At 35.8% G+C, this 72,089-nt stretch overlaps 1 long non-coding RNA gene across 1 annotated transcript; it reads right to left on the minus strand.

The window, feature by feature from the left end:
* Nucleotides 1-25,473: 25,473 nt before the first annotated feature.
* LOC134476752 (uncharacterized) lies at nucleotides 25,474-50,453 on the minus strand. The gene is made up of 3 exons (XR_010048556.1): nucleotides 50,320-50,453; nucleotides 26,453-26,579; nucleotides 25,474-26,258 (listed from the first exon to the last, which is right to left on the minus strand). It is a non-coding gene; the product is annotated as an uncharacterized LOC134476752 (long non-coding RNA).
* Between the last annotated feature and the right edge of the window lie 21,636 nt (nucleotides 50,454-72,089).

Below are 72,089 nucleotides of genomic sequence, written 5' to 3' on the forward strand. Positions count from 1 at the left end.
TAAGATACTACTATGAAAAATAACAGCTGACGAACTTCATGATCACCAAACCAACTGTGCAAAGAATACTGAAAGACATTCTAGATAGACATAGGAAAAACCAATAATCAAAGCAAACAGTTAATCAGGCTGTAAAAATAAAGAATCAACAAAAAAAAATACTATGTCAAAAAATTAATATATACCAGTTATAACCAATTATGTAAATGGCCTCAATTCACCAATTAAAAGAAACAGACTGGCAGAATGGATAAAGAAATAACATCCAACCATATTCTGTATACAAGAAACCCATCTAACTAAAAAAATTCATAGACTGAAAGTCAAAGGATGGAAAACATTACTCCATGCAACAGGAATACACAAAATAAGTGTGGTAGATATTTTGTTTGCAGAAAATATGGACTTCAAACCAAGAATAATCCCAAGGGATAAAGAAGATTGCTACATACTATTTGGGGGGGAAATCAAGAAGAATAGATAACAATATTAAACATCTATGTACTAAATTTTGGAACATCCAGTTATACCAAGAAAATATTAACAGGAATGAAAAATCAAATAAGCAATAACTCAATTATAACAGGAGAACTTAACATGCCATTTTTACAAAGGGATAGATCAACTAGGCAGAAAATCAGCAAAGAAAGAACAGAACTGAATCACACTTGTGAATTAATGTACTTGGTGTATATATACAAAGGGCTCCATGCCACAACATCAGAATATACGTTCTTCTCAGGAGCACATGGGACATTCTCAAAAATAGACCATATTTTAGCCCACAGAACATGATTAAGGAAGTGAAAAAATATTGAAATCCTTTGGTGCATTTTATCACATCACAGCACCATGAAACTTGAAATTAATAACAAAAGAAAATGCAAAAACCTCACAAACATATGAAAACTGAATAATACATTCCTGAGCAATCAGTGTGTCACAGAGAAAATTAAAGAAGCAATTAAGAAATACAAACAAGCAATGAAAATACAAATACAACTAACTAAAACCTGTGACATGCAGTAAAAGCAGTTCTCAGAGGAAAATTTACTGTCGTGAATTTCCACATCAGGAAAACAGAAAGAATACAAATAAACAACCTGATACTACACATCAAACATCTAGAAAAACAAGAACAAGTCAGATCCAAAGCCAAAAGAAGGGTGAAAATTATACAGTTCAGAGCAGAAATCAATGTAATAGAGACTACGAAAACAATATAAAAAATTAATGAATCAAACTCTTGGTTCTTTGAAAGAATAATTAAATTGATACACTTCTAGCCAATCTTATTTTACAAAGGAAAAAACCCTCAAATTCAGGCAATAAGTAATGAAAATGGTGAAATCACTACAGACCCTGTGGGAAATGCAACAGATCATCAGTACTTGTTTTCAATATCTATACACAAATGAGAAAATCACTGAGAGGAAAATAAGAAAAGCCACACCCTTCACAATAGCATCCAAAAAATAAAATATGTATGAATCAATCTAACAAAAGAGGTAAAAGATCTATTCAGGAAAAATTATATATCCAGAAAAAAGTAATTGAAGGGGACCTCTGAAAATGGAAAAGCATTCCTTGTTCATGGATAGGAAGAACAAATATTGTGAAAATTACCATTCTCCAAAAACTGATGTACACATTTATTGCAATTTCAATCAAAATAGCACTAGCATATCTCAAAAATCTAGAAAAATCATTCCTAAAATTCATTTGGTATGATAAAACACGTAAAGTAGCAATGAAAATAGTAACCAACAAAGGTAAGGCAGGAGACATCATAGTTTCTAACTTGAAGACATAAATACATAGCTACGGAAATAAAACCTGCATGGTGCTGGAAAAAAAACAGACCTGAAGATCATTAAAAAGGATTAGAAGATACAACTACAACTACAAAAACACTAAACCAACTTACTTTCAATAAAAGAGCCAAACATGTTCCCTGAAAGAAAGATAGTCTCTTTAACAAATGGTGCTGTAAATCTTAGCTCTCTGTATGCTGAAAACTAAACCTAGACTAATGCTTATCACCATGTACTTAAGTCTAAGTGGATCAAGGATCTAAATATTAAAACAGAAACTCTAAATCATTTGGAAGACAAAGTAGGTAGAAATCTTGAAGACATAATGGAAGATAAAGAATTCATGAACAAAAATCAAACTGCATACTAAATACCATGATCAAAAAGTGAGATCAAATCTTACTAAAGAGTTTTTGCATATCAAAGGAAACCTCCAGCATAGCAAAAAGAAAACACATATAGTGGCACAAAAATCTTAGTCAACTGTCCCTCAGACAAAGGACTTCTGTCTAGAATATATAAGGAATTTAAAGTCAGAGCAACAAAGTTCAAAGAACCGATCCAAAAATGGGTATCTGAAATGAATACACAGTTCTCAGAAAAACACATACAAAATGCAAGTGAACGCATGAAAATTGTTCATCATCATTGGTCATTGGTGAAATGCAGATTAAAACCACACTGAGATTTCATCTCACTCCAGAAAGAATGGACAGGGTCAAGAAAACTGCCAACAAAAATTCTACAGAGCCTGTGGTGAAAAAGGAACTCTTCTGCACTGTTGGTGAGAGTGTAGACTGGTGCAAACAATGTGGAGGTCAGTGTGGAGGTTCCTCAAAAAGCTGGGACTGGAAGTCCCCTTTGACCCAGGTATTATAATTCTGGGCATATTCTGAGAAGAACTGAAAACATCATATTACAGTGATATATAGGCACCCGTGTTTATATCAGGACAATTTGTGATAGCCAGATCTTGGAAACAACCTAAATGCCCATCACTGAGGAATGAATAAAAAAACTGTGGTATTTTTATACAATGGAGAACAACAGAGATATACAAAATGATCACATTGAGATATTTATAAATAAAATGGCACAACTTGAGACCATACTCATAAGTGAAATAAATCAAATTCACACGAGTAAACGCTGTATTGTTTTCCTAATATAAGAAATGGTGACAGTACATAAGATACAAAATACTCAATAAATACAGTGAAAGGATAGAAATTTGCTCAAAAGGAACAAAATATCTCAGGGATAAGTAGGAAAACAAAAAGGAAGGGAAAATCTAAAACTCTATTATCATGCTTGGCATAACAAAAATTGGACAAAGACTTATCATACAAAGAATACTATAGACAAATTTCCTTTAGGAACCAACATGGAAAACTCTTCAATATGATGATTGCAGACAGAATTTAACACATCACTCAGGCCCAGGATCCAGCTTCCTGTCCAAATCACTGAGTAAGGAGGGGGCAGGGAATTCTGTCCTAGATAGTTGACCTCTCTACCTCACTTGGAACAAACTTGAAGCTCAAAAATATAGGAAAACGACAAAATGAAAGACCAAAATGCATTCTAAAACATCCAGCCCATCCTACGAAAGCCTAGGAGCCATGTGCATAAAAGAAAATATATGCCACATACCTGAAATAATAGTAACTGAAATAAAGAAACAACTCTGGGAAGCCTTAAAGGAATTCAAAAGAGAAATAATATCCCTGGTAAAAGAAGAAATGACAAAAGAAATGAAGGAGATGCTGAACATATCTAAAGAAGACACAGTAAAAAAACTGAGGAGATAAACCAAAATATAGAATTCCTGGATGAACAATATAAGAAACAAACAGAATATTTAAAGCAGATGCAAAGAGATATACAGGAAATCAAAAACTCCATTGAAAGTTGTAAAAACCGCATCAAAGAATGTGAAGATAGAATTTCAGACCTTGAAGACAAGATTGTAGCCAGTGAACAGGAAAGGAAAGATCTTTTAAAAATAACAAAAAATCAGGAAATAATTCAACACCTGCAAGATGATGTAAAGAGGAACATAAGGTTGATAGGGATAAATGAAAAAGAAGGGAATAACATAAAGGATGTCGAGAGGATATTTAGAGAAGTTATGGCTGAAAATTTCCCAAACATGAAATTGAAAACCGATATCAAGATCAATGAACCACATAGAACACCAAATAGCCATAACCAAAATAATACTACACCCAGATACATAGTAATGGCCACCCCAGAAATTGAACAAAAGAATAGAATATTAAAAGCTGCAAAAGAGAAAAGACATATCACCTATAAAGGAAAACGTATCAGAATCATAGCAGACTTCTCAGCACAAAGCATACGGTCAAGAAGAGCATTGAGCAAAGTGTTTCAGATTCTAAAGGAAAATGAATTCCAACCTAGGCTGATGTATCCTGCAAAACTGTCCTTCAAAATGGATGGAGAAATAATATACTCCCATGAAAAAGAACAGCTGAAAAACTACATGATCACCAAGCCAACCTTGCAAAGAATACTGAAAGACAGCCTAGATGCATCTAGGAAAAATCCACTAAACAAAGAAGATAATTAAACAGAACCAAAAGACAAAGATGCAACAGCAGAAAAATAACATGTCAACAATAAACCAATATATAACCGTTACAACCATTAATGTAAATGGTCTCAATGCACCAATTAAAAGAAACAGACTGGCAGAATGGATCAAGAAACAAAATGCAACCATATGTTTTCTACAAGAAACCCATCTAACCCAAAAGGATACCCACAGACTAAAAGTCAAAGGATGGAAACAATACTTCATGCAACAAGAACTCCCCAAAAAAGTGGGGGTGGCCATCCTGATTACAGACAACATGAACTTCAAGCCAATAATGATCAGAAGGGATAAAGAAGGTCACTACATACTGGTTAGGGGAAAACTCCAAGAGGAAGAGATAACTATCTTAAATATATATGCACCAAACTCCAGAGCACCCAGTAATATAAAACATGTACTAACAGAAATGAAAAGCCAAGTTAACAGTAACACAATTCTAACAGGAGATCTTAAAACACCATTGACACCAATGGACAGATCAACCAGATAGAAAATCAAAAATGCAATAAAAGAACTGAATCGCAGCTGTGACCAAATGGACTTAATAGACATATACAGAATATTCCATCCAGCAACAACAGAATACTCAATCTTCTCAGCAGTGCATGGGTCATTTTATAAAATAGACCATATATTATTTCACAAAACATATCTAAATAAATGTAAAAGGTTTGAAATCATCCCTTCCATGCTATCAGACCACAGCACTATGAAATTAGAAATTAATGATAAAAGATACTACAAAATTCCCACAGACACATGGAAACTGAATAACACACTCTTGAATATTCAGTAGCTTACAGAGGAAATCGAAGATGAAATTAAACACTACCTACAAGAAAATGAAAGCAAAAATAAAACTTACCGGAATCTGTGGGATGCATTGAAAGCTGTCCTCAGAGGAAAATTTGTTGTACTGAGTTCACACATCAGGAAAGCAACAAATACAAATAAATAACCTGATTTTACACTTCAAACATCTAGAAAAAGAAGAGCAAGTCGATCCCAAAGCCAAAAGAAGAGAAGAAATTATAAAAATCAGAGCAGAAATCAATGCCATAGAGACTAAAAATACAATCCAAAAAATCAAGGAATCAAAGAGTTGGTTCTTTCAAAGAATAAATCAAATTGATAAGCTCATATCCAAACTTATTTTAAAAAGGGAAAAAAAAGCTCAAACTCATGCAATAAGGAATGAAAGATGAGAAATCACTATGGACCTGACAGAAATACAGAAAATCATCAACACCTATTTCAAAACCTCTATTCTCAAAAGTTTGATAACACAGAGGAAAAAGACCCATTCCTAGAAGCATATGAAGTACCAAAGCTAGCTCATGGAGAGATAAACCTACTGAATAACCCAATTTCTATTAATGAAATAAAAAACATAATTAAATCCTTAACTACAAAGAAGAGCCCAGGCCCAGGTGGATTCACTGCAGAATTCTACAATACAAAGAAGACATAGTGCCAACACTCCTCAAACTCTTCAATGAAATTGAAAGGGAAACAATCCTTCCTAAGTCACTCCTGGAAGCAAATATTACTCTAGTACCAAAACCTGAGAAAGACCCAACTAAAAACGCGAATTACAGATCAAAATCTCTAACGAACACAGATGCAAAAATCCTCAATAAAATATTGGCAAATAGGATGCAGCAAATCATCCAAAAGATCATACACCATGACCAAGTAGGATTCATCTCAGGCATGCAGGGATGGTACAACATATGTAAATCAATAAATGTAATACACCATATCAATAGAGCCAATAGTAAGTACCACATGATCATTTCTATAGATGCACAAAAATCTTTTCATGAAGTCCAACATTCATTCATGATAAGAACCCTGAAGAAAACTGGAATAGATGGTGTTTACCTCAATATAATAAAGGCCACCTGTGACAAACCAACAGCCAATATCATATTAAATGGCCCAAAATTGAAGGCCTTTACTTTAAAATCAGGCACAAGACAACGATGTCCCTTATCACACTCCTATTTAATATAGTACTGGAAATAGTAGCCAGAGCAATTAGAAAAGAGAGAGAAATAAAAGGCGTAAAGATAGGAAAAGAAGAAGTTAAGTTATTGTTATTTGCAGATGACATGATACTCTATAAAGAAGATCTGCAAAACTGCATTGAAAGACTGCTAGATATAATAAATAAATTTAGTAATGTAGCTGGCTATAAAATCAATGCTCAAAAATCAATAGCATTTCTAAACACTAACAACAAAGTCACAGAAAGAGAAATAAGAAAAGCCACATCCTTCACACTAGCAACCAAAAAATGAAATATCTAAGAATTACTCTCACAAAAGAAGTGAAAGACCTGTACAGGGAAAGTTTAATACACTGAAAAATGAAATTGAAGATGATTTCAGAAAATGGAAATACATCCCTTGCTCATGGAAAGGAAGAATAAATATGAAAATGGTCATTCTCCCAAAACTTTTATACAGATTCAATGCAATCCCGATAAAAATACCATCAACATACCTCATAGAACTCGACAAATCACTCCTAAAATTCATCTGGCATGAGAAGAGACCTAGAATAGCAAGGACAGTACTAAGCAGCAAAGGGAAAGCAGGAGGTATCACAATTCTTGATTTGAAATTATACTACAAAACAAAACCACAGTAGTAAAATCAACATGGTACTGGAAACAAAACAGAGCCAAAGATCAGTGGAATCGATTAGAAGAAACAATCACAACTACAAATACACTCAACGACCTTATCTTGGATAAAGGGGCCAAACATATTCACTGGGAGAACAACAGTCTCTTTAATAAATGGTGTTGGAAAAACTGGCTCTCCATATGTCAAAAACTAAGACTAGACCTATGCCTATCACCATGTACTAAAATAAAATCTAAATGCATCAGAGATCTAAATATTAAAACAGAAACACTAAATATATTGGAAGACAAATTGGGTAAAAATCTTGAAGATATAGGAGTAGTTAGAGAATTCATGAACAGGACTTAAACCACCCGGGAAATAATTCCCAGAATCAATAACTGGGATCACTTCTTATAAAATGTTTCAGCATGTCAAAGTAAGTCTCTAGTGTGGTGAAAAAAAAACCCACATACTGGGAAAAAATCTTAGCGAACTGCCCCTCAAAGCAATTCCTTGTAAAACATATAAAGAATTTAAAAAAATCAGACAACCAAAATTCAAAGACTCAATCCAAAAATGGGCATGTAAGATGAATAAACAATTCTCAGATGAAGAAATACAAATGGCAATTAAATATATGAAAAAATGTTCATCATCATTGGTCATTAGAGAAATGCAAATCAAAACCACACTGAGATTTCATCACACTCCTGAAAGAATGACCAAGATCAAGAAAACCAACAACAACAAATGCTGGGGAGGCTGTGGAGAAAAAGGAACTCTCCTGCATTGTTGGTGGGAGTGTAGACTGTGTAGGTCAGTCTGGAGATTTCTCAGAAAACTTGGACTGGAAGCCCCATATGACCCAGCTATAACACTTATAGGCATATTCCAAGAAGAACTGAAAGCATCATACCACAGTGATATATGTGCACCCATGTTTATAGCAGCACAACTTGTAATAGCCAGATCTTGGAAACAACCTAAGTGTCCATCAACTGAAGGATGGATAAAAAAGTTGTGGTATTTTTATACAATGCAGTACTACTCAGCTATAAAGAATGATCACATCGAGACATTTATAAATAAATGAATGCAGCGTGAGACCATACTCAGAAGTGAAATAAATCAAACTCACATTTATAAATACCGAATAGTTTCCCTAGTGTAACAAATTAGAAGAATACATAGAAGTATGTGGTAATCATGATTCCCAATCATATTGGTTTGAAGACATATAATGTTTTCACTCATTATCCGCAATGGTTTTAACCGGGGTTGTTCAATTTTAGTATCTATGATAGCATGAATAGCTGTTTTGAAGACAGCAACATAACATAAAAGCTAGTGCTGATTTAATATCGTCTTGTTTTGAAGTCCCATAAAGCTATAGTACCTCTGTTTCCAATGGTTTTAACATGTTGTATCTTACTATATTTCACTATATGCTATAGTATAAACAAAATTCTTTATAGGCAAAGAGATTATATAGAAACCATTGTTAGTTTTCTATTAGCAGGTTCTAAATTCTCTGTAATTCTTGCATTCTATTGAAAGGCTTCACACTGTCTAAATATGCTTGATATTATAGTTTGTGAAGTTACACTCAAATAATTTATGGAAAGAGGCACTATGGTGATTACTATTATGTTAGATTATCTGGGGGTGAAACACAATGATGCTTGAATTATTCGGTTCTGCCCCGCATTGTTCTATTACAATGTCCTCTCTTATCTCAATCTCTCCCTTTTTAAAATTAACTTATTTTCTCTCATTTTTTAATTAAGGAAAACTAAATTAAAAATAATGTGACATATTATAGTAATTTTTTTGTTATCCTATTAATCTGACTTGAACCCCAGTATTGCTCTTCCCATCTTGTTCTGTCTGATTATTATATATTCTATTTTGTTTGATAGTATCATGTTTGAGGGTATAGGCAATCACTTTGAAGGCAATAAGATATGCTATGATGCCCAATATGGATTGACTATTATCCTTTTTTTGAAGTCCTGTAAGGTCCTCAGTGTAGGTTTTATTGGTTTTCTTCTGTACTCTTTTGATGAATTCTATTATACCTGATGACATAGACAACTCAATTTAAAAATAGCAAGAGGCACAATGGTAACCACTTTTGATCACCTGGAATTCTATTTTTGCATCATGTGCTATGCTCACACTTCTGTTCCAGCTGACTCTTTTTTGTTTAGTCACATTTGGTTTTATTCTCTTCAAAAAAATAATAAGAACTGTGAGGGTAATAAAACCCTAAAAGTCTAATTGTTATTGTAAAAAAGAGAGGAAAGTAAGGTGGACTAAGGGTTATAACTGCAGGTATGTTCGAGTGTGTAGGATGTAAAACCATATAACTGAGCTTTTGTTGGATCATTGAATGGAACTGTCTCCGATTTCACTGTTTCAAGTGGACATTTGTCCACTTCATATGCTTTAATTTAGTGATATGGACAACGGTTTCTCAGAAGATAATATGTAATCTATTACCTGGTGATTTCATACTATATATTTTTTTCTTGAAACACTGTATTATTTGTACCCTTTTACTAAAGTTTTATGTCCTTTTTTTTTCTTCTCTCCTTAAATAAAAAAAAATATTCTTAACAATTTGTGTCTCTGTGAGGCTCACTGCAGGATCTTTTGCTGGTTGAAATACGTGGAGCAATTCACCCAGTGCTTTAGCGTGTGTCCTCAAGTAAGCAGGACACTTCCTAAGAAGATCCATTTTGCCAGAAAAGAATTAATTGTAACACTTAGAAGGGGGAAAATGTTCAGGAAGGAAAATGTGTAAGTTCAGTGCTAGTGACATAAAATTTGCAAGAGTATAAGGACAAATTCCTGATGTGCATAAAACCGATACATGATAATCATAGTGACAAAGAGAAGTAATTTGAAATAATTATAATTAATTATTCACAAAATCTAAAAGATTAGAGAAAATGATACCTGAATAACTATTCTGCATAGAGGGACAATTATCTTCATGCGGCAAAGACTATATATTTTGGCCAAAATATTTGAGAGCATTCCTAAGATATGTCTCTAAATTCTTTTTCCTGTGACACAGTTGGCCAACTCATTAATATCTTTTCTTCATCCAAAACTCATTAGGTAACCAGTGGCTGTAATTATGTGGAAATGGTGGTTGATAATAATTATACCTTTCCTCAATTTGTTTTTGTCCACACTAAGAGGTGCAGTAAAAGTATGGGTCTTCACCTTCTCAGTTTTATGGGCAAAATGTCCTCCAAATCATGGTACTGGATAGATATCTGAGTCTATTTTCTATTGCTGGAACAGAATGGATGGAGCAGATTGAATAAGTTCTGAAGGTTGAGGGTTCACGGTCAACCTTTTTTATAGTGACCCAAATGCTTGGCACAAGCCTCTGCTGTGGTTTAAAGAGAGCACTTCACACTGGGTCTACCCAAATCAGTGACATCCTGTGTGAGACAATAATTGGCCAAGTAATTAGCCCCTCACCAACAAGCTACTAATCCACTGTGCCATGAGAGGGTGAATCAAGCCATGATCAGGTTTTCAAGACCCCAGCACCTGCTTGTATTTACATTTTCGAACACTACTATTTCTCATATCCCATTTTTTTAATTTGTTAATTGCTTTTTCCATTCTCTGCTCTTATGCACCTCTGTCTTGACTAGTGTAGGTATTAAACTTTGTTAATATTTACATAACTAGTGTACATTACAGTATTGCCATTGAATGGTGTTCTACTTTTTAGAGGCAAATCTGTTCCATTTAGTAGATATTTACATTAGGTTAATAGCAGGTGAATATTTTGTTTGTCTTATTGTTCATGCCATAAAAAAAGATCTCTTTTCTGTCAATAAGTGTAGTACTTTAAGGGTCCTTAGGTTTGATATTCATTTTGCATTTAATGACACAGTGGATACTGATTTAATTATTTTTCCAAAGTAACATAATATTGCTATTAATTGACTTTCTTTGACATGCAAACATCTATGTTAACTTGGTGTTATTACAAATATTATGGACTATTCCAGGAGAACTATGTATGGGCCCATCATGCTACCACATCACATATCAATTAAACAGAGCTGACAGAATCTTGGGACACAGCCAAAGGTTGCTTGTTAACCACTCCCAGGGAACATCACTGAAAAACAGAAATTAACCAGAGATATCTCTAAAATAAGAACTCCACTGCAATAAGCTAACTACTCTCAACACAAAACAAAACAAACAAAAACACAAAGAGAAACACAAGAAGGCAATCCAACAGAAATCTTCCTAGGAATCCCAACTCTCCCAAAACTCTTCCATGTACTGATGGTGAAGAAACCAAACACCTCAGAGTGAATCATTCAATGTGGTTTAAGAGGGATAACAAAACCTTTCGATCTAAAAACTGGTACAGGCACAGAATAAGAAATAAAACATTGGACCTGTTAAATATAGTAATCAATAATTCTAAAAAAGGCAATACAAATATAGAAAAGCTAATCAAATTATGTGAAGCACACATGATAATGATGTAACATGAGTGAGGGAGATGTTGGAGAGGAAACCAATGTGAATTCTGAAAGACTCATATCTGATGGAGTTAGACCATTACAGTCCCAGATGGATGGAAAAAGCACATTGTGCATCTCCTCAAGTAAAGCACCTGCATGGAGTGTTCTCTGGAGCACAGCCTGATGGTTTCATGGTGTAAGGGCATTATTATAAAATAGTAAAGGCACAGTTAGCACAACAAACTGAAAGACATGACAGCAATTGAAAATTCAAATAGTGGCCTTGGCCTAACCTCCTGGTGCTTTTCATATAAGCAGCCTGCTACATTCAGTTAGCTTTGACTGCTCAGCTGCTTTCTTCTGATCATACACTGATCAGGCAGACTATTCCTAGCTTGTAATTATCTTACTTAAAAAACGTATATCCTGTTTCCAACTTGTTTCAAGGTCTTTGATTTGAACAAAGTGATACAATCAAGAATACTTTTAACTTTGCTTTCTCCACTCAATTCCCCTCTCCTTGTCCCCATCATGTTCCTACGTGACATTAAATGGTGGCTTTTAAGTAAATCTATTTAGACTTAAGTAGCCTGACAATATGTAACATAATTAGATTCAGGAAACCAATAACCTGCCATCTGCCTTGCATTTCTGCTCAAAAGCTGTTTAAACTGAACTCAAACTAGGGTTCCTCATTGGTGATTTAGATGCTATCATTCCCCAGCCCAATTGTGCTGAGATCACTAAATCAGCCTACTTGATTTCTCAGTGCAAAGAGCCTTCTACTTGGTTTGACATTGGATTTTCTTCACAAATGGAAGACAACAGGAAAAGCTCCAACATTTCCTTTCCATGCCCAGCAACTGCATCAACCACACACAAAAGCCACAGAAAGCAGTACAGCTTAGGCATGGATAAATCTCTCATGGTCAATGCCAGGCTGGGCAGCTGGGCAGCTCTCATACACAATAATGCCTGATCTTGGATACATTGAAAGTCATGCTGGCTCAGTATCCTATATATTGTCCTTCAACACATATGCGCAAATTAGGCTAGGGAATAGCAGACTAAATTCCCATGTGCAGCTTGGCTATTGGGAAGGTCCTCATCCTGCAGGCAACATGCAAACAATATGAACCTTAGGTTAGTCCTGAGGTCTCGTATTTAAGGGTTCTGGCTGTGGGAATGGAAGATTCTTCATGACTCCCCTTGTTCTCATGTGTGCTGCGTGATCTGACACTTGGGCAGTCAGGATCAAGCCTATTGAATGAGAAGAGCTTCTGTCCTACACCTGCCCTGTCTTAAGGAGCTCTGTCTCCGGTTACTATTTGAGCTGGAGCCACCAGCCTCCTGGTAAAGATTTACCATGGATGAGGTACTTGTTAGCACAGTCTACAACCTGGATTTTCAAGTCTGCATCTCCCTCACTGGTGACACAAATAAGAACCACTTTACCATGCAACTGAACTCCATGACCTCCAAGGACATGATCACATTTTACTGAGCAAGACACTCAGAAGATTTCAGTGTAAACCCAGACATAAACCTGGGGTGCTTTTAACTGACAGGAGTTTCTCCTGATCACCAAAATTTTAAAAAAAGTTTCATGTACATGGAATGATGTAGAGACACAGAGCTGGAAATGCTTGAGTAGCAAGTGTCATGTCACACTTCATAAAGACATACTTAACAACACTGATAGACAGTTGGTCAAGTCACAGTATCAAAGCATACAAAGTGGACATTCAAACAGTGAGACTGAAAACAGTTGTGTTCAATGATCCAACCAAAAACATTAATATTGTCAGCTATTTAACACCCCTAAAGAATACACTTGGGGTTATATCCTTTAGAGCACTTTTTTCCCCTCTTTTTACAAAAAAAATTTACACATTGTAGGTTTTATTACTCCTTAGTTCTTATTATTTTTTTGGAAGAGAATAAAGTCAAATATGGCAAAACAAAGCTGTCAGTCAAAATCAAGCATAGACATAGTACATGATGTAAAAACAGAATACAAGGTTATCAACAATGGCAACCATAATGACTCTTGCTTCCTTAAAAAGAATTGTCTATCTCATTAGGTATTATAAAGTTGAACAAATCAGTAGAGAGCAAGACCAATAAAACTTAAACATTGTAAACATTACAGGACTTCCAAAGGAGACAACAGTCAAACCAGAATGGGCATCTTAGTGAATCTTATTGCCTTCAAAGTAGTTGCCTGTACCCTGGAACTTGATACTATCATACAGAATGGAACAGAGTCTAATCAGTCAAAACAAGATAGTGGGAGTATTACAGGACTTCAAGTTAATAGGAAATCAAAAAAAGTTACTATATCTTGCTAATTTTTAAAAGTTTTCCCCTTAATTAAAAAAACCATAAACAATAACTAAATATTTTTTAATGAAAAGGGAGAGATTGAGATAAAATAGGACACAACAACATAACAATACAGGTCAAGCATGATTGTTGCTGCAACCTAGTGCTTCACCACCAAATGACCCGGCTTAATAGTAGTTACCATAGTGTCTATCTTTTTCCTTGAAATATTTGAATATAATTTGATATACTATAGCTTCAAATATTTCCATATCAAGAAGCCCAGAAAAAACCAACTCAATTAATAAGAGAAAACTTTATAAGGCTTCAAGGCCACATAATGGGGAGTCATGATTACCACATACTTTTATATATTTGAATCATTACTTACATTAGGGAAACTATTCAGTATTCACACATGCGAGATTGATTTATTTCACTTATGAGTATGGTCTCAAGTTGCGGCCATTTATTGATAAATATCTCAATGTGATCCTTCTTTATAGCTGAATAATACTCCATTGTATAGAAATACCACAACTTTTCTATCCATTCCTCTGTTGATGGACACTTGGGTTGTTTCCAAGATCTGGAGATTACAAATTGTGCTGATATAAACACATATATCACTGTGATATAATGCACATGTATTACTCTAGTATAATGCTTTCAGTTCTTCTGGGAATATGCCTAGAAGTGGAATAGCTGGAATAAATGGGACTTCCAATCCCAGCTTTTTGAGAAATCTCCAGACTGACCTCCACAAAGGTTGTACCAGTCTAGACTCCCACCAACAGTGTAGAAGAGTTCTTTTTCCCCAGAGCCTCACCAGCATTTGTTGTTGGTGGTTTTCTTGATCCTGGCCATTGTTTCAGGAGTGAGATGGAATCTCAGTGTGGTTTAAATTTGCATTTCTCTAATGTCCAATGATGATGAACATTTTTTCATGTATTAATTTGCCATTTGTATTTCTTCATCTGAGAAGTGCATATTCACCTCAGATGCCCATTTTTGGATTTTATCTTTGTATTTTGGGGGTCTCAGTTTTTTTTTTTAATTCTCTATATGTTTTAGACAGAAGTCCTTTGTCTGAGGGACAGTTCACTAAGATTTTTTCCGAGTTTGTGGGTTTTCTTTTCACTATGCTGGAGATTTCTTTTGACATGCAGAAACTTTTTAATAAGAAGTGGTCCCAGTTATTGATTCTGGGAAATATTCCCCATGCGGTTTGAGTCCTGTTCATGAATTTTCTACCTAGCCCTATGTCTTCAAGGTTTTCAACCAATTTGTCTTCCAATAGATTGAGTGTTTCTGTTTTAATATTCAGATCTTTGACCCATTTAGATTTTAATTTAGTACATGGTGATAGGCATGGGTCTAGCTTTAGTTTTCAGCAAAAGTCCCATTAAGCTTTTGTTCTTCTGTCTCCATTGGTTTTAATGTGTTGTATCTTATTGGATTTTATTATATGTGATAATATAAACAAAAACTTTTATAGACAAAGAGATCATACAGAAACCATTTTTCATTTTCTGTTAGTTGATTCTAAATACCCTGTAATATTGTCATTCTCTTGAATGGTTTTACATTGTCTTGATATGTTTGATGCTACAGTATATGAAGTTATACCCAAAAATTTTAAGGGAAGAGACACTATGGTAATTGCTATTATGTCGAGATTATCTTGTGGTGAAACACTATTTTGCTTAAATGGCTATTTTTGACCTGCACAGTTTTATTGTTATGCCCTCTTTTTTTATCTCAATATCCTTTTTATTATCTACTTTTTCATTTTTATCCTTTTAATTAAGGGAAAAATAAATAAAAATAGCAGGACATATTATAGTAACCCACTTTGCTTTCCTATTAACTTGATTTGAAACTCTGTATTGTTCTCACCATCTTGTTTTGACTGATTTTCCTCTATTCTGTTATGCTTGATAGTACCAAGTCTGAAAGTATAGGTAACAACTATGAAGACAATAAGATGTATTGTGACACCCATTCTGGTTGACTATTATCTTCTTTTGAAGACCTCTAATGTCTCCAATGTTTTGGTTTTATTGGTGTTATTCTTTACTGTTCTGTTCAATTTTATTATAACTGATGATATAAGCAATTCTTTTTAAGATAACAAGAGGCATTATAGTAACCATTGTTGATCACCTTACATTTTGGTTTTACATTGTGTATTATGTCCATCTTTTTTATTTGACTGACTCTGTCCTGATATGTCACAATTGGTTTTACTTTCTTCAAAAAAAAAGTAATAAGAATGGTGGGTGCAATAAAATCCAAAATGTGTAATTGTCATTGTACAAAAAAAAAAAAAAGGAAAGAATGTTCTCTAAAAGATATAACTGCATATATATTTAAGAGTATAAGATAGATAACCATATTAATGAGTTTTGTTGGGTCATTGAACAAAATTGTTTGCAGTCTCACTGTTTGAAAGCCTCCTCTATATGAGTTAATTTTGTAACTTCAACAATGACTTCTAAGATGACAATATGTAATTAACTAGTGATTTCCTACTGTTTATTTTTTCTGAAATTCTGTATAACTTGTAACCTTTTTCTGTTTTTTTTTCTTTTTTCTCCTTAAATAAAATTTAAAAAAAGAGACAAGCAAAATTATTCTTTTGTAAATAAAAATTATACTTTCAAAACACGATCCCATTTTAATGTTTTTTTTTTCTATTCACAGAACAGAATAAACAGGGAAAATACCCATTTACATAGATAATTGTTTAGCGTTCCATTTCTTAGGAGCAAACGGACTTTTCATGTGTAGAGAGATCACTGCTTACATATGGAATAGGTTTTATTCATTGAATCCTTCATTATCATACTATACATGGGCGATTCTACTCACCTACCCAAATGAAGAAGACTGTAAGCAGTCAGATTTCAGATTCCCATTACCTAAAACACATAATGTTCTCCAGATTCTAACTACAGTGCAGCTCACATTCTTGATGGTCCACCATCAACTCTTCAATATGTAAATAAAATTACTCTGATTAACACTTTCTGTACCTTCGTTATACATGTTCTCAAAATTCTCCTTCTGTGAAAAGACTCAATGAACCTCCATCCGTCTGGGTGTATGGCATGTGAAGTTCTTCTAAGACCAAGTTCAGCAAAAACACAATTGGAAATGAAACTGAACACCAGGGAAGAAGAGAGTGTAAATGAGGGGCAATAGCAGAATCAAAATAATCACAGTATATTTTATGTAATATATATATCAATGGAAAGTTAGAAAAAGATCACATTCATCTCAAAAGATGCACAAAAATTATTTCACAAAGGATACACATTTATGATAATCTTCTTACAAAATTGTAAAGATGGTTTTCAATCTTAATCTGATAATCCAACTGTGACACCAACAGCAAACATCAGTCTAAGTGGCCCAAAACTGAAAACTCACTCGGAATTCTGAAATGAGCATGAGTTGAATGCACTCTGCTCAGATGATGAAGTACAAATGGCAAATTCATATATGGAGAAAACTTCAACATACTTGTCATTTTAAAGATGGAAATGAAAACAACTCAGATTTCATCTTACTACAGAAGATGGGAAATAATCAAGAAAACAAGCAATAAAAATTGTTAAGAATAATTTGGGAAATAAACTCTTCTTCACCGTTTATAGAAGTGTAAACAGATACACACCTCTGGAAATCAATGCAGACATTCCTAAAATATCTAGTATTACAGGGCTCATGTGTCACAACTGTTCTCCAACATAAAATCTTCCAAAAATAATTTAATACATTTTACAAGAATGATGTATGTGTACCCATATTTATAAGAAAATATTTGGTAATGCTAAAATCTTGGGAACACCTCAAAATGTCCATCAACAGATGAAAATATAAAGAAGGCATGATGTTTTATACAGTGATGAAATACCCAGCCGTTAATGATATACTTTATGCATTAATAGGTAAAATGATGCACTTCAACAATCTCCTTCAGTGACGTAAATTTTTAAAATTTGTCTAAATACTGCATGATCTCACTGGTGTGAAGATTTGAAAGTGGAAATAGAAAGCAAATGTAAAATAGATATAATGAAATAGTAAGCAGTTGTTCAAAAACAAAGGAGAAGTAGTGAAGGGGAGTATAAAAGGAAAGAAGGAGAAAAATGGAAGAACACAAAAAATCATTGAAAATGAGGAAAGGAGGGATTGTAGAGAGCAAAACAGAATTACAAAAAGAAGAATCAGAATATATAATGTACAGGTACATTTACCTGTGATGAATGCGAAGATTAGGAATATCTCAATTGTAAAAATAAATAAATAAATAATAATAATAATAATAATAATAACAACAACAAACTGATTCCCATAAAAATCAATGTATATTATATGCAAGTTGCAGTACACCAAAATGTAATCCACTATTCTGTGCAATTTACATGAATTTTAAATCATTTTCAAATTCTATATATGTGGAAAGATTTATCAACTACCTTAATGTTTTCATTCAGCTATCTATCTAACAAAGATTAAAAACTCCAGTTATTTTTGGTTACGAGAAACAGGCTAGTGAAAAAGAAAGCTTTCTCCATCAGAATTAAATTAACACACACACACACACACACACAGAGACTCACTCACACATATGTCCAGATTCACTACAGCCAGTTATTTCTTGCCAAAATTCCACTGTTGCAATTCAGCATTTTAAATAAAATATTTGGATGATTAATGTCAACAGATTGCTCCCTAAGTTTCCATTGATCTTCAGTTCTATGGATTTGATCTCCTCTCATCCTGGGTCAGGTCAAGACTCAGGTTTTATTTCCACCCTGGGACAAGCTGACCTCAGGAAGATCTTCCTTGGTCCATGAGGTGATATTGCCATGCGCCTTCATCCATTGTGCCCTACACAAATGTGTTTCAACTTTCTACTTATTTTTGCCTATGACAGAGATGCTGGTACAGAACATATTCAATGTATCTCTAAATTTTGGTATTATGTTCAGTGAATCATGTTCTACCTCAGTCAGTATTCATGTTTGTTAAACAAGGTTAAAAGGACTCCGTGGCACAGACTATGTTAGAGATGGAAACAGCCTCCTTATTCTCTGGAAACACAGTCATGGGTATTATGTATGTCCATGTGCAGATGTTCTGGAAACTTGAAATTTAATTCCTACCTTAGAAATGCTTCTTTCTGTACTCAAATCATGAACTTCACACTTTGCTTCCAAAACATTCAGTAAATGTAGAGTAATCATGACTGTCTGAGTCAAAAGAAGAATGAAGATTGAGGAAAAAAATACCTTTCTATATAGAAACAGCAGATGGGCCCGTAGACTACACATGCACCAATGAAGTCACCATAAAGAGTGTCAAGACATGGAACTGCAGGATAATTTGCTAAATGGGTGCCACTTTCCATGAAAATGATATTGCAGCTGGAACAGGACAGGGTACTGAGGTCTCAACTGCCAGTCAAGCCTCATGGCACACATCTGAAGGAATCAGGAGGAAGCCAGTACACAGATCAGGTCACAGACTTCACATATTTATAAGGAGACTCCAACTTCATCAGATAACATGTAGTCTGTCTGTCTCCATCTCAGAGCACCTTATCCCACACTTGCATTTCTAGCCTCTATGTTGTTTCCTTGTGTATTTGATTCCTGCTCTCTGAGGAAATCATCCAGCAACCAGGCTCCAATTCTAGGGTCTTTTGTTGACAGGTGACCATGGGTCCAAAACATGGTAGCAAAAATATAAAGGAAGACTCCGTATAATGAATTGTCCTCATCTCCCTGGTCCTCTTTCCAGTTGACAATGCACACAGCCTTCCTGCATCACTCAATAGCTGGTGATGAAAGACCAAATATTTGAGACTGAAAGGACAGAGAAAGTGATCCAAAACCTATACTGATGAGCAAGTTGACAGGTGCCTTTCCTGGATTACATATGGGCTACTGCAGTGCTCCACAAGGGCATTAGTACACTCAAAATGAGGTTTCTCTTGTATATACAGAGCAGGTATTGACTAACTGTATTTTTTGCAAGTTTACTCCTACTTTCAGTAAATAGAATGGAAACTATACTCCAGTGAATTCAGATTATGTAGTCTGGAAATGATTCCTAAACTGGGGTGGGGGCAGAACAGGCTGGATATGCTCAGTGTGTGAGATGAGGCCAGTTGTTTTACTGCCTTATGAGAAAACAAGACCTATTTCAACTTTTCAGGACAGATGCTGGAATCCAGGACATTTATACAGACCTATCTCCTCAGCATCATTTTTCATTTGCAGACATGTTTTCACTATGTTTCCAAGTTACCAAGCCTGGGTTTAAATTGCAAACTTGAAAACCACTTGCCTCAGGTTCCCAGATTGCTTAAATCAAATGAAATCGCCTACTTTCCTATGTCTGAAACATTTTATTAAAAAATAATAAAACATTAAAATTAGAGAATATAAATATGAACTACATTGTAGTAATTCATCAGCAATATTCTATATCAAGATCAAGTGTGCAGAAATCCCAAATGCCTCAATGTATATTAGAATATTGGAGAGTAATATATTTCATACATGGAAACTTACACAAATAATATATTATACATGTTTACAATTTTAGAATATATTGACAAACGTATACAAGTAAATAATTAAATAGTACTAAATACAGAAATTAGCATAATAACCACAATATAATCAGAATTTTATGAATGTTTTCTCTTTCTTTTCATATCTCATACTGCCTTGCACTTAACCTTCTTTTCAGGTTGTGACATCATGTGATGGCTCTCAAATGAAGCAACATGAGATAAATAATGACTCCATGTGACATCAGATTTATTTACACTACTGAGAATGAAACATGACTTAGAATTTCTCAACATTTATTTCTGAGTTTTATTTTAATATCATAAGATGCTGCTGAAATGCCACTGTGGAACATGTGCCTAAATGGATACTATGAGGGTTTAGCAGTGCCATGTCCCCAAAGACTGTACAGAGAGCAGCAAAAGTGGTGTATTATTATCCTGCGTGAAATTTATTGCTAGAAATATAATGTTACAGCCTGGGCATGAAGGCGTATGCTTGTAATCTCAGGACTTGTAAGGCTAACACAAGACGATTGCTGGAAGTTCAAGATCAGCTTGGACTACAAATGGAGCCCAAGGTTAGCCTGAACTACAAAGTGAGCTCATGACAAGCCTGGCCTACAAAGTGAGCCCAAAATCAGCCTGAACTTCATAGCAAGTTTGTTTCAGACAAAACAAAACTAATGGTACAACTCTCATGCTTTGAATTCACGCACTTGTAGTTGTTACCTTATTTATTGCACACTGGTGATTCTTTCTTTCTGATGTCATGATTTAAACATCACTTCCATCACTCACTAGTGCTATTCTGGCAACCATATTCCATGCATTTTCCTTTGAACTCTAGGAACTTATGTGAAATCATGATTCACTTGCATACTCAGGATTGTACTATTTATAAATGACTGCCTTAATCTTAGAAGGATGCTGCTTACATTTGTAGAAAAGTACAAGATGTGTAACAGGCAGTAGGAGCATACTTCTTTCAAAATAGAGATGATCAAGAAAGAGGAAAAACATAAATTGGGCATGTTAAGGCAACAATAATGAACTCACGCCTATTATATCCAGAGGCCTTCCAAAGATGAACACTTACATTGTGAGCTAAAAACAGGCACTAATGCATTTATACATATTTTAAATTTTCTTTTGCTTTTGTGATTATCTTATCATAAGCATACCTGCATACTTGCATGTCATGAGCTGTTGTGAAGGACACTGCTGCTGCGTTTGTGAAGATCCTTTTACATGAAATAATTTATACACATCCAACTGGAAAAGAGTGTAAAAAAATAGGTGTCATCTATGCAGATGATGGTGGGTCAAAAATGAGGGGGAAATTCTTCAGAATCCTTGAATTATCATTGAAAACTATATTTTTAATAGTAAGCCTACAAATAGTTCAGCTAGTTATATGTGATACTGAAGCATAAAATGAATGGGATATCTCAATCTTCAACTGTGATCACTGGAAATTCTATAAAAATATATTCACATCTTTTTTTTGGTATTTCTACAGATCTTGACTACAAGAGTAATTTGCAAATTATTTTCAAAATAGTTACTTACATATGCCCAATTTGTTTTCATAGTGCTGACTTTCATGTATTTGACCATACGCAGGAATACTGAGTGCTTTCTCAGACAGCATACAGAGGCATAAATTTGGAGGTTAGCATCTCTGTCAATGGAATATTTTACTCAACACATTTTTCACAGCTATAACCCAGTGTGTGAGAAATTTAGCATTTATACAATGCAAAAATTTGCAAGAAATCCTTCTCACATTAACTACTTACATGAAATGTTTCTCTGTTTGCATTATTTCATTATTTGATGGCATTATTTTGTACGGAATGCTTTTCTCCATTGTTGGAATGCATAGGGTTACTTCTTTATATGAACTCTTTCATGTCATTATAATCACTGGTGGTGGACAAATTTGCTGCATTGCTTACATGCATACAGATTTTCCCCATTGTGGTTTATTTCATGTGTTCATCAAGTACAAAACGAACTGAATGTTTTCCCAAGTTGCTTATCTACATAGGATTTCTTCCCATTGTGGAATGTTTGATACATTTACAAGCTATGGGCTTGGCTGGTAGATTTCCCACACAGCTTACATACTGAAGTTTTTTCTCCATGTGGGATCTTCTAGGTCTAGAAAATGTGGATTATCAGCAGAGCTTTTAAATTATGACTTATATAAGTTTTCTCCTGTGTGAATTATTTTATGGACAAGATTACAATATTAATTGAAAGATTTTCCACATTATGCACCTATATAGGCTTTCTCCCTACTGAGAGTTCTATCATGTTTTTTATAACCTGTAATGAACTTTACTGCATAGATGATACCTATTTTTTCACACTCTTTTCCAGTTGGATGTGTATAAATTATTTCATGTAAAAGGATCTTCACAAACACAGCAACAGTGTCCTTCACAACAGCTCATGACATGCAACTGTGCATGTATGCTTATGATAAGATAATCACAAAAGCAAAAGAAAATTTAAAATATGTATAAATACATTAGTGCAGAGGATGTACTGAATGCTTTCCCACATTTGTTTCATAAATAGGGTTTATCACCTGTGTGAATTCTTTCATGTCTAATAAGGTTAGACTTTTGATTGAAAGATTTCCCACATTTGTTGCATACATAGCGTTTATCCCCTGTGTGAATTCTTTCATGTGTAATAAGGTTGGATTTTTGATTGAAAGATTTCCCACATGGCTTACATACAAAGGGTTTCTCCCCAGTGTGAATTCTTTCATGTTTAATAAGGTCACTATTTCGACTGAAAGATTTACCACATTGCTTACATACAAAGGATTTTTCCCCAGTGTGAATTGTATCATGTGCTTTACAAGCAGATGCGTGACTGAATGCTTTCCCACATTTGTTGCATACATAAGGTTTATCCCCTGTGTGAATTATTTCATGTCTAATAAGGGTAGACTTTTGATTGAATGCTTTCCAACATTTGTTGCATACATAAGGTTTATCCCCTGTGTGAATTCTTTCATGTATAATAAGGGTAGACTTTTGATTGAATGCTTTCCCACATTTGTTGCACGCAAAGGGTTTCTCCCCAGTGTGAATTCTTTCATGTTTAATAAGGTCACGATTTTGGCTGAAAGATTTCCCACATTGCTTGCATACAAAGGGTTTCTCCCCAGTGTGAATTCTATCATGTACTTCAAAAGCAGAGGCTGTACTGAATGCTTTCCCACATTTGTTGCATGCAAAGGGTTTCTCCCCAGTGTGAATGTTTTTATTACTTTGACAGCCACTGAGTTTACTGAATGCTGTTCCACATTGCTTGCATTCATATGGTTGCTTTCCAGTGTGAAGTTTCTTATGTTTTTGAAAGATATTACTGTGAGATAATGCTTTTGCACATTTTTCAGTTATATGTTTCTCTCTACCGTATTTTCTAACAGGTTTTTCAATATTGGATGAAGAAATAGAATTATTCTCATAGTGATTTTGTACATACGAGTTTCCCAAATGGTGGTTTGTTTTGGAGGTTTGAACACTGTTAGGTGTTGTGTGGGCTTTGACACTTTTGTTACCTACAAAAATTTTCTGCCCAGAGTGAGTTTTTTCACTAAGATCAGATCTCTCCTCCTCATATTGCCCATATTCACCGGGTCTCTCTACAGTCTTCCTCATTTCATGCTTCCAAAAGGACTGGAAATCACTGCAGGTCTCTACATTTTCATTAAATTTATATTGCTGCTCTTCAATTCTCAAATAATTGTCTTCATCACATCTGTGAAGAAATACAAAAAAAGCTATCAATCACAATGGAAAAGGCTCCAAATTAGCAATAATTTTTATGATGACAAATTTAGTTTTATTCCTGCTAAGTAATTCTGATTGGTTAACTGACTCACTGCCCTGCAGGACTTCTTTCAAAATACTATTCATTCTAAATTTTTTTTACTGTTTTATTTTTGTGGGGGGGGTACCAGGGATTGAACTCACAACTGCATGCTTGCAAGGCAGACACTTATGCCCCTGAGATAAATCCCCTGCTCCATTTAGGCAATTTTAAATTGTTATGTGATTCTAATACTTAATATCATTTTAGGAGACTGGTACAAATGAATAGCAAACATTGATCATTTTTTTTTAGCTCTTTGTGTCTTAATCTCCCCTTTGTCTATTTAGCCTGATCATCTTTCTCATCTACAGATCATAAGGATTTCTGGTAATATATTTTCTCTCTTTACTTTCACTTCTCAAATAAGGTTTTAATTTCTCATTTAAGAAAAAACCTGAGTTGTGGCCAGCGATTTAGCTCACCAGCATAAGCACCAGCCTGGCAAGCATGAGATTGTGAGTTCATTTCTCTGTACCAAAAGAGAGAGAGAAAGAGAGAGAAAGAGAGAGAGAGAGAGAGAGAGAGAGAGAGAGAGAGAGAGAGAGAGAGAAACCTGTGATATTTCCATTTCTATGTCTGAATTACTTCACTTAAGGTCCAATACTTCTTGTTTCTTGGGAAATGATATCATGGTTCTCTTTCATAGCTTTTTTTTTCAACATGGAGTTAAACACAGGTCATAGAATGAACTACATTTGCTGATCTACTATTTGTTTTGTTGAGAGAGATTTTTATTGATCATCAACTTGCCCGAGCTGAACTTCAAGTTATCATCTTGGTGATTCAGCTTCCCCAGCTACTTGGATTGCAGGAATGCACCACCGTGATGAGCTGACTTCATGTTTTCTTTACTTTGGCATCCAGTGATGGGCATCTGGGCTCTTCTCAATGCTTAGCTACTGTGAGTTGATTCTTGTATTGGATATTGTAAATGCCCTTTCATGTGCTTTAACAAACAACACACTCATACATCACTAACATTTGATGATTTTAATGTATTTGACAATATACTGAGAGAATCATTACACATAATGACACAGTACGACCGAATCAACGGTCAGGAGTTAGAGGCAGGAGGATTTGTCTGAGGTTCAGGCCATTATGGGCTTCACAGTAAGTTCAAAGTCAACCTGAACTACAGTATAAAATCATGGCTCACAAGATTTAAAAAAAGATATCATTGTGGATGTACATGTGAAACAATATGAAATATGTTGTTTTAATTTTCAGACCACTGAATATTTATTACCATGTTTGTATTTTATGTGTCCATCAACAATGTATGAGGAATTTTAAACACGAACAGCTCAATATTCTATAGGATATTTTCAGAGTACTTATTGTAACAGTAGAATTCATTTTCATTTTGAATGCTAATGCTATGTGAAAATAATTCTAGATCATGAAAATCTCAATATTCAAGTGTATACATAAATGGTATTTTGAAGATGGGTTTTTATCAACTTTCACAATTTGTTCATTTCCTACATATCAGAACACAATATTTGAATTTATTATCATACATTTATATGATGTTGATCATGAAGGCAATTTTTAAACTGATACTATAGATAGTGTTATTTACTACATAGCATTAGAATTACCTCTGATTCTTATATTTCAGTATGTTTCTATGGATTCCCAGAAAATTCAAAATAAAATCAAGTATATCTCTTGGTATTTTTCTGAAGTTAAATAAAGTATAACATGATTTCATTTCTTCAAGTTCCTTTGTTGTAATATTTTTGCTCACACACTGACAATTAAGTAATGTCCCCTTTCTCTTATGTTTCAGTCACCTTATATTACTTGAGCAATTTTTGTCCTCTTCCTTAATTTGCTGATTATTCCATATTCTTCCTGTAATATGGACATAGAAATAAAATACAATTACTATAACTGTGCACTAAAATATCACTGATTTGATTTACACACATAGTATAGTATAATCAGACTTGAGATACTCAAGCAAATGTTATTAATATCAAATATATTAAACTGTATCAATGAGCAATAATTAATGCTGTTAGTATAAACAAACATGTCATCCTTACTTGTTGCAGTAATACTCATATATGTTTCCCACGTCACTCTTCTGTCGAGCTTCTTTTGGTATGGAGTCAGCAAATCCCACTCTGCTGGGGTGAATTTCACAGCTACATCCTCAAAGGTCACTGTCTCCTAAATAATGACAAGGGTCCTGAAGTTCAGTCACACATGACCTGATATATCTCAGTTTCTGTCATAAATAGTCTAACTGAAATTCATTCCTTCAAGTATTAACTGCATGTCATGGTCATCAAAACTCAAGTACATTCAAATAGAGGCACCCAGTAACACTGATGCTAGATTATGACACACTGCCAAAGCAATCACAGAACTGTAGCATGGCTTATCCTGCAGGGCCACCAATAGTGTAGTTTTTCACTTACTTTAAAGCAGAGCTCAAAGAGTGAGCATGCAAACCACCATTCACAAAATATTGGTTATTCATAACACTGAGTTTGTGTTTCTTATGAATAGCATTGTGGTCTTGAATCTAGATTTATAGATAAATATTTAGTTGAATATGAAAAGAGATTTCTGAATGATTAAAATTTAATGACAGAAAAGTTATATTTGACCATTCTATAGACAAGGAAATAAGGGAAAATATAGTTATAAATCTATACCTCAAGGATACTAAATTATCTCCTTGTACTTATATACTGGAAATTCCACTAGGGTGCAACGGAAGATAATGTGGGGAAAAAAACATATATGAAATGCTGGAAATGGAGTGAAAATTGAGGAATAGCAAAGTAACTGGTCACTAAATACAGATGGAAGAGTTCAGTCCAGTGGAGCAGTATATGCTTGTACTCTCAGAACTTGAAATCATGATGTAAGAGGGGTACCAGAAATTTCATGTTTGCCATGCATACAGTGTCCAGCCTGGGCTATGAAATAAGGACAGTTCAGACTACAAAGTGAGGCCATTCATCACACTCCCATACCAAATGAAAATTAAAATTACTTCACAGTCATGGACAAATCACAGCTTTGCACCCAGGATATATCTCAATGGTAAAAGCATCTGTCTGACATTTGCAAGGGCCTGAGTATACTTTCCAGTACCAAAAAGAGAACTCAAGTGCACCTTTGATTAGTTCTGACAACTGTAGATGTAAGTTAGAGAAAAAAAGCCTACAAACATTGAATATTTGTGTGCAAGCAAACATTTTGCATAATAAACAGGAAAACATTTAACATTCAACATTCATATCAGTGGACAAATGGATCTCAGGAAAGGAAAATAATCTTCAATTCACCCACATGGAAGTAGAATATTATGTCACAATTCAGCTGGCATTGTGCTTCTAGGCAAGAAAGCACAATATGTTTCATTTACATCCAGAAAGAAACAGGTATGTCCCTAGAAATCTGGCCTGCACACTATCGTTGCCTATGTGCATCGGTGAATTATTGAAATGGGAAAGAGAAACATAAATTACTGTGCAATTTATACTGAAAAACACTCAGTGCAAAACTCTTCTGAAGAAAATCAAGCAGCCATGAAAATTAGAAGAATTTGAAATCTATGAAAATTGGAATTAAACAAGAAAACATTTATTGGGAACACAATACAAAGATTTTACATAGAGTTATGATCAATGAGCACAAATCTAAAAGTAAACAAAATTTATGTGACCCAGCAGAAATAATGAATAGAAAAGAATATCTAAATCACATTTGTGAAAATAACCAAATAATATTGAAGTGTGGAAGAAAAAATATTTAGATTTATTCTTAAATTCCACAAACTCCTTTTCTATGGAGTTTATGAAAATCTACACACAATGAATTCTTTCTAATGTCTACAAAATATTTTGTTCTATGATTCCTTGAAATACACGTGATTCTTTTCAAGTGAAATTACAGACTCAGAAACTGTGACAAGAGAATAAATGAGGGGGGCTGAGAAAATGGCGGCTTGCTAGGGGATCGGGTGGAGAGTCTCTCTGGAGAAATCATATTAGAAGCTAGAATATCACAACATGGAGAGGGCCAGACAAATGGGTAACAATTCTGATTAACCAAGACAGCACACCTGGAGGATTTAATGTCGTGCTGAGACTGTGAAGGCTGATAATGGGAGGCTGCAAATCCCACGCCTTTAAATCAGCGAACTGACCCATGGACCCAACAGGAAAAGCTGTGTTGGCTTTTGGTCACTGCTGGAAACTGAGACCTGGGAAACCGAGAAGCAGCCAGGACTGCCCCGCTGCACCAGAGGAGATTGTAAAAGGCTCTGGAGCTCCAAAGCTGAACACTGTGCAGTTTTCTGACCATTCCTCACTGTGCCGGGAGCGCAGGGAGGGTGGGCGGCGTGGTGTGCGGTGGACCCAGGAGGAGGACCTGCACTGAACCCTGGTGAGTACTGGGGACCACGCAGCTGCTGGGGTTGGCCAGAGAACATCTTGGAACTGGGCAGTGCCTGCCACCACTGGGGACATCAATAACACAGAGAGTCTGGCAGCAGACATCTTAGAGTTGGGCAGAACCTACAGCTCGGTGACATCACCGAGTCCCCTGTAGGGAGGTCTGGTGGAAGACATATTGAAATTGGGCAGAGCCTGATGCTGTGCTGGCTTCAGTATCATACAGAGAACTAATGGTAGACATCTTGGATTTGGGCAGACCTGCTCTCCTGGTACTCCTGTCACAGAGAGGTCTGGAAGAGAACAGCTGGGATTTGGGCAGAAACCTGTGTAATAGTGGCATTAGTCAGCTGCTTCTGGTACAGGGAGAACTGGCAGAAGCTACTGGGGCTAATCTAAGCCTCTACTTGGGTCCCTGTAAGCAGATACAAAATAGTCACAACTCAGTGACATCCAGAAAGTACAGCCTAATTTACGGATTGACTGGCACAGAGGCTGGAGGCTAGCCTGTACTGCCCCTGCATCCCAGTCTACCCCAGATAACAGCAAATTGGGGAGGACAGCAAAAACTCAAGCCAGCATGCTTCTGAAAGGCTCTAAGCAATACGGAGAGGGCCAAGGGACCCCCAGGACACTCCAGTCTGAAAGAAACCAGAAACATGACAAGAGATAAAAATTAAAAAAAAAAATCTCCAGTTGCCCAACATGAGAAAATAAGCCCAGGAGAAGTAAACACTGAAGACAACAAGCACAGTAACCATCAATACTCGACACAGCATCAGCCGAAATTAAAAAATACCTTCATGACCTCATAGATGAATTTAAAGCTGTACTCCTAATCCAAGTGAGGCAAGATATAAAGAGATTAATTAAAAAAATGACAAGCCCCCCCCAGAGAACACAGATGGAAGAACTGAGGAAATCAGAAAAGAAAGAGAAACTTCTAAAGAAGAATTTAAACATAATTTAGAATGCATGAAACAGATCCAAAGAGATTACCTGGAAACTAAAAACTCCATTGAACACTGGCAAAATGCCTTGACAGACTAAAGACAGCCTTCTGAAACTTGAAGAGAGATTTATGGCATATGATCGTGAAAGAAAAAGCCTCTTAAAAATAACAAGGAACCAGAAAGAAACAATTCAAAAACTAAAAGATGACAGAGAGATACATAACTTAAGAATAAAGAATGTGAATGAGGAAGCAGGAGCAACCAAAAATGAAATACAAAGAATATTCACAGATATATTAAAGCAAAATTTCCTATGTATAGCAAAAAGAAATGATATCCAGATAAAAGAGGCATATAGAACACCACCTACCTACAACCAAAACAGATCTACGCCTAGACATATAATAATCAAGATTCTAGAAATCCACCAAAAGAACAGAATATTAAAAGCAGCCAGAGAAAAGATGCAGATTACCTACAACAGGAAAATTATCAAAATAACAGCAGACTTATCCACACAAACTCTTAAGTCAAGAAGGGAGTGGGGAGAAATATTCCAAGTCCTGAAAGAAAATAATATGCAATGAAAGCTCATATACCCATCAAAATTCTCTCTCAAAATTAATGGAGAAATAAGATGCTTCCAAGACAAGGAAGAACTGTGGGAGTTCGTGGCCACCAATCCAACACTACAGAGAGTGCTGAAGGACATTACAGAGAAAGAGAGGAAGGGATACCAGGATTCCAGCAACAGCGGCAGAGAGGCCTCAATGAATGGGGCAGACAGTGGAAGGAGGGAATAAGCTGGACAAATTATAGCAGAAAAGTGGAGTAGCAGACATGAGTCAGAGACGGGAAGCTATAGCCTTTAAGATAGACAGCTCTGAAACACTACTTTAAAAAGGCAGAGGTCATTGTTAATGGTGTATAAGGATTTAAAAGACACAGTAGTCTTATCGCCATATTTAGTTTGAATTTAATTTGTTCTGGTCTGTCCACTCATGTCAGATTTGAGGGCACAGACATCCTGACCTAAAAATAGCAGGTTATACTATGGTAACTATCCTTACTTTCCTATTAACTTAAATTGAAATCCTGTATTACTTACATTGTCTTACTATGACTGATCTTAATTGAATCCAATTCATAAGGCCATGGGTTTGCCTTGGCTGATTTTATTTGAATTTGATATGCTTATTAGTGTCAACCCTAAAAGTAGAGGCAACTACTCTGAAGATGACAAGATGTAAAGGATATCCATACTGGTATTAACTATTAGCAGCCCTCAAATCCTACAATGCTTTCAAAGTTAAGTTTTTATAAAAATAGGTAATACTATGTTTAACTATAATAAGCCGGTGTTGTGGACAATTGTATTGAAAATAACAAGAGAAAACATAGTAACTACGAATATCATTTATATTGTGGTCTTATATGTCTTATCCAGTGCATGTTTTTTCTAGGAAATTGTTTTGCTATCTTGCTAAGACATGATTTTCCCTATAACACAGAGAAGATAAATATATATGTAGAAATTCACACATGAATTTTTTTTAATTACTTATGGGAAGAGATTATATAATGCAAGATGTAATGAACAGATACTCTGAGGAAGAGATGCTAAGAAACCTGAGGCTAATCTTGTAGCATTATGATATAAATTCTAGCAATACTATTGTTTGCTGATTAGAATGACATTGGACTGGTTTCTTGAGTTCAATTTCAGCATATATATGTAGAGATGGGGACAGCTATCACAAAGAGAATGAGAGATGTGGTGGTGGTTATTATTGTCTTCCCTAATGTTAGATCTTGAAGACCTAAAAAGCCTTCATCATCCTGTAATGATTGATTAGTTCTATAATATGCTGTAAGTATATAAAGTGGGTGAAGATGGGGACAACTATTTGTAAGAAACTGGAGACAGTAAAATAGTGAAGATCTCCAGTGGACTTGCTTTGAAATCTGTATTTTTTAAAATTGTTTTTTTAACTGTTTTGTTCTGTTTTGATATGTTTAATCTTACCTTTTTTGAGATGTAAAACAAATGTGTAGGACTGATAACCATATTACTGAGCTTTTGTTCGATCATTGAGCAGTTTGTAGTGTCACTTTTTGAATGTCATTCTAAATACTTTAATTCTGTAACCTGAGCAGCTATTTCTAAGATGACAATATTTAACTTATCAACCAGCAATTTCTTATCGTTTATTTTTCTGTAATTTTGTATTATTTCTACCCCTTTTTTAATCTCCATGTATTTTTTTGTTTCCTTTTTTTTTAAATAAAAAAAAAGAGAATAAATGAGAATGTACTTTGGCCTTGATTCACATATCAGCCCTTGTGAACGACAGTGAGAAATGACTGAATTGAGAAATACTACAAAACCACACAATATATTTCTATGTGCAATTTATATTCTAGTTTATAAAAACTTAAAGGGAATAAGTTAAAAGAGTCATCTGCATAAAAGAACACAGTGTACACTTTTTAATATTTCCAAAGAATTGTCATGCAATTTCAATTGTAGTTTCTAAAAACTTAAAGGGAATAAGTTAAAAGAATCATTTCCATAAAAGAACACATTGTACCCTTTGGAATATTTCCAAAGTATTGTCATCAATCATGCAATAATACTTTCTGATCTGAAGGTATTTTTCACATGGTTACCTTCATTTCTTGCTTAAGACACAGTGGTGAAACTTTCTGAATACACCTGTGACTCTTTCACTGTTTTCATTAAATCTATACACAAAATCTTTCAGAACAAGATTTTCTTTAAATGATTAAAACAATAAATTGCAATACAGGTACTAATTGATTTGTATCTGTTTATCTGTCTTGAGATATGAAATGATTGGACAGTTTACATATTAGATAGTGATAAACAAACTACAGTTACAAATATCAGTGTAACAAATTCAGCACTAACAGTTGTGAAATTTGAAATTCACCAAAAGGAGGACAGGTCACCCTATCAGGAGAGGACAAATTATCAGGAGAACAGGTCAGATTAAAAGGGACTGAGAGAACAGGTGTCAGAGCTGATTAATAGCTAGACAACTAGGTAATCCGCAAATACTCTCATGATCCAGAGTGCAGTGTTTATTATGTGCACACTGATATGATAGGTTAAATAGTAAGCTATGAAAAAAGACATACCTCAGTGCCATTGATTCAACAAAACATACTCAAGCTACATTAGCTTGATTATATTCCACATGTACAATCAGCAGTTATTTAGAAACAAATATCATTCCTTAATACATGTACCATATAAAGAGCAATCAACTGCATAAACAGAAACAGAATTGAAAGAGAAAAATCAATCATTTACAAGTATATGTTTAAGAGTTCCAAACATCTTCATCAGTGACTGACAGCTCAAGAAGACAGAGCAATCTTTAAGGTCACACATAAATTCAACAAGATAATAATTCAAAGCAATATATCAGATGGATTCTATTGAATGGTTTATCACAGAAAAACATACGACAATATTCTTACAGCAAGGCAATAAGTATTCACACGTGTAAACCAGGTTCAACACAGCAACACAGAACGTAACATAGTCATGGAGTGGAAGTCATGCAAAGCAGGCTCTTACACAATACTGGAATAAAATTATAAATGAAAAGTAGAAAAAATGAAGAATATCCTTAGAATGAGAGCTCAAAACACAAATTTTAAATAATGTTTCAATAAAAAGCTTAAATAATTAAGGATTTCACAATCCATGTCAATGAATGCACATTTAGAATTATTTCAGTTCCTCAAAATTGATGTCTCAAAACATATTAAAAACAGTGAATGGAGGTACTGGAAAAGAACATAGACTTCCATTGTAGAACATTAGAGAACACAGTGCAGAGGGAAGCTCAACAGAGCAGCTGTGAACTGAGTGCATGGCATCACTCTGCATGGCAGTCTTTTGGAAATCTGAGACTAGGGACAGCAGAGCACATAACAGGCCCATCCCTGAGCCTCAGGAAACTAAGTTTCCAGAGAGAACTAGAGAAAATTGCTGTAATATAAAAATGTTAATCACCCCACAGGAAATAGGATATTCATTGCTCTATATTTGAGCAGATTCCAAAGTACAATAGAGAAGAAACTCTTAAAAATATTAGAGGCATTACTTAGTAATTAATGTAACTAAATACATAAATATCTGGGGAAAAAAGTCAGACATTGATATCAGCGGACACAGACAAGACACAAGATGAAAAAATTAGCAGAGTAAGCTGGAATGCACACAAATATATTCACTTTCAAATAAGAGTCTACATGGTGAAAAAATTAAAGTTTCAACAAAAATTTAATAGAATTTATAGGATAATATACCACAGACAATATCTCTTCATTGGAATCGAGATACATGCCATGTAAATATGTATCAGGTATCAACAACTGATTTGGCTTGCAGCCACCATGAACCGCAGCCCAGCCTTGCCCGCTTGCCTTGGAGCCAACTGAGTGTGGAAGCCAACGTCCAAAAACTGGATTGAACTCACAACCTTGTGCTTGCCAGGAAGGCACTTATGCTGCTGAGCTAAATCACTGGCCAGAAGAAACTTGAATGTACTCACCAAGAAAAAATGTTGGATTTCCAGGAGAACATGGTGGATAGAGAGCAGCAGCTTCAGAGGCTCTCTGAGAAACCGCCCTTAAAATCCTGGAATGGTGCCAGGCAAGAGATCCTAATCAAGTGAAGATACACTTTGCCAACCCAGGAACAAACTAAACTAACAGAAACCAACTGGAAACACAATCCCGGTGATATAACAGGAATAGATAAGGTCTCAGCATGGAAGCTGGACCCCGCGCCACTGGAAGCTGTGATTTGAATTTCCTGAAGCTGCTGATGTGTCCCAATTGGACAGCAAGGAGAGAGCCACAAAAGCACTGACAGTGGGAAGCGATGAACGGAGTTGAGAGCAGGACTGGCTGGGGGCCCTGCATTGACCTGCAGTGAGTGAGAGGAACACGGACCTTTCCGTAGAGTAGGAGGCTTCAGCAAAGGACATACTGGGACCAGGCAGACTAGCCAGACAGGTTGTTGCAGTGACTTCAGTCACATATTCCCCTCTCAAGAGAGATTGGTGGGGAGTGCCTGGTCTGCATGACGCTGCTAAGACCCGGTAGGCTAGCCCAAACCAGGTCCCAGTGCTGGAATGTGCACCCTAGGAGTGAAGCCTTCAGTAGGTTGACCTGGAGGGGAGGGCCCAGCATAGGCTCCCAAGGTCTCTATCTCCCTAGTACACTGCAGTGGGCAGGAACATCTAGCTGGCGCAATTCAAACAAATTTTTTTTTATCGGTACCTGGGATCAAACTCATGATTGCCTGCTTACAAGGCAGGTGCTTATGCCACTGAGTTAAATCACCAGCCCAACTGTAACCAACAAAGAAAGAAACTGGGCATCCTATATTTGCTTGTATAAAAGGAACAAAAAAAATGGGAAAAGGGAGTGACAAGAAAGGGTCCTCTGTACCCAATCCTGAGAAACATGCAATATCAGACATGGCACCAATAGACACAAAGCGCTATCTCTGGAGCCTTATAGACAAGTTAAGGAATGAAGTTATTAATAACCTGAAGCAAGATATAAGTAAAATAGTTATAGAAATGCTAAAAACCACGCAAGAAAAAAACAGATGGTGGAATGGAAGAACAGAAAAAAAGGGGAGAATTGTTTGATAGAGAAAATAGAGAAAACAGAATACGTGAAGCAGGTTCAAAGAGATTACCAGGAAACAAAAAACTCTATCAGAAACTGGCATAACAGCTTGAAAGAAACTAAGGATAGATTATCTGAACTGGAGGACAGATTTATAATATGGGAGCATGAAATGAAAAACTTCTTAAAAATAACAAAATACGAACAGCAACAATACAAAGGCTAGATGATAAGAGGATCTATAACTTAAGAATTAAGAACATAAAAGAAGAAGTAGGGGCACAAACAAATGGACTACAAAAGCTATTCACAGAAATAATCCAAGAGAATTTCCCTAAGTTAGCAAATGGTAAAGATACTCAAATGTATGTGGCATGCAGGAACCCAGCCACCTACAACCCAAATAGAGCTACACCCAAGCATATAATAATCAAAATTCCAGAAATCCAATATAAGAACAGAATATTAAAAGCCATCAGAGACAAGAAACAGATCACTTAAAAGGGAACACCCATCAGAATTTCAGCAGACTTCTGTGAACAAACCATCAAATCATGAAGAGCATGGGGGGAAATAATTCAAGTTTGAAAGATAATAACCTGCAGTCAAGATTGATATATCCTGAACAACTGTCCCTAGAAGGTGATGGAAAAACAAGGTGCTTCCAGGATAAAGAGGAACTAGAGCAATTTGCAACCATCAATTCAACTTTGCAGAGAATACTGCAGGATATTCTAAAAAAGGAAAATACCAACATTTCAGAAATAGTGGCCAAGAGGCAACAATGAATGGAGCAGAAATCAAAATGAAGAAGACAGGCTGACAACAAACGACAGAAAAAGAGTTCAACAGAAATGAGGCAGAGAAGATCAGATGGTAGGAACAGCTATTTTGCAGAAAACAAGACATCATCATAGCTAGTGTTGATTCAGTATCAACTCGTTTTGAAGTCCCATTAAACTTGTATTCTTCTGTCTCCATTGGTCTTGAAAGGTTGTATCTTATTGGATTTTATTATATATGATAATATAAGTAAAAACTTTTATAGACAAGGAGATTATACCGAAACCATTGTTCTTTTTCTGTTAATTGGTTCTAAATATCTGGTAATAATGTCATTCTCTTGAATGGATTTATAGTGTCTTGATATGTTTGGTGCTACAGTATACGAAGTTATACTCAAAGATTTAAAGGAAAGAGACACTACAGTAACTATTTTTGTGTCAGTATATCTTGTGGTGAAACACTATTTTGCTTAAATGGTTATGTTTTGACCTGCACTGTTTCTGTTGTTATGCTGTCTTTTATCTCAATCACCTTTTTTAAAAAAATTATTTACTTTTTTCTTTTTAATTAAGGGAAAAATAAATAAAAAATAGCAGGATACATTATAGTAACCTACTTTGATTTCCTATTAACTTGATTTGAAATCCTGTATTGCACTCACGATCTTCTTTTGACTGATTTTTCCATATTCCACTTTGCTTGATAGTACCAGTTTCGAAAGTATAGGCAAAACTGTGAAGACGATAAGCTTCATTATGATGCCGATTCCGGTTGACTATTATCTTCTTTTAAAGTCCTGTAATGTCTCCAATGCTTTGGTTTTATTCTTTCCTGTTTTGTTCAATTTTATTGTAACTGGCAATTCTTCTTAAAATAGCAAGAGGCAGTATGCTAACCATTATTGATCACCTTGTATTTTGTTTTTACATTACCTATTATTTCCATCCTTTTGATTTGACTGACTCTGTTCTGATATATTGCATTTGGTTTAATTCTCTTCAGAAAAAGTAATAAGAACTGTGGGAGTAATAATACCCAAAAATGTGTCAAAGAAAAGAAAAGAAAGTGCTCTAAAGTTTATAACTGCATATATGTTTAAGTGTATAAAATAGATAACCATAGTACTGAGGTTTTTCTGATCACTGAACAAAACTGTTTGCACTCTCACTGTTTGAAAGTTCACTTTATATGCTTCGATTTTATAACTTGAACAACTATTTAAGAAGAGAATATGTAATCTATTAACTAGTGATTTATTATTGTTTATTTTTAAATTTTGTATTACTTGTACCATTTTTCTGTTTTTTTTCTCCTTAAATAAAAAAAGAAAAAAAAACCAATTGATTGAAATTATGAGCATTATACCACATGCAACTCATACTGACATAATTTTAAAAATATGAATACCACATATGAAACATATAAAGAGCCCAAGGTGCATCATTTAGCGTGTCCTTTTCAACAATGTACAGTCACTATCAATGAAGTATAATAATTACAGGAGCAAATGGTGCTTCCTTCTCTGCACACAGAGAAAAAATTCTTGTACAAGATCAGGGATATAGCTGAGCAGCACATTGCTTACCTGGCATTGTGGCATTGTGAGTTTGATTCCCAGTTTTAAACAAATTGCATGTACATGTGAATGCCCTACTTCAGAGATCAATTTGTGTTTTTAACAGGCAGCCCCTTTGCAAGTTGTCCTTTATCATATTATTTCACTTTCTGTTATTTAAATTCCTATCACAATATCCAACTTTTATCATTATATGGTATAGAACTTAATATATTCAAAAGTGTATTCATGTATTGCATGACCCTAGATGTAAGACAGTAGTTTATACATGCCTGGAAGGCTCCTAGTAATTATTTTCATCATAGCCATAGTAATATGTATTTTAAAATTTATTGATGTTAAACTTTAAAAAAAAATTCTCATGTGATTTTTTAAACATCCTAGAAGGACTTAGAATTCTGAGGGTGTGTTCATTGATTCTGGAATTCAACATCATTACCATGAAACTCAATGTGGAGGATACTATTTGTCTGCTTGAGGCCTCATATTAAACTCTCATTTTATTTGTCATAGTTAAATGTCCCTGGCATTTCCTATGACTTGGTTAAAATATCCAACAGTGTCACTACAATTGATTCAAGACTTATGAAAACTAAACCTAGCTGGAGAGCAGAAAGAAGGCTGTGTGCAGTGTCCCACCTTCAATTCTGGCCCTGTGAGAAGATAAGGATTCAGCATGTAAATTTTCTGTAATAGACCTTTCCATCTCAATGGATGAATGGTAATCTCTTGTAACTTACTAACTTTTTCAAAGTAAATACTCAACTTTGCATGCCTGATGCCTAGAATTCTACCGTCACATTCTGAGTGTTTGAAGGCATTGAGGTTATTAGGAAAGACATGTATGCATGTGGCTTCATGTTGCAAGGAAACATGACCCACAACATTACATCTGGTGCATGAACCCTGTCTCTCAGGCTCTCTCTCACTCCTGAAGAATCTCCACTGGAAGGTTGAAGATTTGATTCTGAGAGAATGAGCAACCTGAAGCCAATATCATAAGGCAATGAAATACCTATGCCCATGCACAAAAAAGTAAGAGACTTGTTTTCCCTTATTATTCAAACCAGGTCATATTTGTTTTTGTCAAGCACAGAGAAGGGAGTCATTTGCCATGTGCTATAAATCAGTAATTCACAAAGAAGTGCAGAGCATTAAAAATGGACTGGGACATTCATACTATCATGAGACACACCACAATAATCACTACAAAAAATAATCTTTATTTTGCTAAGAATTCCCTTCACAGATATTCTTCATACATAGTAATTATTTTCTGATCCTCTTAAATCTTTGCAGGAGATAAAGAAACATTTTATCGGTAAAGCCCTATAACCACTGGAATCCCTTCTCCAGAAAGAAAAAATTCACAAAATTATCTGTATATTACACACAATCATTCCAATATTCTGCAGCCTGTCCTACTCAAGAGTACTATGTCACCCTCATGGATCTAAAGCAGTAATTCATATCATGAAAAATCAAAAATGCTCAAATCTTATTTTAAGTGGAATAATTAATCACAAAATACACAATATGCTTTGCCTATTTTTCCTGGGCAGTTTCACCTCCCCCATTCTACTTGAGTGAAGGCCCTAGGAACTGAATCTAGTGATTTTCATGCTCTAGTCACCTTATTGAAAAATTTCTGTATGCTCACACAAATATGCATGTAGTCCATACTCTAATAAAGTCCTAGATACCTTAGAAACTCCTCTCCCTTTAAAGAGATGAAACTCCTGAAAATACAAATCCTTCTGATGATAAATCACACCACTCAATTGAAATTATAAACCTTAAGCTGTGTTACAGAGATGACATTAAAAGATATATTACAGAAACACTTGTAGTGTCTAATTATAAACTTAACATCAGCCTCTCAGCTCAGTTTCCACTAATTTAAAATTTCCATTTAATCCTCTTGTCTGGGGTATATAGGTCAAACAGTATGACCATATGGGGCCACATCAGTACAACAATAATAAAAAAATCCAGGGAAACATAGACACAAAATACCCAGAGTAGTGTTCACATTTCCAAACAGGATTTCACTGCTCTCCTGATAGAGCTGCTCAAGACAAACAGGTGAATACAGCTATCTAAACTGGAAAGAACTGGGTAAGTGAGGCTCCTGTTCTACAGGGTACAAAATTGAAGGCTGGAAGAAATAACGCAAAAGAGATATTTGAGTTTCATAAGGAAAATGACTTGATCAAACTAAAACTAAGGGACAACAAAATGAATTGAATATGCACAAAAAACAAACCTGTTATTGCAGACACTATCATTAAGCATTAGATTTTTTCAACCAGCTGAATACAAATGCTTTGATATGTATTTCAGATATAACAGAAAGAGAAATTCATAATACAACACTAAATGACATGTAGCTCACTGAATGCAGCACACTGTGAATCACTGTTTGTTCACCCATGGTGTCCTTTTTCAGAGACCAGAGACTCATCTCTGTATCCTCCATCGTGAGCATATAAACTTCACATTGAGCCATGTATCGCTAGTACAAATATGTGTCAACTTAAATATTTAATATAAGTTTACACTTAAACATTTTCTCCGCATTATCCAAGGGCCCCATGGACTTTAGAAAAAGATAATTTGAGATGGGCATAAACTTTCTTTTTTTTTTATTTAAGAGGAAAAAGAGAAAAACACAAAACAAACCAAAGCGGCGTAAGGGTACACGCAATACAGAACTACAAAACAAAACAAAACAAAACAAAACAAAACAAAACACCATAACAGTAAGAAATTACCTGCTAGTAGATTACACACTATTTTCTTGAAAATAGTTCCTCAAATCACAGTATCAAAGAACACAAGGTGGACATTCAAACAGGGAGACTGCAAACAGCTGTGTTCAATGTTCCAAAAACATTGATAAAGTCAGCTATTTAACACCCCCAAACACACTTGCTGTTATATCCGTTAGAGTTCTTTATTTTTCCCTCTCTTTTTTACAACAAAATTTACACATCTTGGATTTTATTACTCCTTAGTGCTTATTACTTTCTTTGGGGGGGGGAAGAATACAGTCAAATATGGCAAAACAAAGCTGTCAGTCAATACCAAGGATAGACATAGCACATGGTGTAGAACAGAGTACAAGTTTATCAACAATGGTTATCAACGTTGTCCCTTGTTTCCTTAAAAAGAATTGTCTATCTTATTAGATATTATAAAGTTGGACAAAATAGTAGAGAACAAGACCAATAAAACTTAGGCATTGTAAACATTACAGGACTTCCAAAGAAGACAATAGTCAAACCAGAATGGGTATCTTAGTGAATCTTATTGTCTTCAAAGTAGTTGCCTATGTCTTCAAACTTGATACTATCATATAGAATGGAACAGAGTCTAATCAGTCAAAACAAGATCATGGGAGTACTACAGGACTTCAAAAAAAGTTAATAGGAAATCGAAAACAGTTACTATTTATATATCCTATTTTTTTTGAATTTTTTCTTTAATTAAGACAAATATAAGAAATGACTAAATAATTTTTTTTGAAACAATAAGGGGGAGATTGAGATAAAACAGGACATAACAATATAACAATAGAGGTCACAGCATGACTGTTTCAATAACCTAGTACTTCACCACCTTATAACCTGACTTAATAGTAGTTACCATATTGTCTTTTTCCTTGAAATATTTGGGTAAAACTTCATATACTCTAGCTTCAAATATTTTCATATCAAGAAGCCCAGAATAAAGCCATTCTAATTAATGAGTGAAAACTTTATAAGGCTTCAAGGCCACCTAATGGGGAATCATGATTACCACATATTTTTATATATTTGAATCATTATTTACATTAGGGAAACTATTCGGTATTCACACATGCGAGATTGATTTATTTCACTAATGAGTATGGTCTCAAGCTGCGCCCATTTATTGATAAATATCTCAATGTGATCCTTCTTTATAGCTGAATAATACTCCATTGTATAGAAATACCACAACTTTTTTATCCATTCCTCAGTTGATGGGCACTTGGGTTGTTTCCAAGGTCTGGCGATTACAAATTGTGCTGCTATAAACATAGGTGCACATATATCACTGTGGTATGATGCTTTCAGTTCTTCTGGGAATATGCCTAGAAGTGGAATAGCTGGAATAAATGGGATTTCCAGTCCCAACTTTTTGAGAAATCTCCAGACAGATCTCCACAAAGGCTGTACCAGTCTACACTCCCACCAGCAGTGCAGGAGAGTTCCTTTTTCCCCACAGCCTCTCCAGCATTTGTTGTCGGTTTTCTTGATCCTGGCCATTCTTTCAGGAGTGAGATGGTATCTCAGTGTGGTTTTAATTTGCATTTCTCTAATGACCAATGATGATGAGCATTTTTTCATGTATTTATTTGCCATTTGCATTTCTTCATCTGAGAATTGCATATTCATCACAGATGCCCATTTTTGGATTGGATCTTTGAATTTCGGAGGTCTGAGTTTCTTTAGTTCTTTATATGTTTTAGACAAGAGGCCCTTGTCTGAGAGAGAGTTCACTAAAATCTTTTCCCAGTTTGTGGGTTTTGTTTTCACTATGCTGGAGATTTCTTTTGACATGCAGAAACTTTTTAATAAGAAGTGGTCCCAGTTATTGATTCTGGGAAGTATTTCCCGTGCGGTTTGAGTCCTGTTCATGAATTCTTTACCTAGTCCTATGTCTCCAAGGTTTCTACGTATTTTGTCTTCCAATAGATTTAGTGTTTCTGTTTTAATATTCAGATCTTTGACCCATTTAGATTTTAATTTAGTACATGGTGATAGACATGGATCTAGCTTTAGTTTTCGGCAAATGGAGAGCCAGTTTTTCCAGCACCATTTATTAAAGAGACTGTCGTTCTTCCAGTGAACCTGCTTGGCTCCTTTATCAAAAATAAGGTGGTTGAGTGTGTTCGTAGTTGTGGTTGTATCTTCTAATCTATTCCACTGATCTTCAGCTCTGTTTTGATTCCAATACCATGTTGATTTTACTACTGTTGCTTTGTAGTATAACTTCAAGTCAGGGATTGTGATGCCTCCTGCTTTGTCTTTGCTGCTTAGAATTGCCTTTGCGATTCTAGGTCTCTTCTGGTTCCAGATGAAATTTAGGAGTGATTTCTCTAGATCTATAAGGTATGTTGATGGTATTTCTATTGGGATTGCATTGAATCTGTATAACAGTTTTGGGAGAATGGCCATTTTCACAATGTTTGTTCTTCCTATCCATGAGCAAGGGATGTCTTTATATTTTCTGAGATCATCTTCAATTTCCTTTTTCAGTGTATTATAATTTTCACTGTATAAGTCTTTCACTTCTTTCATAAGAGTAATTCCTAAATATTTCATTTTTTTGCTTGCTAATGTGAATAGTCCAGTTTCTCTTATTTCCCTCTCTGTAATTTTGTTGTTCGTGTATAGGAATGCTATTGATTTCTGAGTATTGATTTTGTATCCAGCCACATTACTGAATTTATTTATTGTATCTAAGAGTATTTCAATGGAGTTTAGGGGGTCTTCTATGTAGAGTATCATGTCATCTGCAAACAATGATAATTTAACTTCTTCTTTTCCTATCTTTACCCCTTTTATTTCTCTTTCTTGCCTAATTGCTCTGGCTAGTACTTCCAGTACTATATTAAATAGGAGTGGTGATAAAGGACATCCTTGTCTTGTACCCGACTTTAAAGTAAAGGCTTTCAATTTTTGGCCATTTAGTATGATGCTGGCTGTTGGTTTGTCATAAATGGCCTTTATTATATTGAGACGATTTATTCCAATTTTCTGTAAAGTTCTTATCATGAATAAGTGTTGGACCTTATTGAAGGCTTTTTCTGCATCTATAGAGATGATCATGTGATTCTTATTTTTGGCTTTATTGATATGGTGGATTACATTTATTGATTTGCGTATGTTGAACCATCCTTGCATTCCTGGGATGAATCCCACCTGGTCATGGTGTATAATCTTCTTGATGATTTGCTGGATCCTATTTGCCAATATTTTATTGAGGATTTTTGCATCTGTGTTCATTAGGGAGATCGGTCTATAGTTCTCTTTTATAGTTGGGTCTTTCTCAGGTTTTGGTACTAGAGTAATATTGGCTTCCAGGAATGACTTAGGAAGGATTGCTTCCCTTTCAATTTCATTGAATAGTTTGAGGAGTGTCGGCATTAGGTCTTCTTTATATTTCTTGTAGAATTCTGCAGTGAATCCATCTGGGCCTGGGCTCTTCTTGGTGGGCAAGGACCCAATTACATTCTCAATTTCATTAGCAGAGATTGGGTTATTCAACAGTTTTATATCCTCTAGATCTAGCTTTGGTACTTCATATGCTTCTAAGAATCTGTCTATTTCTTCTGTGTTATCAAACTTTTGAGAGTAGAGGTTTTCGAAATAGGTGTTGATGATCCTCTGTATTTCTATTGGGTCTGTAGTGATTTCTCCTTTTTCATTTCTTATTGCATGAATTTGAGCTTTTTCTTTCCTTTTTTTTAATGAGGTTGGCTAGGGGCTTATCGATTTTATTTATTCTTTCAAAGAACCAACTCTTTGATTCGTTGATTCTTTGGATTGTTTTCTTAGTCTCTATTGCATTGATTTCTGCTCTGATTTTTATAATTTCCTCTCTTCTTTTGGCTTTGGGCTTGACTTGCTCTTCTTTTTCTAGCTGTTTGAGGTGTAGCATCAAATTATTTATTTGTATTCGTTCTGTTTTCCTGATGTGGGAACTCAGTGCAATAAATTTTCCTCTCAGAACGGCTTTCATTGCATCCCACAGATTCCGGTAAGTTGTATCTGCATTTTCATTTTCTTTTAGGTATTGTTTAATTTCTTCTTTAATTTCTTCTGTGACCCACTGATTACTCAAGAGTGTGTTATTTAGTTTCCATGTGTTTGCAGAATTTTTGCAGTATTCTTTGTCATTAATTTCCAATTTCAGAGTGCTATTATCCGATAATATGCAAGGGATGATTTCAACTCTTTTGCATTTGCTTAAATATGTTCTGTGAGCTAATATATGGTCTATTTTAGAAAATGATCCATGTACTGCTGAGAAGAATGTGTATTCTGATGTTGTTGCGTGGAACATTCTGTATATGTCTATCAAATCCATTTGTTCACAGGTGTGATTCAGTTCTGTTATTTCTTTGCTCATTTTCTGTCTGGTTGATCTGTCCCTTGGTGTCAGTTGTGTATTAAGGTCTCCTGTTACAATTGTGTTACTGATAATTTGAGTTTTCATTTCTGTTAATAATTGTTTTATATAACTGGGTGCTCTGGAGTTTGCTGCGTATATATTTAAGATAGTTATCTCTTCCTCTTGGAGTTTTCCCCTTACGAGTATGTAGTGACCTTTTTTGTCCTTTATGGTCATTGTTGGTTTAAAGTTCACGTTGTCTGCAAACAGAATGGCTACTCCTGCCTTTTTTTGGATTCCTTCTGCATGAAGAATTGTTTTCCATCCTTTGACTTTCAGTCTGTGAGTATCTTTCTGGGTTAGATGGGTTTCCTGTAAACAGCATATGGTTGGATTTTGTTTCTTGATCCATTCTGCTAGTTTGTTTCTTTTGATTGGTGCATTGAGACCATTTACATTAATGGTTATTACTGTTAAATGCTGGTTAATTGTAGGAATGTTATCTCTCTGCTGTTGCATCTTTATCTTTCTGTTCTGTTTAATTATTTGCTTTGCTTAGTGGTTTTTTCCTTTGTGTATCTAAACTGTCTTTCAATATTTTTTGCAGGGTTGGTTTGGTGTTCATGAAGTTCTTCAGCTGTTCTTTGTCATGGAAGTATCGTATTGCACCATCTATTTTGAATGATAGTTTTTCAGGATATATCAGTCTTGGTTGGAAATCATTTTGCTTTAGGATCTGGAATACTTCACTCCATGCTCTTCTTGACTTTATCGTTTGTGCTGAGAAGTCTGCTGTGATTCTGATAGGTTTTCCTTTATAAGTGATTTGTCTTTTCTCTCTGACAGCTTTTAATAATCTATTCTTGTGTTGGATTTCTGGGATGGTGACTATTATATGTCTGGGTGTAGTTTTATTTTGGTTATGACTGTTTGGAGTTCTATATTCTTCACTGATCCTGATGTCAGTTTCTGATCTCATGCTTGGGAAATTTTCAGCTATTACTTCTCTAAATATCCTCCTGACATCCTTCATGTTGTCTCCCTCTCTTTCATTAATCCCTATCATTCTTATGTTATTCTTCTTTGCATCGTCTTGCAGTTGTTGAATTGTTGTTTCCTGGTTCCTTGTTATTTTCAAAAGATCTTTCCTTTCCTGTTCACTAGCTGCAATCCTGTCTTCAAGGTCTGAAATTCTATCTTCACTTTCATTAAGGTGGTTTTTACAACTTTCAGTGGAGTTTTTTATTTCCTGTATATCTCTGTGCATCTGCATTATGTATTCTGTTTGTTTCTTATATTGCTCGTCTAGGGATTCTATCTTTTTGTTTAGTTCCTCCAATTTTTTATCTGTGTTTTCTTTCGATATATTTAGAATCTCTTTCATTTCTTTTATCATTTCTTCTTTTATCTGGGAGATTATTTCGAGTTTGAATTTCTTTAAAGCTTCCTGGAGTTGCTTGTCAATTTCAGTGGCTATTGTGTCCGATATATGAGGTGGATGGGATATATTTTCTTCTATATACATCGCTCCTAGGGTTTCTTGAGATGGGCTGGAGGTTTGAGGTTGTAATTTGGTCTTTTGTTTTGTCATTTTCCTATATTTCTGTGTTTCAAGTGTTATTTGAAAGCTTCCTCAGGATCTGTTGAAAATCCCCTTCTATGTTTGGAGCTACTGGGACTCTGGCGCCGCGCTACTCCAAGCCATTAGGCCTACAGAACCAGTGGCCCTCCTCTGCCTGCTCAGAACTCCGCAGTTCCAGACAAGCTGGGCCTCAGGGACACTGTGCGCCCACCTGCCCCTTGGAAGCTCCACAGTTCTTCAATCGCAGCCGGGTTAGGGTACTCACCACAGGCCGCAGTGCTTCAGGAACCTGTGGACCCTCCCTGGTTGCAGAGATATCCACAGTCCTCCAGACACGCAGAGAGGCCAGTGAGGGCACCCCAGATCTGCCCAGCTCCTCCTCTGCAGACCTATGGCCAGGCGCGGCAGCTAAACAGGCTGGGCTAGGCTGGTAGTGTGGGCCAGCCCACCTATGGGGAGCTCAGCAGGTCTCCAAATGAAGCCGGAATGGGGAGGCTGATGTGGAAGCCTCAACCCCACCTCTCCCCTTCACTGCACCTGGAAGCCTGAGGGAACTCCAGCAGACTGGGCGCAGATATCCAGAGTCCTCCAGAAACGCAGAGAGGCCAGTGAGGGCACCCCAGATCTGCCCAGGTCCTCCTCTGCAGACCTATGGCCAGGCGCGCCAGCTAAACAGGCTGGGCTAGGCTGGTAGTGTGGGCCAGCCCACCTATCGGGAGCTCAGCAGGTCTCCAAATGGAGCCGGGAATGGGGAGGCTGATGTGGAAGCCTCAAACCCACCTCTCTCCTTCACTGCACCTGGAAGCCTGAGGGAACTCCAGCAGTCTGGGCGCAGAAATCCAGAGTCCTCCAGACACGCAGAGAGGCCAGTGAGGGCACCCCAGATCTGCCCAGCTCCTCCTCTCGTAAACTTTCAATATGCATCTCATATTGAAAAATTCAGTAATCCGGGTTGGCCTTGATTTTGAAGCACTCCTAACTTTCTGAGGAGGCTGGAATTAAATTTGTGCATCACCATGACTCAGTGTTGTTTATTTTACCCCAACAGTGAGTTCTTGGTGAAATTGGGTGACATGAAAATAAAACACCGATCCAGGCATGGCAGTGCATGCCTGAGTCCCTAGCATAACAACGGATGATGTATGAGGCTCTGAGCATTAAGGACCATGTGAACTAAAGAAGGAGACACAATTCCCTCCAGCAAAGCAGAGGCATAACCATCACCATCAAAGTAGAATATTTCTGTCATCCCCTCACTGGCAGTTGAGCTAGTTAGAAATATTACATCCATCAGAAATGGCTAGGCTCTGGAAGGGCCCCCCAGAGGACAAGATATCTGGTGACTTTGGAAGAGATACACACACCACATGCTGTGGACCAGATCTCAAGAGAGATGACAAAGAAACACAACCACGCCCTTAAGTATAATCCTTAGGGATTAGGTATGGATCACCTTGAGAAGATTGGAGTTGCCATTCTAACCACCTACAGAAAAAGTGACTGAACCATAAAGAATTCTAGCTTGCTATGTGATTCAATTCCCCGTTTGTCTCTGATATAGTCATTTTTACCTGAGGAGGGAAACTGATTTTTTGACCTTAGCTCTTTCCCACCTCATGCCTGCCTGTCTTGTGAGTTATTGATCTGCCTTTAGACTTGCCTCATCTCATTGTTTTACATTATAAAATTCCTAGAAAATGCAGAGTCTTTGGCAACTCACATGCGACCCCTTCTGTCTCTCTCACAGAAGCATTCTTTCACTCAATAAATACTTCTTCTCTTAACCTTGGTTGTACCTAAAATTCATGCTTAAATTTAAAAGAACATGAATTTCTGCTGGACATATAAGGGTAGACAATTTCATTCCCATATATCAAACTCAGCAGTCAAAGTGCTGGAAAAGACACACCTCTTCTTGTGACCATGTGCAAAGTAGTAAGACATCATCTCTAAATGCCAAAAAAATTTTTATTAATTAAATCTTTTTTCAAAATTTGCAGGATGTTAATAAGGGCCAGGTTTCTAAGGTCAGTCACTGGACAAGAAGAAACAACAAATGTATCTTAAATTCTTTGGTGTCCAAAAGAAACTCCTTCCCATGTTATTTTAGTTGTGATGCCCAACATATTTCAAAACCTTCAATACTAGGGTTCTAAGTACCTATCTTACCTCATACATGATTAGGAGAGCTGATCAGTACACATAGAAAAAGTTTTTATCCACGACTAAGTTTCCCTCCTTTCTATAGGCCAGTGAGCTTTTTCCTCCTCTCAGAACTACCATGCAGACAATCCTCCAGTGCTGTCACAGTAGGTCAAGTTCACCTCAGAAGTACTTTATTATGCTGGCTGCTGATTGGGCCTCCCCTCCTCATGCCCCTGCTCTCTCATTTCCTTTCCATCATGTTGGCACATATTATTAAAACTTTTTTCCTTATTCTTTAATACTCATGAATATCCTGACCATGTGAAGATACCTCTACTTCAGTAAAACAGTCCATCTCATCGTTCAAATTTCTTTTTGAGACAAGGACTCATGATGTAATTCAGGATGCCATGTCCTGGAACTCACTTCATGCCCCAAGCTTGTCTTAAACTTGCAAGGATTCTCCTGTATCAGCCTTCTGAGTGCTAGGATTAAAGCCATGTGCCACCACACCCCACTCACTGCTTCAAATTTCAGGTCAAACTAAAACACAACCCAAATGTAACAAATTTTTGCAGTTATGAAACCTACTTCCATTTCCACTCTCATTTTATCAGATCTCTACATCCCTGTAGACACCAGTTTGCTGATTTTCTCAGTGTGGGATTAGCAGGCAGCACCTACATGAAGTTGTTCTCAGCAAGAAATTTCCACTCAGGAACTAATGCATCACCATCCCCCAAATACCTCACAACATTCTAAACTTTAAGAAAACCATTGCTTCAGTAGTTCAATTGTAAAAAAAGTGTTTATACTTAGCTTATAAATAAGGCACTCGCTAAGGAAATGACCTGAGGTAAAGTTGCAAAAGTAGTGGCTGGGATAAGAATTAAAATCAGAATAGACCATGAACTAAGACTTTGAACTTCACAATAATTTGAAGATTCTAGTCTACCAGAGTGACTTGCAGGCGCTAATTACTAAACTCCCGAGGTAACAGAAATGTAAACACAAACATCCAGTTTATCTCTAAAACCTGTTTCCTATAGACCCCACAGGCTGAAGAAAAGGGTTGGAGAACCTCAGCTCAAAGTATTTCTTTTTCTGGGTGCAGTGACTCTGGTCTGTATTATCCTCACACTGGAGACAGATGGAAGAGGATATCCTGGATCTCATGGGCTGGTCAGACTACAGAGATATACTCTGTATCCAAACAATAATAATAAAACATAAAAGAAAAAAGAAAAGGATACAAAGATGGAGATCTATTTTAAATCCATAGAGCCAGGTGTACCCTCATGGCTATCTATCCATGTATGAAACATTCACAAAGTCAAGCAGCTTTCTCATTTTTATTTTGGTTCCATAACTCATAACACACAATGCCATGAGATTATGAGTTTTGTTCATGCCATAACATCACTGCGAGTAGAAGTGTCACATAAGGAATTCAAATGATAGTGTTTTCTAATTTTGAGGCCAGAATTCATGTTTGCCTCCAAAGAACTGCACTCCTTAAATACAGCTGTGCCTGAGGCTGTGCAAAAGACACTCTGGGTATACAGGGGTTCTGCCCAGTACCATCCAGACTGGCTAAAATTCCATCCCATTCCCAGCTGCAATACCATCAAGTTACCATTGTTATGCTTGAGGATTTCCAAGGATCCTTTCCAGTCCTCAGTAAGAAGAAGTCACAGAAACTTGACATGAGCTCAGCTCCAGGCACTCAGCACTGAACTCCCAGTGAGCACTTCTACAAGAGGGATGGGAAGACCCTCCTCCCCTGGCCCACCTGATTGGCCCTCCTACCTTCACCCACCTTTATCAATAATTGGCTCCTGGGCCCATCTCTCTTCTATGATGTCACCCTCACCTGCCAGGATTCATAGTTTACTCTTGGCTTTTCAGTGCTGTCCTTGATTTACTTAAAGGTTTAGTGCCCTCTCCTGAAGCTAGGTCCCAAATATAACCAGGTGAATGTCCTGTGGAAGAACCAATCCCTTGAGGACAGAAAAGTTTATTTGTCAAGCTCAGGCTGGGACAACTTGGCACAGGTAGGGGCTGCTCAGGAATAAGGCCATAAGCTTTATTGCCCAGAAGTTCACAGGGTCTCTCTCAGTCTGCTCATTTGCATTGAACTAATTTTTAGGCCATCTACCAAGAGAAGTCCATTACAGCATGAATGAAGAAACTACACATTAACAGTAAGAGATTTCTGAGAAAAAGTAAAGATAAAGGAAAATCAAACAGTCCAACTGCTTCAGAAAAGCTTTACACTCTATTCAGTGTCATAAATCATAACTAAGTTTTGAAGATAATCCTTGCCAAGCATAAGCTTCACTATTGCTGCTGAAAAAGAGTACCGCACTTGATCCACTAAATCACTTCCTGGTATTGAGTGTGGGATAAAAAAAACCACTTTAGATTGTGTTATGGATTAAGAACTGGTGGTCAACTTAACACCAGATGGATTACATCAGCATGACATTGATTGAAGATGCTCCACCTGAGGAAAGTTGCAGGATAAATAAGTGGAGAAGAAGCGGTGCTGAAGCATTCTGGCGTTATTGCATTGAGGTATAGTGGGTTCCCCTACGAGTTGCTGTTTGAACTGTTGGTTCTCCTGCAGAAGCTTTGGTCCTCACACCCAGCATTGCTTCCTGGCTCCAGAGAGGAAGACATGTGATGCTTGGACTCCAGGATTAAATCATCATGCTCCTTCCTAGCACGTACCCGACTGTGCTTGTTTGGAGGAGCTCAGGGCCTCCGTGTCGCTGAGGATGGCTTTTGTGCCTTTCAAGACAGACCTGGTCTTTTCTTTTGAGTGTGAGTTCTTGGCTCCAGTGCAGAACCCTCATCCCACCAGCACAGCTCCTTCATTCTACTGGCGTGGACATCCTGGCTTCCACCGCTGAACCTTGGGTTTTCCTGGCATAGATCCATAAAAGAGACTGGGGTGAGCCTTTGTTGTGGGCGCAGTTGGACTCATCAGAGGCATTGTCCTGAGTTCGGGGTTTATATCTGGACTCGTGTAGGACATTACTGTGGGATTTAGGCCCTTGACTAAATATTCTATGTCTTTGGTGTTGTGGATAGGTTTCCTGCATTTTCCTGTGTTAACTCCCCGTGACCATTATAAAAATACTATAAACTCCATGTCCTGATTCTAATTGTTCTCAGTGTATAGCCCCTAACTACAACAGACTGTAAGTGGAAACATTGTTGGCAAGTATGTATATATTTTACTCCAGAATCATTATATTTTTGTATTAACCTGTTGCCTAATTGTTGACTTCACTTCATGTGCAAGATCGCTTTTGGCCAATCTATATATTTAAGATCTAAAATATAGAAAGTATAAAAAAAAAACCTAATGAAGCTGAAGTAGGAATGTGCATGTAGGAAATGATACCTGAGTTGGGATTATAGAGCCTGGCACAAGTTCCAGGGAAAGTTTTTTTTTTTTTTTTTTTTTTTTTTTTTTTTTTTTTGTCTCTTTAATCAATGCTGCCAGGAACATAGGCCCTCAATTGTGCAGACACTACCTTCTCACAGGTAGCTGCTTGACTGTCATTTCTCTTCCTTCTTCCAAACTAAGTTTTTTTTTTATTTTCCATTTCAATCTTGCTGTCTTTAAGCCCTTATTTTTATGATTGTTACCTTCCTTTATTTACTATAGTGCAGTAGTAGGGTGTGCACACCCACCTGTCCCTAGGTAAGATAGAATACCAATTCTCTTTTTTCCATGGATTCCAGTTATTGAACAGCAAAAAATTATTTTCTTTTCTTGTTTACTTTTTAGTAACAGAAGAAAAATATCTCTCCTAAGTTTCTGGTTTTGTCCACAGCTACATATCTTGTCATTGTGAATCCCTGAGCTCAGTTTGTACCAAATTAACAGGTTCAATAATTTTCTCCATAATGATTACTGTTTGGCTATTGCTAATAGCCTTGCTATCCACCTAATAACAATGCCTCTTGAATAACAGACTTTTCATAAGTGTGCTGATGCAGTTTTTAATTACCAATCATGTATCTAACTAGATCTATTGTAATGCGTTTATCTGACATCAACTGTGTAAAATTCTGTTTCTAAGCATCAAGCTTCTGATGTTCTTGAGGCCCTAATTCACTCCTTAGAAAAAACTGGAAACCTGACACTAACAGGTTCCATATAAACCTGCAGATGTCTGTGACAACCTTCACAGTACAGAGGTACTTTATTGGTCATAATATTAAATAAACTGTTATTCATAAATTTTGGATTCCTGAGTGTTTTTGTACTTACAAGAAGAGATGGTAACTGAATTTTTATCATTCTGCATTCGTGTTAATGAATTTTCTATCACTGTGATAAAGTGCCTGAAAAATCCAGATATTAGAATTGGAAATTTACTCAAGGTGTATTTTATCTCATACTTTCTGAAGATCAGCCCATGGGGCAAATGTGAGATAGAACACAGGAGCTAGGTCATGTTGGTAAACATGCAGAGTAAGAGATGACATAGCTGCATCAAAGTAGGCAGGGTCTGAGGGCACTATGTGTGTGTGTGTGTGTGTGTGTGTGTGTGTGTGTGTGTCTATGTTTCTGTTTCTCTCTGTTTGTGTCTATTCTGTGTCTCTCTCTATGTGTCTGTGAGCAAGGGATCCAACAATCCCAATGGGAGTACTTGTTCTTTCTCTGCACAGCTATGACCTGTGTCACTGTAAAGCTCAGCCCCTCAGTACACTAAAGCTCAGTTTTCTGTCTCCACATGGTTGTTGTATCTTAGTGAACACAGATCTCACTCCCTGTTTCTCTCACACAGTGAGGTTCATCAGCGTCCTCATGGTCACACAAGGAGACTGTTGCAAAACAGGCTTTTGAAGTTGTCTCTGGAGTTGAATGCATTATACTGAATTAAATACTGTACTAAGCATAACATCCAGCATCAGTGTGAACAAATAATTCCAACCCTACAAATTGCTAAGGAGTAACAAATAGGAGACAACATATGGTGATAACTGACAATGTTATATAAAAATATAAAACAAAATTATTGACCAGAGACTCTCTATACTGCTTCCTTCCATCCAAGTTGAGCACTCCAAGATGAGATAATTGACATGTCCTACATCCAGCTGAGATAACAGTGTCCAGCTCCATCACGATATATCCTTTCACTGTCACCTAAGCACTCATATTCCCCAGGAAATCACCAGGATTGGCATTTGAGGATTTAGTGAAGGCCCTTAGTCCACTGGCAGTGTCTCCCTGTGAAGGAAGTGGCACCTGCAGGGGGCTTACACCTGTCTTTGCTGACATTCTCTCTGTGTTCATTGTTCCTGGACAGGAGTCTCTGATCTGGAACACAAGGCTGACAGAATCAAAAGGTACTTTTTCAGGTCCATGATGCTTCTTTGGCTCTGAGCCCTCCTGTTTCACATCCAGTATTCTCAAGGCCTTCCTTCATGGTACTGCAGTCCCTTCAATGTGGAAATTCAAAATTGGTGTGTAAAGTTGTAAAGGCCTTTAAATTGCAACCCAGATTTCCTACAGTCTGCACTGGGGGCCTGAAGATGTATCATCCATCTATGCAGAAAATAACTCCTCTGGCCCAGATAACTGCTGGTGTTGGCAAAGGAAAACAAGGATATCTGTGGATGAAGGAGTGCCTTATTCCTGCAGATTGTCATTACTGGGGCTCCCTATAGAAGAAAGATAACTAAAAGATTCAGTCTTTACAAGCTTTTAATTTTAAATCATGCAAGGATCCAAGTCCTGTAGGGACATGTCCCTTATTTGGAAAGTTTCCCTTTACTGAAGTGCAGGGAGGTCACCTGTTAAATTCACTTCTGCTCTCCATGCCACAGAAAGGGACCTGTATTGATCTTATGCATGTATTAGCACTTCTGATACACATGGAAAAAGGTGACTGAGTATCAACACATTTGTCCATTGACCCTGGTGGTGTGGTTTCAGGGTCAACAATTGGAAGCAACACTTGCCTGATCAGAAAGTTCATCTCCATCTATGAGACACATTCTACAGGACACATTCTAGCCAGGAAGGACACAATGCTGGTGTGGTGGTTTCCAGATACTAAGCTTTTCCATTCATGACCTGAGAAACCAGGATAGACATGAATACAAACATCCTTGAGTCTGTGTTGTGTGACTACTTGGTTAAAGGAAAATGTCTGTCCGGTGTGTCCTTCTGGGTCTGTATCTTCAGCTGAGTCTCATGGCACTCCTGGATGTCCCAGCTGCCCATGTGAGATATTCATTGCTGTGATGATCAAGGGGAGAGGGAAAAATGCACTTGAGGTCTTGGGGGCTTTCAGCATTGTATGGAGTTTGTGGAGGCAGATGCTGTTCAAAGTTGCCCTTTTTTCTCTTCTGTCTCCTCTGCCTTCTGCAGCTTCACTGAGTTCTCTCAGGTGAACCTGGGTCCTGCAGCTCCCTCAGCTCCAGTTCTCTCTCATCACACTGTGTACCTGATACTGTGGGATTCTGTGATCCCTAAGATTTTCTATCATATGACATCCTAAATAAAAGTCTTGGGTATAGATCATTGTCACCTGACAACTGTAACTTTTGGTGGGACTGCCCATTTTCTTTGGTTTATTTCACCTATGAATTGTTTTAATTGTTCAGGATCATATTTGAATTCTGGCTTGTTGTTCTGTACTTTAATGTTATATCCACATAGCATCCATTTCTGAAAATGTCCTTTGAGAGTGCCTTCCATCTGTACCAAGTTCTATGTCCATTTCCCAAAAACCAGTCCTCTCTTCCCCATATCAGGGACCTGAGTGATTTTTGTTAATATTATGGTTGAGATTATGAGAGATGCTACAGGTGACATTTGGTTTCTGTGACACCTAGTACCTTGATGTTAACTCCTCATAGTCCTCTCCTGTCCTCCAGTCATCCAGCATCTTGCCATCAGTGCTCCCTCCACTCTGGGCCTGAGGCACTTGCTGTACCAGGAAGCAGGGCTTGCCTGGGATCTGGATATTCTGTCTCTCTAAGTTAATTGGTGTTCATTTGGTCTGCAATTTTATTTCTTTCATTGGTGAATCAAAAGAGAGTGATGTTTATTTTATCCAGATCTTTGTAGATTTGAATATGTGAGAAGTGATTTTCTGTTTCTTTACAAGTTGGAGCAAATCTAGGTACACCTTCAGTAGCAAAATTTGAACTCTTGTTTGAATCAGTGTTCTAAGATCAATAATTGAAAATGTCATTTGCACATCCATGGCTGAAATTGCAATAATAGAGAAATAAAAAGAAGGAAATACATGAAAAGTTTTAGACATTTCAGGGATCTGTTGTTAGCTGGAATTAAGAAGATCCATTGGAGGGGATCTGGCTAAATCTCAGGTGATGATGTTACTGGAAATACAGGTATGTTTGAATATTTTAGGAAAAGTTAAATATATATGACTTATAAATACAGAATTAATTGAGGCAACCTGACATAAAGTAAAGGAAATGCATGAAGACAGAACTATGAGAATATGTTTAAAAATATTGAATAATATGATACTAAAGTATTTAATATTATATATGAAAGACACAAAGAGAAACAGAGACAGAGGGAGAGACACAGAGACAGAAAGAGAGTGAGAAAGAGAGAGACAGAGAGAGAGACAGAGAGAGAGAGAGAGAAACAATGGCTACATTGTATTGTGCTGTATTAATGAATCCCTAGTTTCTAATGTTTAAAAGGAAAAAACATGCCAAAGTCCTGCTCAATGCACTGTCATAGGAAGAGAACACTAAAGCCCCTGGATTGTTCCCTGAGTCTAGCTAGACTGTCTTATTTCCTTCCTCCCTCAGGTCTTTGCTGCTGGGACTGAAGCTGGGGATGAGGAATTCTGAGGGGGCCAAGAATAGAGGTCTGTGAATTCTCAGAACTTAGAAATAGAAAATTGATGCAATTAATTTACTAAAATGAAGCATTTATTCTTGAGTGACAAAAGTCATTGTCATCCAGAAAAGGAAATACATTCATTTTAGATGATGATTAATTGCCATACTAAAGAAAGCAATTGTATGGATGAATCTAGAGTGAAGCTGCTAGGTTGGTGAGGAGAAATTTGTTTGTCATCAAAATTAAAGAGACCACAGCAACAACTATTAAGACAATAAGGTTCATGTGACGCCCATTCTGGTTGATTATTATCTTCTTTTGAAGTCCTCTAATGTCTCCAAAATTTTGGTTTTATTGGTCTTATTCTTTACTGTTTTGTTCAATTTTATTGCAACTGATAATACAGGCAATTCTTTTTAAGATAACCAGAGGCATTATGGTAACCATTGTTGATCACCTTGTATCTTGTTTTTACATTATGTATTACGTCCATCCTTTTGATTTGACTGACTCTGTCCTGGTATGTCACATTTGGTTTTACTTTCTTCAAAAAAAAGTAATAAGAACTGTTGGAGTAATAAAATCAAAAATGTGTAATTGTCATTGTACAAAAGAAATGAAAAGAAAGTCCTCTAAATGATATAACTGTATATATATTTAAGTGTATAAGATAGATAACCATATTACTGAGTTTTGTTGGATCATTGACAAAACTTTGCAGTTTCACTGTTTGAAAGTCCCCTCTATATGCTTTAATTTTGTAACTTCAACAACTATTTCTAAGGTGACAATATGTAATTAACTAATGATTTCCTACTGTTTATTTTTTCTGAAATTCTGTATAACTTGTACCCTTTTTCTGTTTTTTTTTCCTTTTTCTCCTTAAATAAAATTTTAAAAAAAGAGACCACCATAGGAAACAAGAATAGCAAAATCTGAGCAGTGATTCCTGTCAATATCTACATGGCATACTTGGAAGGATGTAGAGACACAGAGCTGGAAATGCTTGAGTAGCAAGTGTCATGTCACACTTCATAAAGACATACTTAACAACACTGCATATGTACATGAAACATTTTTTAAAAAATTTTGGTGATCAGGAGAAACTCCTGCAGTTAAAAGCACCCCAGGTTTATGTCTGGGTTTACACTGAAATCTTCTGAGTGTCTTGCTCAGTAAAATGTGATCATGTCCTTGGAGGTCATGGAGTTCAGTTGCATGGTAAAGTGGTTCTTATTTGTGTCACCAGTGAGGGAGATGCAGACTTGAAAATCCAGGTTGTAGACTGTGCTAACAAGTACCTCATCCATTGTAAATATTTCCCAGGAGGCTGGTGGCTCTAGCTCAAGTAGTAACCAGAGACAGAGCTCCTTATGACAGGGCAGGTTTAGGACCAAAGCTCTTCTCATTCAATAGACTTGATCCTGACGGCCCAAGTGTGAGATCTCGCAGCACACATGAGAACAAGGGGAGTCATGAAGAATCTTCCATTCCCACAGCCAGAACCCTTAAATATCTAGAGACCTCAGGACTAACCTAAGGTCCATATTGTTTGCATGTTGCCTGCAGGATGAGGACCTTCCCAATAGCCAAGCTGCTCACAGGAATTTAGTCTGCTATCCCCTAGCCTAATTTGCACATATGTGTTGAAGGACAATATATAGGATACTGAGCCAGCATGACTTTCAATGTATCCAAGATCAGGCATTATTGTGTATGAGAGCTGCCCAGCCTGGCATTGACCATGAGAGATTTATCCATGCCTAAGCTGTACTGCGTTCTGTGGCTTTTGTGTGTGGTTGATGCAGTTGTTGGGCCTGGAAAGGAAATGTTGAAGCTTTTCCTGTTGTCTTCCATTTTTGAAGAAAATCCAGTGTCAAACCAAGTAGAAGGCTCTTTGCACTGAGAAATCAAGTAGGCTACTTTAGTGATCTCAGCACCATTGGGCTGGGGGATGATAGCATCTAAATCACCAATGCGGAACTCTAGTTTGAGTTCAGTTTAAATAGCTTTTGAGCAGAAATGCAAGGCAGATGGCAGGTTATTGGTTCCCTGAATCTAATTAAGTTACATATTGTCAGGCTACTTAAGTCTAAATAGATTTACTTAAAAGCCATCATTTAATGTCATGTAGGAACATAATGGGGACAAGGAGAGGGGACTTGGGTGGAGAAAGCAAAGTTAAAAGTATTCTTGATTGTATCACTTTGTTCAAATCAAAGACCTTGAAACAAGTTGGAAACAGGATATACGTTTTTTAAGTAAGAGAATTACAAGCTAGGAATAGTCTGCCTGATCAGTGTATGATCAGAAGAAAGCAGCTGAGCAGTCAAAGCTAACTGAATGTAGCAGGCTGCTTATATGAAAAGCACCAGGAGGTTAGGCCGAGGCCACTATTTCAATTTTCACTTGCTGTCATGTCTTTCAGTTTGTTGTGCTAACTGTGCCTTAACTATTTTATAATAATGCCCTTACACCATGAAAAAATCAGGCTGTGCTCCAGAGAACACTCCATGCAGGTGCTTTACTTGAGGAGATGCACAATGTGCTTTTTCCATCCATCTGGGACTGTAATGGTCTAACTCCATCAGATATGAGTCTTTCAGAATTCACATTGGTTTCCTCTCCAACATCTCCCTCACTCATGTTACATCATTATCATGTGTGCTTCACATAATTTGATTAGCTTTTCTATATTTGTATTGCCTTTTTTAGAATTATTGATTACTATATTTAACAGGTCCAATGTTTTATTTCTTATTCTGTGCCTGTACCAGTTTTTAGATCGAAAGGTTTTGTTATCCCTCTTAAACCACATTGAATGATTCACTCTGAGGTTTTTGGTTTCTTCACCATCAGTGCTACATGGATGAGTTTTGGGAGAGTTAGGATTCCTGGGAACATTTCTGGTGTATTGCCTTCTTGTGTTTCTCTTTGTGTTTTTGTTGTTTTGTTTTGTGTTGAGAGTAGTTAGTTTATTGCAGTGGAGTTCTTATTTTAGAGATATCTCTGGTTAATTTCTGTTTTTCAGTGATGTTCCCTGGGAGTGGTTAACAAGCAACCTTTGGCTGTGTCCCAAGATTCTGTCAGCTCTGTTTAATTGATATGTGATGTGGTAGCATGATGGGCCCATACATAGTTCTCCTGGAATAGTCCATAATATTTGTAATAACACCAAGTTAACATAGATGTTTGCATGTCAAAGAAAGTCAATTAATAACAATATTATATTACTTTGGAAAAATAATTAAATCAGTATCCACTGTGTCATTAAATGCAAAATGAATGACAAACCTAAGGACCATTAAAGTACTACACTTATTGACAGAAAAGAGATGTATTTTTATGGCATGAACACTAAGGCAAACAAAATATTCACCTGCTATTAACCTAATGTAAATATCTACTAAATGGAACAGATTTGCCTCTAAAAAACACCATTCAATGGCAATACTGTAATGTACACTAGTTATGTAAAGATTAATAAAATTTAATACCTACACTAGTCAAGACAGAGGTGCATGAGAGCAGAGAATGGAAAAAGCAATTAACAAGTTAAAAAAATGGGATATGAGAAATAGTAGTATTTGAAAATGTAAATACAGGCAGGTGCTGGGGTCTTGAAAACCTGATCATGGCTTGATTCACCCTCTCATGGCACAGTGGATTAGTAGCTTGTTGGTGAGGGGCTAATTACTTGGCCAATTATTGTCTCACACAGGATGTCACTGATTTGGGTAGACCCAGTGTGAAGTGCTCTCTTTAAACCACAGCAGAGGCTTGTGCCAAGCATTTGGGTCACTATAAAAAAGGTTGACAGTGAACCCTCATCGTTCAGAACTTATTCAATCTGCTCCATCCATTCTGTTCCAGCGATAGAAAATGGACTCAGATACCTATCCAGTGCCATGAGTTGGAGGACATTTTGCCCATAAAACTGAGAAGGTGATGACCCATACTTTTACTGCACCTCTTAGTGTGGACAAAAACAAATTGAGGGAAGGTATAATTATTATCAACCTCCATTTCCCCATAATTACAGCCACTGGTTACCTAATGAGTTTTGGATGAAGAAAATATATTAATGAGTTGGCCCACTGTGTCACAGGAAAAAGAATTTAGAGACATATCATAGGAATGCTCTCAAATATTTTGGCCAAAATATATACTCTTTGCCGCATGAAGATATTTTCCCTCTATGCAGAATAGTTATTCAGGTATCATTTTCTCTAATCTTTTAGATTTTGTGAATAATTAATTATAATTATTTCAAATTACTTCTCTTTGTCACTATGATTATCATGTATCAGTTTTATGCACATTAAGAATTTGTCCTTATACTCTTGCAAATTTTATGTCACTAGCATTGCACTTACACATTTTCCTTTCCTGAACATTTTCCCCCTTCTAAATGTTACAATTAATTCTTTTCTGGCAAAATGGATCTTCTTAGGAAGTGTCCTGCTTACTTGAGGACACACGCTAAAGCACTTGGTGAATTGCTCCACGTATTTTAACCAGCAAAAGATCCTGCAGTGAGCCCCACAGAGACACAATTGTTAAGAATATTTGTTTTTATTTAAGGAGAGAAGAAAAATAAAGGACATAAAAATTTAGTAAATGGTACAAATAATACAGTATTTCAAGAAAAAATATATATAGTATGAAATCACCAGGTAATAGATTACATGTTATCTTCCAAGAAACAGTTGTCCATATCACTAAATTAAAGCATATGAAGTGGACAAATGTCCACTCGAAACAGTGAAATTGGAGACAGTTCGATTCAATGATCCAACAAAACTCAGTTATATGGTTTTCCATCCTACACACTCCAACATACCTGCAGTTATAACCCTTAGTCCACCTTACTTTCCTCTCTTTTTTACAATAACAATTAGACTTTTAGGGTTTTATTACCCTCACAGTTCTTACTATTTTTTTGAAGAGAATAAAACCAAATGTGTCTAAACAAAACAGAGACAGCTGGAACAGAAGGGTGGACATAGCACATGATGCAAAAATAGAATACCAGGTGATCAAAAGTGGTTACCATTGTGCCTCTTGCTATTTTTAAATTGAGTTGTCTATGTCATCAGGTATAATAGAATTCATCAAAAGAGTACAGAAGAAAACCAATAAAACCTACACTGAGGACCTTACAGGACTTCAAAAAAAGGATAATAGACAATCCATATTGGGCATCATAGCATATCTTATTGCCTTAAAAGTGATTGCCTATAGCCTCAAACATGATACTATCAAACAAAATAGAATATATAATAATCAGACAGAACAAGATGGGGAGAGCAATACTGGGGTTCAAGTCAGGTTAATAGGATAACAAAAAAGTTACTATAATATGTCACGTTATTTTTAATTTAGTTTTCCTTAATTAAAAAACGAGAGAAAATAAGTTAATTTAAAATGGGGGGAGCTTGAGATAAGAGAGGACATTGTAATAGAACAATGCAGGGCAGAACCGAATAATTCAAGCATCATTGTGTTTCACCACCAGATACTCTAACATAATAGTAATCGCCATAGTGCCTCTTTCCATAAATTATTTGAGTGTAACTTTGCATACTATAATATCAAGCGTATTTAGACAGTGTGAAGCCTTTCAAGAGAATGCAAGAATTACAGGGTATTTAGAATATGATAATAGAAAACTAACACTGGTTTCTATATTATCTCTTTGCCTATAAAGAATTTTGCTTATACTATAGCATATAGTGAAATATAGTAAGATACAACATGTTAAAACCAGTGGAAACAGAGGTATTACAGCTTTATGGGACTTCAAAACAAGATGATATTAAATCAGCACTAGCTTTTATGTTATGTTGCTTTCTTCAAAACAGCTATTCATGCTATTAATTTTAGATACTAAAATTGAACAACCCCGGTTAAAACCATTGTGGATAATGAGTGAAAACATTATATGTCTTCAAACCAATATGATTGGGAATCATGATTACCACACACTTCTATGTATTCTTATAATTTCTTACACTAGGGAAACTATTCGGTATTTATACATGTGAGTTTGATTTATTTCACTTCTGAGTATGGTCTCATGCTGCGTTCATTTATTAATAAATGTCTCAATGCGATCATTCTTTATAGCTGAGTAGTACTGCACTGTATAAAAATACCACAACTTTTTTATCCATTCTTCAGTTGATGGACACTTAGGTTGTTTCCAAGATCTGGCTATTACAAATTGTGCTGCTATAAACATGGGTGCGCATGTATCACTGTGGTATGATGCTTTCAGTTCTTCTGGGAATATGCCTATAAATGGTATAGCTGGGTCATATGGGGCTTCCAGTCCAAGTTTTCTGAGAAATCTCCAGACTGACCTACACAGTCTACACTCCCACCAACAATGCAGGAGAGTTCCTTTTTCTCCACAGCCTCCCCAGCATTTGTTGTTGTTGGTTTTCTTGATCTTGGTCATTCTTTCAGGAGTGTGATGAAATCTCAGTGTGGTTTTGATTTGCATTTCTCTAATGACCAATGATGATGAACATTTTTTCATATATTTAATTGCCATTTGTATTTCTTCATCTGAGAATTGTTTATTCATCTCACATGCCCATTTTTGGATTGAGTCTTTGAATTTTGGTTGTCTGATTTTTTTTAAATTCTTTATATGTTTTAGAAGGAAGTGCTTTGAGGGGCAGTTCACTAAGATTTTTTCCCAGTTTGTGGGTTTTCTTCTCACCACACTAGAGACTTCTTTTGATATGCCGAAACTTTTTATAAGAAGTGATCCCAGTTATTGATTCTGGGAATTATTTCCCGGGTGGGTTAAGTCCTGTTCATGAATTCTCCACCTACTCCTATATCTTCAAGATCTTTACCCAATTTGTCTTCCAATATATTTAGTGTTTCTGTTTTAATATTTAGATCTTTGATGCATTTAGATTTTATTTTAGTACATGATGATAGGCATAGGTCTAGTTTTAGTTTTTGACATATGGAGAGCCAGTTTTTCCAACACCATTTATTAAAGAGACTGTTGTTCTCCCAGTGAATATGTTTGGCCCCTTTATCCAAGATAAGGTCGTTGAGTGTATTTGTAGTTGTGATTGTTTCTTCTAATCGATTCCACTGATCTTTGGCTCTGTTTTGTTTCCAGTACCATGTTGATTTTACTACTGTTGTTTTGTTTTGTAGTATAATTTCAAATCAAGAATTGTGATACCTCCTGCTTTCCCTTTGCTGCTTAGAACTGTCCTTGCTATTCTAGGTCTATTCTCACGCCAGATGAATTTTAGGAGTGATTTGTTGAGTTCTATGAGGTATGTTGATGGTATTTTTATCGGGATTGCATTGAACCTGTATAAAAGTTTTGGGAGAACGACCATTTTCATATTTATTCTTCCTACCCATGAGCAAGGGATGTTTTTCCATTTTCTGAAATGATCTTCAATTTCATTTTTCAGTGTATTATAACTTTCCCTGTACAGGTCTTTCACTTCTTTTGTGAGAGTAATTCTTAGATATTTCATTTTTTGGTTGCTAGTGTGAAGGATGTGGCTTTTCTTATTTCTCTTTCTGTGACTTTGTTGTTAGTGTATAGAAATGCTATTGATTTTTGAGTATTGATTTTATAGCCAGCTATATTACTAAATTTATTTATTATATCTAGCAGTCTTTCAATGCAGTTTTGCAGATCTTCTATATAGAGTATCATGTCATCTGCAAATAATGATAACTTAACTTCTTCTTTTCCTATCTTTACGCCTTTTATTTCTCTCTTGTCTAATTGCTCTGGCTAGTATTTCCAGTACTATATTAAAAAGGACTGTGATAAGGGACATCGTTGTCTTGTGCCTGATTTTAAAGTAAAGGCCTTCAATTTTGGGCCATTTAATATGATATTGGCTGTTGGTTTGTCATAGATGGCCTTTATTATATTGATGTAAAGACCATCTATTCCAATTTTCTTCAGGGTTCTTATCATGAATGAATGTTGGACTTCATGAAAAGCTTTTTCTGCATCTATAGAAATGATCATATAGTACTTACTTTTAGCTCTATTGATACGGTGTATTACATTTATTGATTTAAATATGTTGAACAATCCCTGCATGCCTGAGATGAATCCTACTTGGTCATGGTGTATGATCTTCTGGATGATTTGCTGCTTCCTATTTGCCAATATTTTATTGAGGATTTTTGCATCTGTGTTCATTAGAGATATTGGTCTGTAGTTCTCATTTTTAGTTGGGTCTTTCTCAGGTTTTGGTACTAGAGTAATATTTGCTTCCAGGAATGACTTAGGAAGGATTGTTTCCCTTTCAATTTCATTGAAGAGTTTGAGGAGTGTTGGCATGATGTCTTCTTTGTATTTCTTGTAAAATTCTGCAGTGAATCCATCTGGGCCTGGGCTCTTCTTTGTAGTTAAGGATTTAATTATGTTTTTGATTTCATTACTAGAAATTGGGTTATTCAGTAGGTTTATCTCTCCATGACCTAGCTTGGTACTTCATATGCTTCTAGGAATTGGTCTTTTTCTTCTGTGTTATCAAACTTTTGAGAATAGAGGTTTTTGAAATAGGTGTTGATGATTTTCTGTATTACTGTCGGGTCTATAGTGATTTCTCCTCTTTCATTCCTTATTGCATGAGTTTGAGCTTTTTCTTCCCTTTTTAAAATAAGTTTGGATATGAGCTTATCAATTTGATTTATTCTTTCAAAGAACCAACTCATTGATTCCTTGATTTTTTGGATTGTATTTTTAGTCTCTATGGCATTGATTTCTGCTCTGATTTTTATAATTTCTTCTCTTCTTTTGGCTTTGGGCTTGACTTGCTCTTTTTTTTCTAGATGTTTGAAGTATAAAATCAGGTTATTTATTTGTATTTGTTGTTTTCCTGATGTGTGAACTCAGTACAATAAATTTTTCTCTGAGGACAGCTTTCAATGCATCCCACAGATTCCAGTAAGTTGTATTTTTGCTTTCCTTTTCTTTTAGGTAGTGTTTAATTTCTTCTTTGATTTCCTCTGTAAGCTACTGAATACTCAAGAGTGTGTTATTCAGTTTCCATGTGTTTGTGGGAATTTTGTAGTATCTTTTATCATTAATTTCTAATTTCATAGCGCTGTGGTCTGATAGCATGGAAGGGATGATTTCAACCCTTTTACATTTATTTATATATGTTTTGTGAAATAATATATGGTCTATTTTATAAAATGACCCATGCACTGCTGAGAAGAATGAGTATTCTGTTGTTGCTGGATGGAATATCCTGTATATGTCTATTAAGTCCATTTGGTCACAGGTGCGATTCAGTTCTTTTATTTCATGTTTGATTTTCTATCTGGTTGATCTGTCCATTGGTATCAATGGTGTTTTAAGATCTCCCGTTAGAATTGTGTCACTGTTAACTTGGCTTTTCATTTCTGTTAGTACATGTTTTATATTACTGGGTGCTCTGGAGTTTGGTGCATATATATTTAAGATAGTTATCTCTTCCTCTTGGAGTATTCCCCTAACCAGTATGTAGTGACCTTCTTTATCCCTTCTGATCATTATTGGCTTGAAGTTCACGTTGTCTGTAATCAGAATGGCCACCCCTACTTTTTTGGGGAGTTCCTGTTGCATGAAGTATTGTTTCCATCCTTTGACTTTTAGTCTGTGGGTATCCTTTTGGGTTAGATGGGTTTCTTGTAGAAAACATATGGCAAGATTTTGTTTCTTGATCCATTCTGCCAATCTGTTTCTTTTAATTGGTGCATTGAGACCATTTACATTAATGGTTATAACTGTTATATATTGGTTTGTTGTTGATATGTTATTTTTCTGCTGTTGCATCTTTGTCTTTTGGTTCTGTTTAGTTGTGTTCTTTGTTTAGTGGTTTTTTCCTAGATGCATCTAGGCTGTCTTTCAGTATTCTTTGCAGGGTTGGCTTGGTGATCATGTAGTTTTTCAGCTGTTCTTTGTTATGGAAGTATATTATTTCTCCATCCATTTTGAAGGACAGTTTTGCAGGATACATCAGCCTAGGTTGGAATTCATTTTCCTTTAGGATGTGAAATACTTCTCTCCATGCTCTTCTTGACTGTATGCTTTTTGCTGAGAAGTCTGCTGTGTTTCTGATAGGTTTTCCTTTATAAGTGATCTGTCTTTTCTCTCTTGCAGCTTTTAATATTCTATTCTTTTGTTCAATTTCTGGGATGGCCATTACTATGTATCTGGGCGTAGTATTATTTTAGTTATGGCTATTTGGAGTTCTATATGGTTCATTGATCTTGATATCAGTTTTCAAATTCATGTTTGGAAAATTTTCAGCTATATCTTCTCTAAATATCCTCTTGACATCCTTTATGTTATTCCCTTCTTTTTCATTTATCCCTATCAACCTTATGTTGTTCCTCTTTACGTCATCTTGCAGGTGTTGAATTATTTCCTGATTTTTTTTTGTTATTTTTAAAAGATCTTTCCTTTCCTGTTCACTGGCTACAATCTTGTCTTCAAGGTCTGAAATTCTATCTTCACATTCTTTTATGCAATTTTTACAACTTTCAATGGAGTTTTTGACTTCCTGTATATCTCTTTGCATCTGCTTTATATATTCTGTTTGTTTCTTATATTGTTCATCCAGGAATTCTATCTTATTGTTTATCTCCTCAATTTTTTTACTGTGTCTTCTTTAGATATGTTCAGCATCTCCTTCATTTCTTTTGTCATTTCTTCTTTTACCAGGGATATTATTTCTCTTTTGAATTCCTTTAAGGCTTCCCAGAGTTGCTTGTTTATTTCAGTTACTATTATTTCAGGTATGTGGCATATATTTTCTTTTATGCACATGGCTCCTAGGCTTTTGTCGGATGGGCTGGATATTTCAGAATGCATTTTGGTCCTTCATTTTGTCATTTTCCTATATTTTTGAGCTTCAAGTTTTTTCCAAGTGAGGTAAAGAGGTCAACCACTTAGGACAGAATTCCCTGCCCTCTCCTTACTCAGTGATTTCGACAGGAAGCTGGATCCTGGGCCTGAGTAATGTGTTAAATTCTGTCTGCAATCATCATATTGAAGAGTTTTCCATGTTGGTTCCTAAAGGAAATTTGTCTATAGTATTCTTTGTATGATAAGTCTTTGTCCAATTTTGTTATGCTAAGCATGATAATAGAGTTTTAGATTTCCCCTTCCTTTTTGTTTTCCTGCTTATCCCTGTGATATTTTGTTCTTTTTGAGCAAATTTCTATCCTTTCACTGTATTTATTGAGTATTTTGTATCTTAGGTACTGTCACCATTTCTTATTTAAGGAAAACAATACCGTGTTTACTCATGTGAATTTGATTTATTTCACTTATGAGTATGGTCTCAAGTTGTGTCATTTTATTTATAAATATCTCAATGTGATCATTTTGTATATCTCTGTTGTACTCCATTGTATAAAAATACCACAATTTTTTTATTCAGTCCTCAGTGATGGGCATTTAGGTTGTTTCCAAGATCTGGCTATTACAAATTGTGCTAATATAAACATGGGTGCCTATATATCACTATAATATGATGTTTTCAGTTCTTCTCGGAATATGCCCAGAATTATAATACCTGGGTCAATGGGGACTTCCAATCCCAGCTTTTTGAGGAACCTCCACACTGACCTCCACACTGGTTGCACCAGTCTACACTCTCACCAACAGTGCAGAAGAGTTCCTTTTTCACCACAGGCTCTGTAGAATTTTTGTTGGTAGTTTTCTTGACCCTGTCCATTCTTTCTGGAGTGAGATGAAATCTCAGTGTGGTTTTAATCTGCATTTCACCAATGACCAATGATGATGCACAATTTTCATGCGTTCACTTGCATTTTGTATGTCTTTTTCTGAAAACTGTGTATTCATTTCAGATGCCCATTTTTGGATCGGTTCTTTGAACTTTGTTGCTCTGACTTTAAATTCCTTATATATTCTAGACAGAAGTCCTTTGTCTGAGGGACAGTTGACTAAGATTTTTTTGCCACTATATGTGTTTTCTTTTTGCTATGCTGGAGGTTTCCTTTGATATGCAAAAACTCTTTAGTAAGATTTGATCTCACTTTTTGATCATGGTATTTAGTATGCAGTTTGATTTTTGTTCATGAATTCTTTACCTTCCATTATGTCTTCAAGATTTCTACCTACTTTGTCTTCCAAATGATTTAGAGTTTCTGTTTTAATATTTAGATCCTTGATCCACTTAGACTTTAGTACATGGTGATAAGCATTAGTCTAGGTTTAGTTTTCAGCATACAGAGAGCTAAGATTTACAGCACCATTTGTTAAAGAGACTATCTTTCTTTCAGGGAACATGTTTGGCTCTTTTATTGAAAGTAAGTTGGTTTAGTGTTTTTGTAGTTGTAGTTGTATCTTCTAATCCTTTTTAATGATCTTCAGGTCTGTTTTTTTTTCCAGCATCATGCAGGTTTTATTTCAGTAGCTTTGTATTTATGTCTTCAAGTTAGAAACTATGATGTCTCCTGCCTTACCTTTGTTGGTTACTATTTTCATTGCTACTTTAGGTATTTTATGATACCAAATGAATTTTAGGAATGATTTTTCTAGATTTTTGAGATATGCTAATGCTATTTTGATTGGAATTGCATTAAATGTGTACATCAGTGTTTGGAGAATGGTCATTTTCACAATATTTGTTCTTCCTGTCCATGAACAAGGAATGCTTTTCCATTTTCAGAGGTCCCCTTCAATTACTTTTTTCTGGATATATAATTTTTCCTGAATAGATCTTTTACCTCTTTTGTTGGAATGATTCATACATATTTTATTTTTTGGGTGCTATTGTGAAGGGTGTGGCTTTTCTTATTTTTATCTCAGTGATTTTCTTATTTGTGTATAGATATTGAAAACAAGTACTGATGATCTCTTGCATTTCCCACAGGGTCTGTAGTGATTTCACCATTTTCATTACTTATTGCCTGAATTTGAGGTTTTTTTCCTTTGTAAAATAAGATTGGCTAGAAGCGTATCAATTTAATTATTCTTTCAAAGAACCAAGAGTTTGATTCATTAATTCTTTATATTCTTTTCATAGTCTATTACATTGATTTCTGCTCTGAACTTTATAATTTTCACCCTTCTTTTGGCTTTGGATCTGACTTGTTCTTGTTTTTCTAGATGTTTGAGGTGTAGTATCAGGTTGTTTATTTGTATTCTTTCTGTTTTCCTGATGTAGAAATTCACGACAGTGAGTTTTTGTTCTTGTTAATATTTGCTTGGTATAACTGATGTTCCCAAATTTAGTACATAGATGTTTAATGTTGTTATCTATTCTTCTTGATTTTTCCCCCAAAATAGTATGTAGCAATCTTCTTTATCCCTTTGGATCATTCTCGGTTTGAAGTCCATATTTTCTGCAAACAAAATATCTACCACACTTATTTTGTGTATTCCTGTTGCATGGAGTAATGTTTTCCATCCTTTGACTTTGAGTCTATGAATTTTTTTTTAGTTAGATGGGTTTCTTGTATACAGAATATGGTTGGATGTTGTTTCTTTATCCATTCTGCCAGTCTGTTTCTTCTAATTGGTGAATTGAGGCCATTTACATTAGTGGTTATAACTGGTATATATTAATTTTTTGACATAGTATTTTATTTTGTTGATTCTTTATTTTTACAGCCTGATTAACTGTTTTCTTTGATTATTGGTTTTTCCTATGTCTATCTAGAATGTCTTTCAGTATTTTTGCACAGTTGGTTTGATGATCATGAAGTTCGTCAGCTGTTATTTTTCATAGAAGTATCTTATTTCTCCATCAATTTTGAAGGACAGTTTTACAGGGTACATTAGGCTGGGTTGGAAGGCATTTTATTTTAGGATCTGAAACACTTCACTCCATGCTCTTCTTGACTTCATTTTTTGTGTTGAGAAGTCTGCTGTGATTCTCATAGGCCTTCCTTTATAGGTGACCTGTCTCCTCTCTAACAGCTTTTAGTAATATGTTTTCATATCACATTTCTGTGAGGTTGATTATTACATGTCTAAATGTCATTTTATTTTGGTTTTGGCTATTTGGAATTGTATATGCTTCACTGATCTGTGTATCAGTTTCCATTCTCAGCTTTGGGAAATTTTCAACCATTAATTCTGTAAATAGCCTCTTGATGTCATTTGTGATGTCTCATTTTTTTTTCATTTATACCTATCAGTCTTATATTTTTCTTCTTTGCATCATCTTTTGGTTGTTTATTATTTCCAGATTCCTTGTTATTTTTAAAAGGTCTTTCTTTTCCTTTTCACTAGCTGTAATATTGTCCAACATAGTATTTCAAATTTTAACCCATGTTAATTGATCAGATAAAAGAAATAAAAAGTATCCCTGGTACCAAAAAAAAAAAAAGGCAAAAGACAAAAAAATAAAAAAGGAATTAAAAGTACACAAAGAAGAAAGGAAGAAATGAAATCCTATTTCCTGAGAATATGATTTTTATAAAAGACTCTAAAACTTCCACCAGAACAGAGTTAAGTGTAACAAATTCAGTGAAAGGGGAAGATACAGAATTGCCACTAACAATCAGTTCCCGTCTGGTGTACCACAATGAATGACCAAGAAAAAATTAAAACAATTCCATTCACAATAGTTTAAAAAAATAACTAGAAATCAACCTAGCAAACAGTGTGGAAGACCTTTGTAATGAAAAGTACAGAACACTGAAAAAGTATTTTTGAAGACATTAGAAAATTGAAAAATCTCTCTGTTCATGTCCTGGAAGAAATATGTCAAAAATGTCCACTTTACTGAAACTAATCTAAAATTTCCTTGTACTCCCTGTTAAAATACTAAAAACTTTCCTCACAAACTAGAAAATTCAATCCTAGCATTTATAGAGAAGCACAAAAGACCCAGAATAGTCCATGCAAACTTAAGGAGAAAAAACCAACACTCAAGGCAACACAACACCAAATTTAAAACTATACCATCAAGACAAGTAACAAAAGCATAATAGTTTCACCTGAACAGATATGTAGCCAAATAAAATACAACAGAAGATACAGAAACAAACTCATTCACCTAATCCATTTGATTTCTGACAAAGAAGGAAACAATAAGTGCTAAAAAAAGAAAAAGCAAACTTTTCAGCAATTGCTGCAAGGAAAACTATCCACTTCCAGAAAAATGAAATGAGATCTTACTCTGTACTAAAATCAAATAAAATTGCATAAAAGTCTTTATTTTAAGATGGGGCACTTCACAGTTGCTGAACTATAAATGCAGGAAATATGCTTGAAATTATAGGCACAGTAAAAGACTTCTGGAATAGGGCCACAATAGCAAAGGAAGTAAATCAACAATAACCAAATTAGATGACAACAAAGTGAAACTCTTCTCTACCTCAAAAGAAGCAATTAACAGAAGACACAACTTGCAAAATGGGACAAAAATCTTTACCAGCTACTCTTCCAAGAGAGGATTAATATTTACAATATGTAAACAACTCAAAAACCTGAATATCAAAGAAATAGCCTAGTCATCAAATAAGGGAATTTAACAAAAAACCCTTAAAGGAAGAAATATTGATACCAGAGG

Source organism: Cavia porcellus, unplaced genomic scaffold (genome assembly GCF_034190915.1).
Source record: "Cavia porcellus strain 051 isolate PalLab524CR breed Dunkin Hartley unplaced genomic scaffold, mCavPor4.1 scaffold_7, whole genome shotgun sequence".
Classification (NCBI taxonomy): domain Eukaryota; kingdom Metazoa; phylum Chordata; class Mammalia; order Rodentia; family Caviidae; genus Cavia; species Cavia porcellus.